This window comes from Ornithorhynchus anatinus, chromosome 2 (genome assembly GCF_004115215.2).
Source record: "Ornithorhynchus anatinus isolate Pmale09 chromosome 2, mOrnAna1.pri.v4, whole genome shotgun sequence".
In the NCBI taxonomy this organism is placed as follows: Eukaryota; Metazoa; Chordata; class Mammalia; order Monotremata; family Ornithorhynchidae; genus Ornithorhynchus; species Ornithorhynchus anatinus.
In genome coordinates, this window is record NC_041729.1 from 102,161,888 (window position 1) to 102,233,976 (window position 72,089).

Below are 72,089 nucleotides of genomic sequence, written 5' to 3' on the forward strand. Positions count from 1 at the left end.
CTCTTGCCTGCTGTGTGTCCTTGGGCAAGTAACTTCACTTTTCTGTGCCTCAGTTTCCTTATCCGTTAAATAGGGGTTCGATACCTGTCGAACCCTCCCCCAGAGTGTGAGGCCCATGTGGGGCAGCGTTCAACCTGATTATTTTCTATCTCCAGTGCTCACTACTGGGTTCGGCATGTAGCAAGCGCTTAACAAATACCGCTATTATTATTATTATTACTACGAAGACGAAGGCCAGGATAAACGATCGAGTCAGGCCACATCCTCGTCTCCCGCCCCGCTGGATCCCACTGGTTTGTGTGAACAAGGCTGAAGAAGTGAGAAATTAATCACCTCCCTGGCTCAGACATCGCCGGCCCCTCCCCACCGCCGCGGGGAGACGGAACGACCCTTTCCAGAGTGAACGTGGGAAGGCCGGGGGCCGGCGGGGTGAAACATAATCCACTCGAATGGCCCCTCGGCCTATGGGGAACCGTGTACATTTTCCCGGCTTCCCTTCGGGAACGGTTGGAGCTGTGTTGGCTGCGGTCTGGGGCCGGGCCCAGCTCTCGGATGATCGGAGTTACCGAACTCATTGCGATCCGGTGGAGAACCTCTCTTCTTCAAGAGGTGTGGCCTTGCTTGTCACCGGCCTGGAGAGCTGTCACCGCAACACAGAAGATCAAGAGATATCCGGAGTCGATAGGAGGAAGGGTCGGAGGGGAAAAGGAAAATAATCAAGTGATGAAGGGAAGACTTTCACCACTATCGCGCAGAGGAGTCGACAGCCTATCCAACAAGGCGTCGGCCGTTCGAAGGGAATTTGGAGACGGGGCTGGAAATGGAGTCCAGGAGCTTGTGAGCGGAGGAGAGGCCCAGGGCCTCTGCCTGTTCTGATGGCCCCTGGGGAAGCAGGGGGTGTTGAAGGAAATCGGGGGGGGGGTGGGGATTAGAGAAGTGAGAGAGGCAGAGGATTGGGGGATCTAAGGAATCGAGAAGCTGGACTCATTTCTATTCCCGCTCTGTAAGCAAGTTTCTGACAGTTGAGTGTGGATAGGGAAGGTGCCAAACAAATTTGAGGTATTGTACTCTCCCCCGTAAGTGCTCAGTCAGTATCACTGATTGCCTGATGATGGGCCCCATCGACTCCATTAACTCTGACATTTATTCAGGCTCTCGAGAAATGAACTTAACATGGCCAAATATTTAGAACTGGCTCTGACTGGAGTATGCGTGCGTGTGTGCGCGTGTGTGTGTGTGTGTGTGTGTGTAGGGAGTGGAGGACATATGCGTGTGTGTTTTACACGTGTTTGTGAGAGAAAGAAAAAGAGCGCACAGTGCACCATGCTTGACACATAGTAGATGCTAAATAAATGCCCTAGTTATTGTAAAGGGGAAAAAATCTTCTGCATCATTTGAAGTTTATGGTTAAAATTAATTGAGGTCTCGCTCAGAGACATCCTCATCGTCATCACCATCATCCCATATTCATCGAGTGCCTACTCTTTGCGGTATACTCTACTGGACACCTACTGGATTCTGAATTAGGCACTTGGAAACCAGCGTGGCTCAGTGGAATGAGCCTGGGCTTCGGAGTCAGAGGTCATGGGTTCGACTCCCGGCTCTGCCACTTGTCAGCTGTGTGACTTTGGGCGCGTCACTTCACTTCTCTGTGCCTCAGTTCCCTCATCTGTAAAATGGGGATTAACTGCGAGCCTCACGTGGGACAACCTGATTACCCTGTATCACCCCCAGCGCTTAGAACAGTGCTCTGCACATAGTAAGCGCTTAACAAATACCAACAGAAGATTCGAACTCTCCCCTCCGAGATCTTACGGTCTAATGGGTAAGATAAACAAACACAAACTGCTTGCGTATATACATACATATTTACATATAGACATATGGGACAGAAAACAGAACACTGTAAAAAGGGGCAGCCAATTAAATACTGTCGGCGAAGAGGATCCTACTAATGATAGGAGTTAGGGTAATAATAATAATAATAATAATGTTGGTATTTGTTAAGCGCTTACTATGTGCAGAGCACTGTTCTAAGCGCTGGGGTAGACACAGGGGAATCCGGTTGTCCCACGTGGGGCTCACAGTCTTCATCCCCATTTTACAGATGAGGGAACTGAGGCACGGAGAAGTGAAGTGACTCGCCCACAGTCACACAGCTGACAAGTGGCAGAGCCGGGATTCGTACCCATGACCTCTGACTCCAAAGCCCGTGCTCTTTCCACTGAGCCACGATGGTAATGGCTCCCCCTCAGGGTGTCACCTGGAGAGTTTCTAGTACTCTACCAGTCTCGACTACAGGAGGAGAGTCAAGCAGAGGCCCGTCCGTTTCATTCCTAGCTTGGCCAGTGGCTAGCGAGCGGAAGGCAATCTGCTACAGGTCAAAATTCACCCGTGCCGGGCAGTAGCAGCAGCACGGGAGAGAGTCGAAGTCGGAGACTCGAGATTACCGCACGGAAGGGGTCAGTGGTAAACCGCTTCCATATTTTTACCAAGAAAACTCTCTGGATCCACTACCAGAACGATTGCAGATGGAGAGCGGGCCATTCTGGGAGAGATGTGTCTGTGGTGTCGCTGTGGGTGGGAAATGACTGGACGACATAAGATGAGATGATAATGGTGATGGTGATGATGATGATGGCATTGACAAGTGATTTAAAGGGGGAGAAGAAATGAGAAGGCTAAAGACAAGAGAGACTCCCAGAGGACAAAATTCTGTTGAGAATAATCAAGGAAATGGATTTATCCACCAGCTGGCTTTCATCTATCCAGTTTGATGTCTTTCTCTAAAAAACTTTTATATAGTTGGGGATCTGCTGACAAACTGTCAACATCAAGGCAATTAAAATCAAGTTGGGTAAAAACTGGAATATTTTACAGATAATAATAATAATATTTGTTAAACACCCTGTGCCAAGTACTGTACTAAGGGCTAGGGTAGATACCAGATAATCAGATTAAGAACTGACTCTTTCCCTCATAAGACACACAGTCTAAGTAGGAAGAAGAAGAAGAATTTAATCTCCATTTTAAAGATGAGACAGTGAGCTTGCTGTGGGCAGGGAATGTGTCTGATGTTACATTGTACTCTTCCAAGTGCTTAGTACAGTGCTTTGCACATGATAAGCGCTGAATGAATGAATGAATGAATGAATGAATGAATGAGGAAACTAAAACATATAAAAGGTAAGTGTCTTGCCCATGGTGCTAGGATTAGAGTCTAGGTCTTTGTGAGTCCCTGACTTGTGCCGTTTCTACTAGGCCTTACTGAAAACTCCAGTCATTGTAAGATTTTGAGTATACTTTTGTGTATACTAACTCTGACACAGTAGTCAAGGTGGGATTGTAAATGGTTGGATCGGCATAGTAGCACTTTGGATGAAGATGAAAGGGTGGAATTTAGCAATGTTGTGAAGGTAATACTGAAAAGTATTGATAATACGGCATTTTGGATAGAGCACGGGCCTGGGAGTCAGAGGACCATGGGTTCTGATCCCGGCTCTACCCCTTGCCTGCTGTGTGACCTTGGGCAAGTCTTTTCACTTCTCCGGGCTTCAGTTACCTCATCTGTAAAATGGAGACTTAGAGCCCCACATGGGACAGTGACCGTGTCCAACCCCATTTGCTTGAATCCACCTCGGTGCTTAGTAGCACTTAATCTCACGTAGTAAGCACTTAACATGTCCCATAATTATTATTTTATCATTATTACTGTTGTAATAGATTAAATATGTGGGTTGAATGAGAGAGCTGAGTGAAGGATAATACCAAGGATACAGACTTGTGAGATAGGAAGGAAAGTGATGTTTACTGGGATGGGGAAGGCAGGGGGAGAATAAGGTTCGTGTGGAAAGAGGAAAAGTTCAGTTTGGGACATGCTTAGTTTGAGATGTTGGAAAGGTATCCATGTAGAAATGTTCTGAAGGCCGGAAGAAATGCGAGACTGCAGAGAAGGAGGGAGGTCGGGGCTGGAGTGGTAGATTCGGGAGTCTTCCACGTACAGATGGTAGTTGCAGGTAGTTTGATAAAAAGAGACATGAAGAAACTCATGATTTTATCAGATTAGTTCAGGGGAAGCCCAGTGGTCAGGGCCTTCCCTCTCTGACCTTCCCCTCAGTGCTGTTTCACCTCTAGGACTGCGTGATCGCCTCATAACAAGAAAACCAAGTACCGCAGAGCCTTGCTGATCCAGGCAAGCACATCACATATCCTCTTCCCTTTGTCCATTTTGCCTGTCCTATCAGGGAGATTAACCTATCAGCTCATTCATTCAATCGTATTTATTGAGCGGCTCGCCGTGTGCCGAGAACTATACCGATCGCCTGGGAGCGTACAATCCAGCGGTAAACTGACTCGTTCCTGGACCGCAAGGAGCTTACCGTCTAGAGGAGGGGTAGACATATATAAATAGAAATAAAATAGAAATAAATATTAAACATATTTATTTCAATATATGTATGAAATATATATAAACAAATATAAACAAAACACTTTGGTACACATCTGGAATTCGTTTATTTATATAAGCAAATATTTATATATTTGTTTATATATAATTATTTGTTTATATAAATAAACGAATTCCAGATGTGTACCAACGTGTTGTGGGGCTGGGACAGGGGAAGAACAAGGAGAGCAGGTCAGAAGGAAGTGGGAGAAGAGGAAAGGAGGGGCTTAGATTGGGAAAGGCTGTTGGAGGAGATGCACCCTCAGTAAGGCTTTGAAGACGGGGAGAGTAATCGTCTGTTGCGTTTGAGGAGGGAGTGCGTTCCAGGCCAGACGGGATGATACTGTTTCCTCCTTAGCGAGGTCAGGATCCCCGGCCTTGCTGATTAGTGGCACTGTACTTTCTCGAGCGCTTAGGACAGTTGCTTCGCACACGGTAAGTGCTCAAAAATACCACTGAGTGAAATAGTATCGAATGAATTTGATCATCTGGAAAACAAAGCAGGGCCGGGACTGGATGGGAAATTGCTGCCTGTCGTAAAGTACGTATCCTATTTTGTGCTCTTCGGATCGCGTGTGGATGTTGTACCAGCTGTTCCTATGGAAGTCACTTCACTTTCCCCTGCCTCTGTTTCTTTACATTGGGGTTTAAGACTGTGATCCCCCTGTGGGACACAGACTGTGTTCAACCTAATTGTTCTGTAGCTACCCCAGCACTTGGAACAGTGCTTGACACATAAAGGGGCTCAGCAAATACCATTAAAAAAGGAAAAGAAAAAAGCTTTATGTTGTATAGAGTTGAGCTGGCCTCGACTGGCAGAGGAAACTCTGCCCGTCTCCCTGCTAGCGCTAGAAGCAGCGTGGCTCAGCGGAAAGAGCCCGGGCTTTGGAGTCAGAGGTCATGAGTTCGAATCCCGGCTCTGCCACTTAGCTGTGTGACTGTGGGCGAGTCACTTCACTTCTCTGTGCCTCAGTCACCTCATCTGTAAAATGGGGATAAAGACTGTGAGCCCCACGTGGGACAACCTGATTCCCCTGTGTCTCCCCCCAGCGCTTAGAACAGTGCTCTGCGCATAGTAAGCGCTTAACAAATACCAACATTATGGAGAAGCAGTGGCTCAATGGAAAGAGCGCTGACTTGGAAGTCAGAGGTCACGGGTTCTAATCCCGGCTCCACCGCTAGTCAGCTGTGTGACCTTGGGCAAGTCGCTTCACTTCTCTGTGCCTCAGTTTAATCCCCATCTGTCAAATGGGGATTAAAAAACTGTGAGCCCCCCGTGGGACAACCTGATCCCCTTGTATCCCCCAGCGCTTAGAACAATGCTTTGCACATAGTAAGCGCTTAACAGATACCACAAGTTATTTTTATTCATTTATAAACTTGTCTCTGACATTCGCTTTGGAACACAACGTAGAGTTCGTGAAGTTTGCTTCTAAGGCCCACGAGCCTCGTATCCAACAGAGAAGGGTCAGGTGTCCATTAGGGTCTCCCTTCCTCCTCCTCCCCGCGCTGAGCAGGGGTCATGGGTCCCCAGAACGATGTTGTCACGGCTTCTCAAGGGGCAAAGACAGATAATGTCCTCCGGGACCGGCCAGAGAGTCAGGGGATCCACTGCCAGCTGTAAGAAAGCTATATAAAAAGAGGTCGTTAAAGTCATAAAGTCCCCCGAAACGAGAGCACGGACCATTCGCTTGGGGATTCCCTCAATCTCCCAAACCTCTGAAGCCCTAAGAAGGGGAACCCGAGGAGAGAGGCCCAAAAAGGCATTTTCACCGGAGAAGGCTGCACAGAGGCCTTTTGTCCGCAGAAGGGGGAAGAAAGATCGGGAAAGGATGGAGACGGATCCAGGCCAATGGCATCGCTTGGAAGAAGCTCTCCGCATTCCTCGAGGATGGTGGGGACATCCGGGAGCCAGCTGTTCCACCAGAAATTGTCAATAAAATAAGCAACTAAACTCAACTTGGCTGAAAATTCTCATGAGTTGACCAGCCAAGATTCCAAGCACTAAACAGAGGGAAATGAAGATTTTTGTCATGTCTTCCAGAGCATTTTAAGAATTTCGGACTTTTCCTAAGGCTGAAATCAGTCAATCAGGGCTCACTGTGTGCAGAGCACTGTACTAAGCGCTTGAGAGAATTCAACACGACAGAATTGGTAGTCAAGTTCCCCGCTCTCAAGGAACTTATCGTGCCTGGAGCCTTCGGTAGAAAGAGCCCGGCCCTGGCAATCAGAAGATGTGGATTCTAATCCTGACTCTGCCACTCACCTGCTGAGTGACCTTGGGGAAGTCACTTACCTTCTCTGTGACTCAGTTTCCTCATCTGTAAACTGGGGATTACATGCTAGTTTCTCCTTCCTACTTAGACTTTGAGCACAGTGAGGGATACGGACTGTTCTGACCTAATTATCTGGTATCTATTCTTGCCCTTAGTGCATTGCTTACTCCCTTTCCCATCTGCATCACCCGTTTTCTTGGATCGGTACCCTTTAAGCACAGCGATCAGTCAGCGATATTTATTGAGTGCTGACTGTGCGCAGAGCACCGCACTGAGCACTTGGGAGAGTACGATATGTGACACAGCTGGTAGAAGTGTTCCCTGGCCACATCTAGCTTAGAGTCCGAAGGAGATCATCGAGGCGGACAAAATTCGTACTCCACACAGGACTCATTCATTCATGCATTCAAGAGTATTTACTGAGCGCTTACTATGCGCAGAGCACTGTACTAAGCGCTCGGAACGTACAGATCGGCAACAGACAGAGACGGTCCCTGCCCACTGACGGGCTTACGGTCTAATCGGGGGAGACGGACAAAAACAATAGCAATAAATAGACTCGAGGGGATGTACATCTCATTAACAAAATAATTAGGGTAATCCCCATTTTAGAGATGAGGAAATGGAGGCACAAAGAAGTTAAGTGACTTGCTCAAGTTCATAGAGCAGAAAAGTAGTGGAGCAGGATTAGAACCCAGGTCCACTGACTCCCGGGCCCTTGCTCTTTCCAAGCAACTCACCTCATCCTCAGCCCCAAAACATTCATGTGCATACTCATAATTTATGTATATAAATGTCTGTCTCCCCCTCTAGACTTTGAGCTCCTGGTGGGCAGGGAATGCGTTGGCCAACTCCGGTGAATCGTACTCTCCTGAGTGCTTAGTACAGTGCTCTGCACACAGTAGCACTCAATAAATATCATTGATTGATTGATAAAAGCTCCCATATTAAAGCTCCACTCCAGTTCATTCATTCATTAGTATTTATTGAGCGCTTACTCTGTGCAGAGCACTGTACTGAGCGCTTGGAATGGACAAATCGGTAACAGATAGAGACAGTCCCTGCCCTCTGACGGGTTTACGGTCTAATCGGGGGAGACGGGCAGACGAGAACGATGGCGATAAGTAGAATCGAGGGGATGAACGTCTCATTAAAACAATAGCAAATAAATAGAATCAAGGGGATGTACATCTCATTAGCAAAATAAATAGGGGAAAGAAAATATATACAGTTGAGCGGACGAGTACAGTTAAATCTCCGTTGAGGAATATTTGCGGCTACCCTCTCCGTCCTGTGTGTGCGTGGTTTTAAAGTAGACCCCGGGCTTGGTTCATTTCAGTCAAGTGAATGAAAGTGGCTTCTAATCAGCACTTCCGAGAAGTGAAGAGGAATGACAGGCTTCTGCCTGGTCATCTGAATTGAAGGAGCCAAGCGCTCAGCGAAGCAGCGTGGCTCGGCGGAAAGAGCCCGGGCCTGGGAGTCAGAGGTCAGGGGTTCGACTCCCGGCTCTGCCACTCGTCAGCTGTGTGACTGCGGGCGAGTCACTTCACTTCTCTGGGCCTCAGTTCCCTCATCTGGAAAATGGGGATTAACTGTGAGCCTCACGTGGGACAGCCTGATGACCCTGGATCTCCCCCAGCGCTTAGAACAGGGCTCGGCACATAGGACGCGTTTAACAAATACCAACGTTATTATTATTCTCATATTATTATCATTTTTATCATTTCTATCCTGCTCTAAGTCTTACTGTGGGCTTGCAATTTGTGTCTGCTTGTCTGCCCCATTAGAAGTCGATCAGCCCCCCGAGAGCAGGGGCTCTATCTTTTGCTGCTATTGTACGTTTCCAAGTCTACCACAGAACCCAACTGTTGCCGAATCGTACACTCCAAGCGCTTAGTACAGTGCTCTGCACATAGTAAGCGCTCAATAAATACGACCGATTGAGCGAATGAATGAACTCTGCAAGCAGTCCACGCTGCAGACAGGGTAGGTGCTCAGTACAGTTCTTGGTCCATGGAAATTGTTCAGTACAGTGCTCCGCACACGATAAGGTCTCAGGAGAGGATAGCTCTTTGGGACAGAGAACTTGTGTTGTTCTGCCTCACCCATGTACTTAGTCCTTCCCCCCGAGCACCTACGTACTCCCCCCCCAACCCTGACCCCAACCGCCCCAACTGCGCTAATGTGCGTATCCTTTGATTCCCTCAAAAGAGGGGAAGCAGCGCGGCTCAGCGGAAAGAGCCCGGGCTTCGGAGTCAGAGGTCATGGGTTCGACTCCCGGCTCTGCCACTCGTCAGCAGCGCGACTGCGGGCGAGTCACTTCACTTCCCTGGGCCTCAGTGACCTCATCTGTAAAATGGAGATTAACTGTAAGCCTCACGTGGGACAACCTGATTACCCCAGCGCTTAGAACAGTGCTCTGCACAGAGTGAGCGCTTAACAGATACCAACATTATTTCCTCGTGTGTAATTAACTTTAATACCTCTCTCCCCTGTTGGTCTGTAACCTCTTTCAGAAGCAGTGTTGCCTTGTGGGCAGAGCATGGGCCTGAGAGTCAGAAAGGCCTGGGTTCTAGTCCCAGCTCTGCCACGGGTCTGCTGCGTGATCTTGAGCAAGTCATTTCACTTCTCGGTGCCTCGGTTCCCTCATCTGTAAAATGGGGATTAAGACTGGGAGCTTTGTGTGGGACAGGATCTGTGTACAACCCGTTTATCTTGTATCTACCCCAGCACTTAGAGTAGTGCCTGGCACAGAGAAGCAGCGTGGCTCAGTGGGAAGAGCCCGGGCTTGGGAGTCAGAGGTCATGAGTTCGAATGCCGCCTCTGCCACTTGTCAGCTGTGTGACTGTGGGCGAGTCACTTCACTGCTCTGTGCCTCAGTTCCCTCATCTGTAAAATGGGGATGAAGACTGTGAGCCTCACGTGAGACAACCTGATGCCCCTGTATCAACCCCAGCGCTTAGAACAGTGCTCTGCACATAGTAAGCGCTTAACAAATACCAACATTATTATAGTAAGTGCTTAACAAGTAACATTATTACTAAGCACTGTGGCTTAATGGGAAGAGCATGGGCTTGGGAGTCAGAGGACGTGGATTCTAATCCCAGCTCCTCCTCTTGTCCGCTGTGTGACCTTGGGCAAGCTACTTAACCTCTCTATGCCTCAGTTACCTCATCTGTAAAATGGGGATTAAGACTGTGAGCCTCGCATTGGGCAACCTGATTACCTTCTATCTACCCCAGTGCTTGGAACATAGGACATGCTAAACAAATATATTATTATTTTATCATTATTATTTGTTATTATTATTTTACATTATTATCATTATATTCTGTCTATTTACTGTACTCTCTCAAGTGTTTAGTACGGCACCTGCACAAAGTAGGCAATCAATAGGTACCACTCATTGATTACTTACTTTCCTGAACAATTAATATAAAAGGGACACACGCCTACATCTCTGTGTAAGCATGAGAGCACGGGAGCAGATACGAACAATAAATACAGGGGGATGTGGCAGTGTGTAATAAATATCTGAGTGCCGAAGTGGCCTACAACAATGTCACTGAGTTCAATTTTGTGTATTGAAGTAACAGTGAACTAAAACGGCACTGAATAAACACAGATGCCGTTAAAGGCATTGGTGTTGACAGTGATAACGGACGGTGTGATGACAATGATGATTAAGATGATGGCAAAAATCTGCCTAACTATGTCCCACGATGACAGGGACCCACTGAATCCTCAATGACCTTACTGGCAGTGAAAAATAAAGTCTTGGTCATCACCGCTTAGAGAAGCACCACACGATCAGATCAGGCAGTCCTTGTTCCACGTGAGGCTCACGGTCTTAATCCCTGTTGAACAGATGAAGGAACTGAGGAACAGAGAAGTAACTTGCCCAAAGCCATGTAGCGGACAAGTGGAGGAGCCAGGATTAGAACCCAGATCCTTCCGACTCCCAGGCCCGAGCTCTATCCAATAGGCCATGCTGCTTCTCAATTTCACGTTCTTCCTTCTACTTAGACTGTGGTCCTTCCACTAGGCTACGCCGTTTCCTTGCACCATTTTCCCCTGTCGGGTCTCGGGGGTTGACCCGGGAAATTCCCGGGTTTACGGGCCCAACTTCTGGGTGTCTTGTTCAGCTCTTCGCACTCCCTTTCCCCCACGGCCCACTCTAGGCTGCCTGCATTTTTCAGGACGGGGTTCACTGTTGATTCCCGAGGGAATCTCCCGCCCTCTTTCCCACCCTGGGGCATTGGCCCCTCAGAACCGAGGCTCCGAACGAAACCCACACCCTGAGGAGGTCGGTCCTGGACACCTATTCCTCCCCTTCCAATGGCAGAGAAACTGCAGTCAGTCGATCGTATTAACTGAGCGCTTACCGTGTGCCGAGCACTGTACTAAGCACTTAGGAGAGTACAGTATAACAGAGACATTCCCTCAGGCCCTAAATTCCCAAGCCAGAGGGTCCTTCAGTGCCGCCTCCGGTGCTCGGTGCCCGGAAAAAGGGTTAATAATCTCGTTTTTGCTGAAAGATTTCTTTTAGACACCGCAGTGTTGTTGCTCTCTGTTTGTGGTTCACACTGCTATGCAAGAACTTTAAAGTCCCCTCACAATTAGTTTTGTATTCAAGAATTAAATGCGCTGGCAGGAGTTTTGGATGCTGGAGCAGGAAGAGCGGGTATTGAATATCCCTGATGTTTACTTTGGACCTTCTCGGAGTGACTCCTCTCCGCTGGTTGTTGCTGATCTGTTGTTGATATGACCCTAAGCACACATGCACATGTTTCTTTTCCTTCTTTCAAGACCTCTCACATTCCCCTCTCTCCCACTTGGTGCTCCTTTTCTCTCTCTCTTTTTTTTTTTAAATGGCATTTGTAAAGTACTTAACTATGTGCCAGGCACTGTGCTCTACTCTCCCAAGTGCTCAATACTGTGCTGTGCACACGGTAAGCACTTCATAAATCCTACTGATTGATTGATTACTAAGTTCCGGGGTAGATATCAGCGTGGTTTAGTGGAAAGAGCCCGGGTTTGGGATTCGGAGGTCATGGGTTCTAATCCCGGCTCTGCCACTTGTCAGCTGGGTGACTTTGGGTGAGTCACTTCACTTCTCTGTGCCTCAGTTCCCTCATCTGTAAAATGGGGATGAAGACTGTGAGCCCCACGGGGGACAACCTGATTCCCCTGTGTCTAGCCCAGCGCTTAGAACAGTGCTCGGCACATAGTAAGCGCTTAACAAATACCATCATTTTAATTATTATTAACCAGGTTGGACACAGTCCTGGACCCACGTGGGGCCGACAGTCTTAATCCCCATTTTACATGAGGCACAGAGCAGTGAAGTCATTTGCCCAAGGTCATCCAGCAGACAAGTGGCAGGGCTAGGATTAGAACCCAGGTCCTTCTGACTCCCACTTTCAATGCCAGGCTCAGATGCGCAATCCAGATCCTTCTGATTCCCAGGCCTGTGCTCAATTCACTAGGCCATGCTGCTTTTCTCCTCGGTTCACTCAGCTACAGATGCAAAACCTCTAGGAGAAGCAGCCTGGCCTGGTGGAAAGGATACAGGCCTGGGACTCAGAGAACCTGGGTGCTAATCCCAGCTCTCTTAATGGTGTGCTGTGTGACCTTGGACAAGTCACTTAACTTCTCTACGTCTAAGTTGCTCTATCTGTAAGAATAGTGATAAGATGCCTGTTCTACCTCTTAGACTTTAGGGGCAGACGCTGTGTCCGCTGTGCTTATATTGTATGAATGCCAATGCTCACTATGTTGCTTAGCACATAGTAAGCACTGAAGAAAGCACTTCTTCTTCTTCTTCTTATTACGATCAATATTATTATCATTATTATTTGTGAAGTCCCAACAAAGCAAGAGGTCAGTGAGACCCCAGCTCTTCCAGTACACACACGGACAGCGAGATAGGTTGATTCTGGACATGGCACAGTGGAGAGAACACTGGCCTGGGACTCAGGAGGTCATGGTTTATAATCCCGGCTCCGCCACTTGTCCGCTGTGTGACCTTGGGCAAGTCACTTAACTTCTCTGCCCCTCAGTGACCTCATCTGTAAAATGAGGATTGAGACTGAGTCCCCTGTGGGACAGGGACTGTGCCCAACCCGATATGCTTGTAACCACCCCAGAGTTTAGTACAGTCCCTGGCACATAGCACTTAACAAATACCAAAATTATTATTATCCAATACAACTGGACCAAACTGGTCAAGAAGAAGATTCCCCAGAGCATCATTCCTTGAATCTCCATTTCAAAACCTAGGAGGATCAAGGACCCCCAGAGGATCCTTGGAAGGAGCCTGAGCTCTTCGGAAATCCCACGCCGGCCCCGGTCGCCGGCCTCTTCGGTGTCCGATGGCCACGAGGTCCCGGGGTGGAAGCCAGGAACGAGTCGCCGCCTTCCGATGCTGCCCCAGAGCGGGGGTACAAGGGACCGTCCGTGTGAAATCCAACTGGGATTCTGCTGTTTCTCTCCAGAGCCACTGTCGGTGCCATATGGATACCCCCCCGGGCACAAAGCCTCTGATGAAAGCATGTTTTTACAGTGGTTTTTGTTGCCGTATTGCCGTAGGAACGCAGCTTCTGGTAGAAGCCACTTTCATTTGGAGTTAGGTTGTGTCTGCTCAAAGAGGACCTTAAAGAACCCACCCTCCCCTTACAGACTCCCCCAACGTGCCCTCATGTTACCCCAAAATGAGGCTCCGAGTCTGATGCCTGGATTGCTGTGTTTCTGCCTTTTCGGAAGGGAGAGAAGATGCGGCATTTCGATGTTCTAACAAGCCTTGGTCACCATCCGCACTCACTTTTTGAGAGTCGGTACCTGCCTCGGGTGTCCTGAGGCTCCACAGACACTTGTTTTAGCCCCGTTTCTGTGCTAAATGAAGAAAACCAAGCCCGCTATCTCACCTCAAGAGAGGCTGGTGAGGCTTGATGGTGCTAAGGGTATGTGGGGGCATGCTGAGATGGATAGCATAGCTATCCATTCATTCAATAGTATTTATTGAGCGCTTACTATGTGCAGAGCACTGTACTAAGCGCTTGGAATGTACAAATCAGCAACAGATAGAGACAGTCCCTGCCCAATGACGGGCTCAAAGTCTAATCAGGAGCTTTGAGATGGATTCCCGATCTCTGACGAGACCTGAACATTTTCAGTCAGGCCTGAGAAGTCCCCAGATGGTGGCTTTCTGCTGGGTTTCTCTTTAAATCCTGTCCCACTTCCCCCAATATTTTTCTAGTGGTACTTTCTCTGTGTCTAAGCACCTGGGGTAGATGCGAGTCAATCGAGTGGGTCGCAGTTCCTCTCCCACATAGGGTTCACAGTCCAAGCGGCAGGGAGAACAGGTGTTCATCTCCATTTTACAGATGAGACAACTGAGGCACTGAGAAGCTAAGTGACTTGCCTAAGGTCACATGCAGCAGGCAGTTGGCCGAGCCGGGATTAGAACCCAGGTCCTCTGACTCCCAGGCCAGTGCTCTTTCCATTAGGTCATGCTGCTTCCTGCTTCACTTCTTCCTGCTCTGGTTTCCCCCATATCCAGAAGCAAAGACTGGCACTCGCTGATCTACAGAATTATTGAAAATATGCTTGGAGATCTTTGGATGGAAAAGAGAACTTGCTATGTGCAAAGCATTGTTCTAAGCGCCTGGGGGATACGAGGTGATCAGGTTGTCGCACATGGGGCTCACAGTTTTAATCCCCATTTTACAGATGAGGTAACCGAGGCACAGAGGAGTGAAATGACTTGCCCAAAGTCGCACAGCAGATAAATACGGTTGAATGAATGAACGAATAATGATATTTCTTGAGCACACACAGTACCTCAGAAGCAAAACACACATTTTCTGCCCTCTAGGAGCTTATCATCTCTGTTCCTGGAGGCCAAAATCATTAAAAGCACAGTTAGCGGTCACAGGGAACTGAGGACTCAGGTAAAGAAGTCATTTTTTTTATTTTTTAGAATACTCATAAGCACTAACTATGTGCAAGGCATTGTACTAAGCACTAGGGTAGGTACAAGAGAGTAAGATTTGACATAGTCCCCGTCCTACATGGGGTTCACAGTCTAGTTTGGAGGGAGGAGGATCTAGTCTCCATTTTATAGATGAGGTAACTGAGGTACAGAGAAGTTAAGTGACTTGGTCAAGGTCACAAGTAGCGAAGCAAGAATTCAGAACCCAGCCCCGCTGACTCCCAGGCCCATAGTTTTGCCACTGGGCCACACTGCTTCCCTACATTCTGGGTCTGAATGGGGATCTGTTGTAGGCGGGATGCGAATGCAGGCCCTTCTGACTCCCAGACCTGTGCTCTATCCGCTAGGCACCCTGCTTCTCGTAATTCCCAGCGCTTGGTACCAACCTTAACCCAAATTCAGCTCATCTCACTGTCAGGGTAATGCCGGAGAGATCGCTGGGTATTACGGGCCTTTCTGCCTCATGATTTCCTGGCATTCAGTCCCCTTCGCTGCGGAATCCCTGGTTTACTGCCGTCAGACGTTCAGTGTGGCTCTTTCCCCAGACTCGGTTTCAGCATTTTCTTAACTCGCTTTAATAGGTAAACCTTGTCTTTCCCCATTGATCCATCCAGTCCGGCTTTCTGTCCGGAAGCTTTGCATCTATCTCCCTACCGTTCCCAGGCGCCAGGAGCCTTAAAGACCATTTCGAAAGCTTTTTTTTAAATTTATTCGTTCTTAATCCAACTCGTCCTGTCCGCGAGAGTGAGCCAATAGCAGGATTTAGTCCACAGATGGCACTGTGCATTGACTTTTCCGTCCCAGGAAGCCACGTTCTCCAATGAAGCCAGTCGCTGCAGACCCCCACGTCGCTGTTGGAGCTGCTTCCCTCTGGAAAGAGAGGTCATCTGATCCATCCCCCTGCCTCTGGCCGGGACTCCACTTAGAACACGGAAATAACGAGGACCTTCTCTCTACTTCCAAGACCACCAGAGGAAGGGAATCCCCCCACTCCTTTAGGAACTCTTTCAAACGTTGACCCGTCCCCGAATAACGAACAGAAATCCCTCCTGCTGCAGTTTAGGATCGTCTTCTCCGGTTCTGGATGGAGGGGAGCGAATTAAGTTCAACCAACGCCAGGTAGGAGAGGCTGGGAGGCTGTAGGATATCGGCGGCCAAATGTTTCTAGAGGGAGTGTGATGAAATGTTGGCACCGGGCATTTCTCCAGGGTCCGATGCCAGGATGGGTGCCTGATAGTCTGGGATTCGCCTAGCTTCTGGGTGACCTCCCTCTCTCTCAACCGCTCCCAGCGCTGACACGTCCTATGATGATCTTCGGGTGCTTAGGTGGTCCCGGGTAAGCCAGGATGGCTCCGAGTCAAGTGCTGGCTCTGAGAGATTGATGTGTTTTTTGTTGTTGTTCTTGCTTTTCTATGGCATCTGTTAGGCGCTTACTATGTGCCAGGCACGGTTCTAAGTGCTGGGGTAGATACAAGGTCGGACACAGTTCGCGCCCTACAGAGGGCTCATCGTACTCATCCCCATTTTACAGATGAGGTAAGTGGGGCGCAGAGAAGTGAAGTGACTTGCCCAAGGTCGCACCGCAGAGAAGTGGTCGAACCAGGACCAGAGCCAGTTCGATGGTTCTGGGGTCCCTCCAAGGCATGCGTGGGGTGAGGAGAGAGAGGAGTCACCCCCTTCTTCATGGAAGGTCCCCGGTTTGAGGATTGGAACTTCTTCAGAGTCGGGCATCTGAGTTCGGCTAAATCCTCTTAGAGTTGGGGATCCGTTTAGGGCCTACGGGAGTCTGGGCTCCAGCAGAAGGATTGCCAGCCTTGGACCCACCTGACCTGGCTGTTTCTCTCCACAGTGTTCATCTCCCAGGGTAGCGAGAATACGAGACGGAACACGTTGAATCCTCTCGAGTGCCTACCAGAGATCGGGCAAAACGGTCACATTCCTTCACCCTCCATCCGCCGGGCAGTGGGGAGTCCGGACCCAAGAAGTGGAGGACGATAAGGGGGTGGGCTGTTGAGAGATTGGAGGGGCGGGGAGGGGCAAGCACAACGGGGCTCGGGTGGAACGGGCAGGGCTCAGAGAGCCACCTGGTCAGAAACACGGAGATTTGAATCTTTCCGCCTCTCTCGGGTCTGGTTGGAGCCCCGGGGTGAAGGAGTTCGGCCCAAACCGGCTATTGGGAAATAGTAGCTCTGTCTCCTGGGGAGCCAGGAAGCATGAATCCCTACTAGCCTTATAGCTGGAAACCTGGAAAAACACCAACCCCCATCATGAGAAGCAGCGTGGCGTAGTGGAGCCCGGAGGTGGGAGTCATAAGATCGTGAGTTCTAATCCCGGCTCCGCCGCTTTCTGCCGAAAGACCTTGGGTAAGTCACCTCTCTTCTCTGGGCCTCAGTTTCCTCATCAGTAAAATGGGGATTAAGACTGTGAGCCCCATGTCGGAAAGGGAGCGTGGTGAACCCGATTTGCTTGTAGACACCCCAGCGCTCAGTACAGTGCCTGGCACACAATAAGCACTTGACAAATACCAGAATTACTACTATTATCATTATCACCCCCAGAGTAGTGTAGACAGGAGGTATGAATCCCTTCTGGCCCCACAGCTGGCCTCTGTGCCCCCTCTGGCACTGGCCCCCTCTTCCTCCCTTGGCCCTTAAAGGAATCCATTTTAAATACGATAAAAATCCAAATGCAAACTGCCCAGGGTAGTTCAGGAATATAGTAGAGACAGTGCTCATTTCCGAATAAGCATGCAGAACGTCTTGGTTGGAACGTATCAGTAATCGATATCAAATCAGTGGGAATTAATATGATGAGCCCTGTGTGGGACATGGATTGTGTCCAACCTTGTATCATATCAATGTACAATCAGGTTCACTCCCCAGTCTCTCAATACGGGGCTTCCAGGTTGGATTCAGTCTATGTTTCTGCCTCCACCTTCTCTTTTTTATTCTCTGCCTGGATGTGTCTTTCCCTCTCAGAATTTCATGGCCTAGTGGATAGATCACGATCCTAGGAGTCACAAAGTCATGGGTTCTAGTCCCAGCTCTGCCACTCGTCTGCTATGTGACCTTGGACAAGACGCTTCACTTCTCTGGGCCTCAGTTCCCTCATCTGTAAATAGGGCCCCAAGTGGGACAGGGACAGTGTCCAACCCGATTAACTCGTACCTACCCCAGCATTTAGAGCAGTGTTCGGCCCAGAGTAAGCTCTTAACAAGTACCATAATTATCACTATTATCACCACAATACTTTCCCGGTGGTTCGATGGCCACTCCCTCCCTCCTTCCTTCTCCTTTATCGGGGACCAGAGCAGAGGGTTTGCCTGGCAGGAGGGTGAGGCAGAGAGGGAAAGTAACATTAGACAGTCATGGACAGAAAGATTTATGGCTGAGAAGTCAGAGGAGAACAGTCAGTCAGTCAAAAGTATTTATTGAATGCTTACTGTGCGCAGAGCAATGTACTAAGTGTTTAGGAGAGTACAATATATCAATAAAGAGACGCATTCCCTGCCCACAGCGAGCTTTCCGGAGACGAGAGATAGTAGCCAAATTTCCCTCTCTTGGTGAGGGAGGGAGGGGGGCGAGGGGAGTCCAAGGCTGAAGCTCACAGGATCAAGTGTCCGAGCGACATGCTGGCAAAGCTTTTGCAGCGGTACAGCTGTTTCCCTTCCCCCTGCCCGTCGGGACCCCCACAGTCAGCCCAGACTCCACAAACCAGCCTTGTTTATTATGTCAGCCTTCCAGAAGCCTGGTATGAAATATGTACGGGCCGAGGAAGCGTGGAAAATTATAATGTAAGATTCCTGCAGCCGGTGCTGAAATGAATCACAGAATCACAGGGTTAGAAGTAGCCACGAAAGACGGCACGTAACCTAGCTGGGCTGAGACGTGTCTCAGCTTTGCTCCTAGATTTCTGGGGAATATTTCACACCATAAAACTCAACAGTCACTTGGAGGATGGCGTGGTCCTGTGAAAAAAAAGCTTGAACCTGGGGCAGTTCTAATCCCAGCTCTGCCCCAGGCCTTCTGGGTGACCTTGGGCAAGTCACTTAACCTCTCTGGCCCTCGGTCTCCTTACATGGACAAGATGTCAGGTTGTAAGCTTCATGGGGGACGGGGACCGTGTCTAACCGAGACCACGTCTGATCTGCTCATCCTCTATCAAGCCTAGCTCTTAGCACCGTGTGGGGGGGGGAAGCAGCATGGTGTAGTGGCTAGAGCCCAGGCCCGGGAATCAGAAGGTCATGGATTCTGATCCCTGCTCCACCACTTGTCTGCTGTGGGTTCTCGGGCAAATCACTTAACTTCTCTGTGCCTCAATTACCTCATCTGTAAAATGGAGATCAGGACGGTGAGCCCCAAGTTCATTCATTCAATAGTATTTATTGAGCGCTTACTATGTGCAGAGCACTGAACTAAGTGCTTGGAATGTACAAATCGGCAACAGATAGAGACGGTCCCTGCCCTTTGACGGGCTCACGGTCTAATCGGGGGAGACGGGCGGACGAGAACAGTGGCAATAAATAGAGTCGAGGGGAAGAACATCTCATAAAACAATGGCAAATAAATAGAATCAAGGGGATGTACATCTCATTAAACAAAATAAATTGGGTGATGAAGATATACACAGTCGAGCGGACGAGTACGGTGCCGAGGGGGTGGGACGGGAGAGGGGGAGGAGGAGAGGGAAAGGAGGCAGAAGAGGGTTTAGCTGCGAAGAGGTGGCGGGGGGCGGGTAGAGGGAGCAGAGGGAAAAAAGGGGGGAGCTCAGTGTGGGAAGGCCTCTTGGAGGAGGTGAGCTTTAAGTGGGATTTGAAGAGGGGAAGAGAATTAGATTGACGGAGGTGAGGAGGGAGGGCATTCCGGGACCACGGGAGGACGTGGCCCAGTCCCCAAGTGGGACAGGGACTGTGTCCAACGTGATTTGCTTGTATCCACCCCAGCGCTTAGTAGAGAGCCTGGCACATGGTAAGCGCTTAACAAATACCACAATTATTATTATTATTATAGTCAAAGCATGGTCAAAACTGCCATGATCATTATTATGCACATGGGGTCCTGGAGAGCAGTCAGTCGGTCAGTCTTATTTATTGAGCACTTACTGTGTGCAGAGCACTATGTTAAGCACTTGTGAGAGTATGACGCCTCAATAAGCAGTCACATTCCCTACCCACAACAAGCTTACAGTCTAGAGCATTCTCAGTAGAGTTAGCAAGCCTATTTCCAAGCGTATCGTGCCGCTGATCCACTTCCCTCGAGGGGGCTATGGTCTCTGTTCCAGCTAAGTCCACAGCTGACTGTGGTTTTCGCGGTCGTCAATCAAGAGGAAGGCTATATGGGGTATGTGTAGGGGACAGTGTGAGCCCGTCGTTGGGCAGGGATTGTCTCTATCTGTTGCCGAATTGTGTATTCCAAGCGCCTAGTACAGTGCTCTGCACATAGTAAGTGCTCAATAAATACGATTGAATAAATGAGAGTGGAGGGAAGGGGTGCTCTGGATCCAGTCCATCCTATTTTGGGGTGCTCTGAGAAGAACTCGTTTATCTGGCCTTCCTCTTCTTCCATTCCTGATCCTAATTCCATTCCTTCCATAATGCCTATTGTTCATTCATTCGCTAAATTATATTTATTGAGTACTCGATGTGTGCAAAGCACTGTACTAAGCATTTGGGAGAGTACAATGTAGCCGTAAACATTATCGAGTACTTATTATGTGCATAGCACTGACCTGGACAGCTAATGCGAGCGGAGCTTTGTACTGGCTACTTACTGTGTGCAGGGGACCGTAATGAGGTATGGTCTAGTGAGAAGAGCAAAGGCCCTGGAGTCAAAAGATCTGGGTTTTAATCCCGGCTCAGCCAGTTGCCTGTTGTGTGATCTCGGGCAAGTCACTTAAGTTCTCTGTGCCTCAGTTTCCTCCTCTGTAAAGTGGGGATTAAATATCTGTTCTCCCTCTTAGGCTGTGAGCCCCATGGGCACCAGGGACCGTATCTCATTGTGGGCAGAGACTGTGTCTGTTTAGTGTTGTAGTGTCTTCTCATTAGTGCTTAGTACAGTGCTCTGTGCAGAGTAAGCGCTCAGTGAATAGGATCGAATGAATGAATGAATGAATATTCTGATTGTATTGCATCTACCCGAGGATTTAGCACAGCACTTGACAGTAATATCTGTTTAACAAATATTATTATTATTATTATGATCTTTACTGAGTGCCTACTAGGTGTCTATTATATGTAGTCTCTGGCATTTTTTTGTAAATCTATAGTAGACAACGCCCTACCTCACTCTTTCTATTTCTCTCCCTGCCACGTACCATTTTGTTTAAAAGTCTGTTACTTCATTTCTTGACGAATAATCCCCCTTCCCAATTCGGCCCACTCTTTCTCAAAGTTGAAAAATTCAGGGATATCCTTTTTTGGAGAACAGAAAAAGAGACAAGTGGATAGAAGAAAAGTTTAGTAGAAGTGACTCCGTTTTAAAATAATAATAGAGCGTGCCCATTACAAGAGGAACAAAGCCTGGAGATATTCAAACACATACATCTACTTATACACATATAAAAGTGCACTTCTATCTACATGTAGGGCTAGATAAATACAGGTCTGGACTTACAGAGAAAGAGAGAGACAGAGAGAAGAAAAGTGAGAGAGACAGAGGTAGAGAGAGGGGTCAGAGTGAGAGACAGAATGAGAGTGGCAGAGATAGAATGACAGAGGGGTGAGAGATAAGGAGAGAGAAGGGGGGAGAGAGAGAGAGTTTATCTTTAAAAGAAAGTATTTTCAAGTATGTTTTTTCTTCAAGTCATAGCACGATGACAGGTTTGGAAGACATGAAATATTAAACTTTGTCATTCCTTTTTAGATTCTAGCAAATTAGAAGCTTTTTTTTTTTTTTTTTTGCTTGCCCTGGATTGCGCATCTTGCGGGAGCACGTGAATATAGGCCGAGAACGGGCTGATGTGGAATAAATTTTCCATGAAAATATCTCCATTCCAATGACGTACGGCATCCTGTAACGCCTTCGACTGTCATTTGGTGCCCAGATGTGGCTGGAACAAACCTTTCTTGTGACTCAAGATAGTTAGTCATAAATTAATTTTCTCTCTTTCAGAGATTCAGAGGATATGGAATTTAACTACTGGCCCTGAAACACGAAAGAACCTTTGGAGAGAGAGGCGGTCTAGAGACGAGAAACAGCATGGCCTAGTGGAAAGAGCATGGGATGAGAGTCAGAGGACCTCAATCGATCATATTAATTGAGCACTGTACTAAGCACTTGGGAGGGTACAATATAACAGACACATTTGGGTTCTAACCCCAGCTCTCCCACTTGCTTTCTATGTGACCTTGGGCAAGTCACTTAGCTTCTAAGTCCCTCGGTTTCCTCAACTGCAAGAGGGACATTAAATACCTGTTCTAATAATAATAATGTTGGTATTTGTTAAGTGCTTACTATGTGCAGAGCACTGTTCTAAGCGCTGGGGGAGACACGGGGGAATCAGGTTGTCCCATGTGGGGCTCACAGTCTTCTTCCCCAAGTAGGTGTTCTCTCCCCTACTTAGACTGTGAACCTCTCTCGCCTACTTAGACTCCTCTGTCTCCTACCAAGGTCCATGCGGGACAGGGACTGTGTCTATCCTAATTAACCTGCACCTATCCCAGCGTTTTATACAGTGTTTGACACACAGTAAGCGCTTAACAAGTAGCATAAAACAAAATGTTGGGGAAGGTCTGACGTTGAAAAGATGTGATGTTGATCTGTTGCCCAGACGTGCAGCTTGATCTGCGTCTGTATGTTTGAGAAATGCTATCCCTACAGACCCTCCAATTTGTAAGAATTTCTGAATCATGCTTACGGTCATCTTCTTGTCTGGATTAGCCCCTACAACTAACATTAAAGACCGAAAATAGCGTTCTCATCTCTAGCCTCAGATTTCTATCGGAAACGTTTAAACTTTTTCTCAAAATTTCTCTTTGAAAGAAAAATTTCCTTCTGGGAAAAGAAAAAGAACAAAACACAAGAAGAATTTGATGTGATCAAGATTAAAAAAAAAATGTGCTGCTGGGTTTGCCTGACTTTAAAAATTTCACTGGCTGATATACAGGAGACGGGATGAGGTATTGGTAGTTCAGTGGAAAGAACATGGGTCTGGAAGTCAAAAGATTTCTAATTTGGTTCCAGCTCCTCCATTGGCTTGCTGTGCGAACTCGGGCAGGTTATTTCACCTCTTTGCGTCTCCGTTTCCTCCTTCAAAAAATAGGAGTAATTAAATCTGGAATTCTGCAAGTTGTAAGCTCCGCTTGGGCAGGGAACGTGCCTTCTGACTCTTTTACATTATACTCCTCCAAGCGCTTAGTACAGTGCTCTGCACACAGTAAGCACGCAAAATATACCATGGATGATTGATATAATGAGATAATTGATGTGAATGTCCTTTGGAATGATAAAAGTGCTCTACAAATTCCAGGGGCTCATTACAGTGCTCAGCACCCCGTGGACATTCAGTACACTGCTCTGCACCTAGACGGTGTCTGGTACAGTGCTCTGCACAGGGAAAGCACTCAATCTATATTGGTAATGATGGTGATGTGATGCTGCTGCTGCTGCTGCTGATGATAACTGAATGGAGGATGGAGGCAGTTGTCATGCTTAAGAGAGGTTGGTGGAGGTGCTGACAAATTTCGTGGGGTCAAAATTTTGATTCTTTAATCTGTTCCCCCATCAGTCCCATTGTGGAGATCAGCAGGCCCTTTCCTAAATGAAAGAGCCTGTCACCGCCTGACGTATTTGATTTCCAAGAAGCAGGTTTGAATCCACTGCCTACTGTTCCCCTTGTTGACAGTTGTAGCTATTGTTACCATAGAGATAATGACACCATCAGCATCGGATTGTTGAGGCAAGGCAGAGAGGCATAAATATTCTCAGCTAATGAGATTCTGCTTTTCTGCAAATCCCTAGGGAGTGAACAAGAGGGACAGAGATTATGACATCAAGGGAGAAGCTTTGGTAAATGGTTTCCCCAGAGCCTATGCAAGCCAACATTACATTACCTCTGCAGGTTGATTTACTGCTCCTCAGCATAGACGCCATGGGAGACGTCTCTCTTCAGACCACTGGGATCATGGTATAGCTTTCTTTAGAACCTTAGTCAATCCATTTCTTGGATCGCTGCTCGGTCCTCATCTGCTATGACAAGGGAACGTATAAAGGGATATTTGCTCCATTTATATTAATGTCCGTCTCCCCCTCCGCACCGTAAGCTCCCTGGGGACAGGGAATATGTCTACCAACTGTGTGCACTCTCCCAAGTGCTTAGTAATAATAATAATAATGTTGGTATTTGTTAAGCGCTTACTATGCGCAGAGCACTGTTCTAAGTGCTGGGGGAGACACAGGGGAATCAGGTGGTCCCACGTGGGGCTCACGGTCTTAATCCCCATTTTACAGATGAGGGAACTGAGGCCCAGAGAAGTGAAGTGACTCGCCCACAGTCACACAGCTGACAAGTGGTGGAGCCGGGATTCGAACCCATCACCTCTGACTCCCAAGCCCGCGCTCTTTTCACTGAGCCACACTGCTTAGTACAGAGCTCTGCACAAGTTATAGCTCAATAAATTCCACTGATAATGGTGATGAGGAGTAGGAGGAGGAGGATTCTACTTGCTGGCTACCACGAGAGTCTTTAAGAAGTTTCTAAGTATTCGCCGATAATGCCTAATGCCAGATAATCCCTAATGAGAAATGACCCCTTTGGAGTAGAAAAACTTTTCAATAAATTATATTTACTGAACACTTACTGTGTGCAGAGCACCATACAAAGCACGAGGTAGAGTAACAATAATAACAATAATGTTGGTATTTGTTAAGCACTTACTATGTGCAAAGCACTGTTCTAAGCACTGGGGAGAATACAAGGTGATCAGGTTGTCCCACGTGAGGCTCGCAATCTTAATGCCCATTTTACAGATGAGGGAACTGAGGCACAGAGAAGTTAAGCGACTTGCCCAAAGTCGCACAGCTGACAATCGGCGGAACGGGGATTTGAACCCTGACCTCTGACTCCCCAGCCCGTGCTGTTTCCACTGAGCCACACTGCTTCTTGTTCCCTGCCCACAAGAACACATAACGTACTTATATATGGCATAGTGGCTAGGGTACGGGCCTGGGAGTGAAAAGGTCATGGGTTCTAATCCTGGATCCACCACTTGTCTACTATGTGGCCCTGGGCAAGCCAGGTCTCTGTGTCTCAGATAGATCATCCATAAAAAGGAGATTAAGACTGTGAGCCCTTTGCAGGACAGGGACTGTGTCCAACCTGATCTGCTTGCATCCACCCCAGAGCTTAGTATAGTGCCTGGCATATAGTAAGTGCTTAACAAATATCATCATTATTATTCTTACTCCTTTCCATTCTCTCTTGCTTTTCTTCTCTTTCTGTCTCTTTTCCTCTCATTTCTTTCTCTGTCTTTCTCATTTTCTCATTTCATTTGCACTTTCTCTCACACATGGTGATTTTGTCTTTAGCCTAACCCCTCTAATGCCACTTTGTTTCCTCTCAAAATAAAGCCGAAGCATCCATTCCCTTTTCCAAGTGCAGTAAGGGCCTTCGATCCTTCACCCAACCCAATAAATTCAACAAGTTAAAAAAAAACACCTAATACAACTCCATACATTTGTGCTTCAAATAAGAAAGCCATCAATGTATTCATTCAATCAGATTTATTGAGCACTTACTGTCCGCAAAACACTGTACTAAACACTTGGGAGATTACAATATAGCAATAAACAGATACATGTGCATTTTATGTCCCCGGAGGGTCGGTAATTGCTGTTTTTGTTCAATCCTTACTATGTGCCAGGCACTACACTAAGCACTGGGGTAGATACAAGCAAATTGAGTTGGACAAAGTTCCTGTCCCACCTGGGGCCCGTGGTCTTAATCCCTATTTTACAGGTGAGGTAACTGAGGCCTAGAGAAGTGAAATGTCTTGCCCAAGGTCACACAGCAGACAAGTGGCAGAGCTGGGATCAGACCCCAGGTCCTTCTGACTCCCACGCCTGTGCTCTGTCCACTAGGCCACGATTCCTTAACTTTTCCCCGAATGTTTTGAACAGACTTTAGATATTAGGTGTTTCCTTAGCGGGCACAGAGCAGTAGCATAAGCCGATCCATCACTGGTATTTATTGAGCTCTTAACTGTACTGAGCACGTAGAACAGGGCTCGGCACATAACAATTGCTTAATTCATTCATTCATTCATTCATTCATTCAATAGTATTTATTGAGCGCTTACTATGTGCAGAGCACTGTACTAAGAGCTTGAAATGTACAAATCGGTAACAAATAGAGACAGCCCCTGCCCTTTGACGGGCTTACGGTCTAATCGGGGGAGACGGACAGACAAGAACAATAGCAATAAATAGAAGCAAGATGATGGCTTAACAAATGCCATCATCATCATCATCATCAGTCAGAAAAGTTCAGTAAACTAGAGTTAATAATGTTGGTATTTGTTAAGCGCTTGGGAGACATGTTAAGCGTTAAGAGTTGGGAGACATGATCCCTGCCCACAAGTAGCTTACAATTTAGTGGAGTAGACAGTAAAATAAATTACAGATTGGGGAAGCAACGGGGTATGTACGTAAGTGCTGTGGGGCTTGCGGTGGAGGGAATATCATGATACTTAAGCTGAAGCAATTTGTGATGAGACTTACCTACCAGAGAACTAATCGATCAGAGAGAAACTCACTTTCCCTCACTTGATGCTCACCTCTATCTGTCATTCTGATTAAGCATCAATTTTCAAGGTTCTGAAAGAGATTGCTCTGCCTTTCAGTTTCGGTTTTTTTTTTCCAATGGAAGATGCTTTGAGAAGCAGAAGGGCCAATTTCAAAGAGCAAAGGACTGGAAAGCAGGATACCTGGTTGAATGTAGAGTGTCTCTACACCAGGTGGAGGAGTGGAGGGTAGATGAAAACCACTTTGGAATTAAAATTTCACTTCCTTTTGCTTCGAGTGGGCTCACGAGAAGGCCCAGTCTCTGGGCAGTGCAGCACAGATTTTAAACTATTCCTCAAATTTCCTTTTCCTCAAAACTCATACCAAGTCAGAAGATTAGCTGTTTCACTAGATGAATGTGAGACGTGGCGTGGGATTCCTTCTTGCATAATGGACCCTGGGGCTGAAGCATGGCTGGCTTCTCCCTCAAACAGGTTTTTCCTAGGCTTCATTTCATTCTGCAGAAGGCATCTATTTCAGTGTGCCAGGTATTTTAAAAGTCACCCTCTCTGTGGGGGAGATGTGAACGTCTCAGCACAACCATCACCATTACCGCTAATACTGTTGGTATTTGTTAAGCGCTTACTATGTGCAGAGCACTGTTCTAAGCGCTGGGGTAGACACAAGGGAATCAGGTTGTCCCACGTGGGGCTCACAGTCTTCATCCCCATTTTACAGATGAGGGAACTGAGGCCCAGAGAAGTTAATTGACTTGCCCAAAGTCACACAGCTGACAAGTGGCAGAGCTGGGATTTGAACCCATGATCTCTGACTCCAAAGCCCATGCTTTTTCCACTGAGCCACGCTGCTGCTAATGCAAGTTGCCAGTGGGACTATCCATCAGTCGATCAGTGGTAAGTATTGAGTGTTTACTGTGCGCAGAGCGCTGTGCTAAGCACTTGGAAGAGTACACTAAAAAAAGAGCTGGTAGACACATTTCCCGTCCGTGAGGAGCTTACAGTCTACGGCCTACGCCGGCAACTTCGCTTGGCTGCCTTGCATCAGTGATCTGTGCGTATCTCTAATTCTCTTCATTTATATTGATGCTATTGGTCCCTGTTTACTTGTTTTGAAATCTGTCTCCCCTCTTCTAGAATGAGCAGGTCCATTCGGCAGCTGCCTGGCAGTTCACCCCAAATGGCATGAGGCCACAACGTCTATTCGATGCTACTGCCATGTGCTCAAGCCCCTCGCCTCGCTGGCTGTCGTTCAAGTGGGAGAGAAGGCCAGTTGCAGAGCGGAAGAGATGGCTTCCCAAGGGGTCGTGCTTTTCCGCTCCCTGCAAAATGTTTGCCGGTTATGTGTCTGTCTTTCTGCCCTTTTTACTCCCACCCTGGCTTTTGGTGGGCAGCAGGTCTCTACAGCTCTCTTTATTGCGTTCCGTAAGCTCACTCTAGACGGGGAAGGTTTCTACCATCTCTGTTGTAGTGTGCTCTCCCAAGCACTTATTCCAGTGCTCAGTAAATTCCGCTGATTGATTGAAACTGAAGCTGGCTCCGGGAGTTCAGGAAGTTGGTAACTGGATAAGGATGATCGGGACTGGTTTCCCTTCCTCCCAATAGCCAAGTCACGATGAAGGGATGATAGATTCAAGTGAACTCTCCAGTTACTCCCGGTACCGTGACTTTTGCTTAAGCGATCTGTGAAAAAGATTATTGTTATTATATGGGTTAACTCATTCCTGGGTGCTTTATTTAAGCAATTATAGATTTTGACCAGAATCTTTTGATGGGAAATGGAGTTATTTCACCCCAATGACATGCAACTTTCAGGTACCTCCTGGAAACCCATCAGCCCAGTAATATTTGCCCGGCCGACCAGTAGAACATGCAGATTTCCATCCTGACGATACGCCCTGAATATTGCAATAGTAAACCTTGCAGAGGTACTGGTGGAGGGAAGACAACACGGGGGCTTCCTGGTCTTTTTTTGTTTATTTTAGGGACTTAAACCCCATCCAGGCAGCAAGAGATAAGTATCTTTTAGGCAGGTGTGACTCCAAGAAGGTTCACAGAGGAGATGAGAAGCAGCATGGCCTCATGAATAGAGCACAGACCTGGAGGTCAGAGGACCTGGGTTTTAATCCTGGCTCTGCCACTTGCCTGCTGTGTGACCCTGGGCAAGTCACTTTACTTCTCTTTATGTCATCTGACAAATGGGGATTAAGACTGTGAGACCCATGTGGAGCAGGGACTGTGTCCAACCTGATTAACGTATATTTACTCCAGCACTCAGTACAGTCCCCGGCCCATAGTTAGTGCTTAACGAATACCACAATTATTATTATTATTATTATTATTATGAGTTACAGCCAAACTTCCTTCCAGGCAAGTGGCACAGCTCAGGGGAAAATAGAGCTAAAAAATGCAGTGAAGGCAAGCCGGGGACCCCAAATCATCCCAGCCTACAGAATCTCTGCCAAATTTCCTTCCCTGCTACTGAGTCCAAAATTCTTCCTCCCTCTTCAAATACTTTCCAAAAATATCCTAACTCTGGTTTATCCTTTGGTCAAATAATGACCTGTTTATTTATAGCCAGTTCATAGTAGCCTCTTCCTCAAATAGATGATACTTGTCCTTGGGAATTAAGTAGAGTTTTCTTGTTGTTGCCGACATATTTGATTTGTAGATTTTATTCTGGGATACTCGTGGTTCTCTGTGGCTTGTTTATCTTCACGTCATCATTTTTAACAGATAGTTGGTTTTCCTTTGGGTTGCCTTATATGTTTAGCAGAAAAAACTTCCCTTCCAAAATTAATTAAATGTTCAAGCTTATGATCTGATTATCTTGGTTCTGCCCCAGTGCTTAGTGGAGTGCTTGGCATATAGTGTCATTAATAATTATAACATCTATTAAGATCTTACTATGTGCTAGCACTGGGGCGAATGCGTAACTGTGAAATTGGACACAGTCCACTGTCCCACATAGTCAATTGTATTTATTGAGCGCTTACTGTATGCAGAGCACTGTACTAAGCACTAGGGAGATAGACAGATTCTCTGCATTACATTCGCACCTAGTTCATCTCCATCTTGCCGATGAAGATTCTGAGGCCCAGAGAGGCTAATTTGCAGGTCCAAAGTCACGCAGTGGACCAGTGGCAGAGCTGGGACTTAAACTGGGTCTTCTGCCTCCCAGTCCCACGCATCCGCTAGGGCAAGATGCCTCAGATTATCCCATTTCCTGAGATGATGTGTGGAACCGGAAACGCTACTCCAGTTCCAGTCTCTACAGAGTCCACAGGGGAGGGGGACTCTCCCACTCCGAACCTGGATGCCATTTGTCTGGGCTGTGAACCCCAGTGAACTTTACCCTTATTGATACCAGGTTGCCTCGCAAGACTTCAATCGCATTGGTTTTCCCCCATGACCCAAACACATCTTCCCAACATAATCAGGTTTATTCCTCCTTGGTAGGGAATTTTTCTCCGCCGAGCCCTGTCGCACCCGGGCAAAGTTCCTTTAGGGTACGAAGCAGGGGGTGGATCCCGACGGGCACTGGCATTAGTGTATCTTTGAGGGGGAGCCCGTCACTGGGCAGGGATTGTCTCTATCTGTTGCTGAATTGTACATTCCAAGCGCTTAGTACAGTGTTCTGCACATAGTAAGCGCTCAATAAATGCTACTGAGAGTGGGCGGCTCCGGGAAGCATCTTCCAGGAAGCAATAGAAGAAGAACTGGGGTATTTGTTAAATGCTTACTTTGTGCCAGGCATGACACTAAAAGCCAGGGTAGATGAAGCTCACTGTGGGCAGGGAATGTGTCTCTTCATTGTTATGTTGTATTCTCCCAAGCGTTTAGCACAGTACTTTGTATACCGTAAGTGCTCAGTAAATAAGACTGAATGAATAAATGAATGAATGAATACAAACTAATCAGGTTGGACCCATCCCTATCCCACATGGGCCTCACAGTCTTCATCCCCGTTTTATAGGTGAGGGAACTGAGATGCAGAGAAGTGAAGTGACTTGTCCAAGGTCACACAGCAGACAAGCGGTGGAGCTGGGATTAGAACCCACAACCTCTGACTCCCAGGCCTGTGCTCCATCCACTAGACCACATGCTTCTCTAGGACTCTGAGTCCAGGTGGATCATCAACTGTGCCTAACCTGAATGTCGTGTATCCACCCCAGTGCTTAGAACAGTGTTGGCTCATAGCACTAAGCAAATGTAATAATGATAATAATAATAATAATAGAGCTTGGTGGAAGGAGAGCAGGGTCTGAGGACGCCACACATGGGGTTGTGGCGATGGAGTTAGAATCCCGCAGTTGGGTTTTATGGCATCTGTGAAGTGCTTTTCTGTGTGCCAAGCCCTGTTTTAAATGCTGAGGTAGGTATAAGTTAATTAGGTCAGACACAGTCCGGGTCCTGCATGGGGCTCACAGTCTAAGACGCGTGGCCCAGTGTCGTGTTAACTGGGAATATTAACAACGATAATAATAATTACGGCACTTGTAAAGTGCTTACTACAGACAGGCACCGTACTAAACGCCGGGGTGGATACAAGCGAATCGGGTTGGACACAGTTTCGATCCGGCACGGGGCTCAGTCTTAATCCCCATTTTACAGATGCGGGAACTGAGGCCCAGAGAAGTGAAGTGACTTGCCCAAGGCCACACAGCAGACCAGCGGCAGAGCCGGGATTAGAACGCATGTCCAGCTGACTCCCAGGACTGTGCTCTATCCACTGCGCCGGGCTGCTTCCGATGGAAAGAAATGCTCCTGGGTTTCCTGGACCATCGCCACAGGGGACACTGGAGAATGGGACCACCCCCCCTCCACCCCCAACCCCCAGGGGCGTCAAGCTGGGATCTAAGCTATCATTCTTTCCCCCTCAGCTGTTTAGCACAATCCCAGCCCCTCTGACAAGCTCCTCTTTCAATAATAATAATGTTGGTATTTGTTCAGCGCTTACTACGTGCAGAGCACTGTTCTAAGCGCTGGGGTAGATACAGGGGAATGAGGTTGTAAAATCCCCATTTTCCAGATGAGGGAACTGAGGCACAGAGACGTGAAGTGTCTTGCCCACGGTCACACAGCTGACAAGGGGCAGAATTGGGATTCGAACCCGTGACCTCTGACTCCCAAGCCCGGGCTCTTTCCACTTTCGTTTCCTATGTGGATAGAGCACGGACCAGAGAGTCAGAAGGGCCTGGGTTCTACCGAAAGCTCGCTTCCTCCAGGAGGCCTTCCCAGACTAAGCCCCCCTTCTCCTCTGCTCTTCCTCCCCTCCCCATCGCCCCGACTCCCTCCCTCTGCACTACCCCCTTCCCCGCTCCACAGCACTTGTGCATATCTGTACGTATTTATTATTCTGTTTATTTTATTAGTGATGTGTACATATCTATAATTCTATTTATTTATATTGATGCTATTGATGCCTGTTTACTTGTTTTGATATCTGTCTCCCCTCTTCTAGACAGTGAGCCCATTGTTGGGTAGGGATTGTCTCTTTTTGTTGCTGAATTGTACTTTCCAAGTGTTTAGCAAGAGAAGCAGCGTGGCTCAGTGGAAAGAGCACGGGCTTGGGAGTCAGAGGTCGTGGGTTCTAATCCCGGCTCCGCCACCCGTCTGCTGCGTGACCTCGGGCAACTCACTCGACTTCTCTGGGCCTCAGTTACCTCATCTGTAAAAATGGGGATTTAAAAATGTGAGTCCCGCGCGGGACAATCCGATTACCCCGTATCTTCCACGGGGAAGCAGCACAGCTCAGTGGAAAGAGCCTGGGCTTCGGAGTCAGAGGTCACGGGTTCGCCTCCCGGCTCTGCCACTTAGCTGTGTGACTGTGGGCGGGTCACTTAACTTCTCTGTGCCTCAGTTACCTCATCTGGAAAATGGGGGTTAACTGTGAGCCTCACGTGGAACAACCCGATTACCCTGTATCTACCCCAGCGCTTAGAACAGTGCTCTGCACATAATAAGCGCTTAACGAATACCAACATTATTACTATTAGCACAGTGCTCTGCACACAGAAAGTGCTCAGTAAATACGATTGAATGAATGAATAATCCCGGTTCTGCCACTTGTGCACTGTGTGACCGTGGGCAAGTCACTTCCCTTCTCTGTGCCTCAGTTCCCTCATCTGTAAAATAGGAGATTAAGATTGTGAGCCCCATGTGGGACGGGGACTATGTCCAACCTGATTAACTTGTATCAACCCCAGCACTTAGAACAGTGTTTGGCATATAGTAAGTGCTTAACAAATACCGTAATGATTATTATTATCATTATTATCTTCCAGAATATCTGTCTTTTCCTCTTGATCCCCCGTACGGCCTTCTGGAGTTTCATCTCCTCCTTTGATTCGATTCCATCACCAGGCTTTTGTTAAAAAGAAGAGAACGGTTTGGCTGACTAAGAATAATGTTGTAATAAGGGTGGGGTGAGTTTATTGTGTTTCAGATGATCCTTCCAAGATTTTCACTTCATTGTTTGCCCAATTTTTGGCCACAGAAACTAAACAAACAAAATGTCCCCAGGGATCACAGTATTGTAAAACACCAAAAGATTGGTCCATCTCCCTTTAGGGTTCCAAACTGGAACGTCGGGGAAAAGGTGTCGATGTTACTTTTCTGTTTCTCTTTTCGGTGAGCAGGTGAGAAGATTTCTGGGTGACCGACTAACTTTTTGACCATCTAATGATGAATTCCTCCCCCCCCCCAAAATGATTTTTAATATTTCACTTGGAGAACTTAGCTACGATCTCTGCAGGATGACCTAGTGGAAAGAACATGGGCCTGCGAGTCAGGAGGTTCTGTCTCTGATCCCGGCTCCGTCACTTGCCCGCTGGGTGGTGACCTTTGGCAAATCACGTAACTTCTCTGTGCTTTGGTTTCTTCATCTGTAAACTGGGGATTCATACCCGCTCTCCCTTCCTGATAGACAGAACACTCCTTGTGGGGCAGGAACTGTGGCAGACTTGCTTATCATATATCTAAACCGGTCCTCAACGATTGGTAAATGTTTAATAATGCAGATTTCCCCTTCTAAAGTCCGCATTCTGCTCTCTCCCCGTTATTTATCCTCGCTCCTTTCCGACTACAACCCAGCCTGTACACTTCACTCGTCTGCTGCCAATTTACTCACTACTGGCTCTCCATTCTCTTGCGTTCAACTCCCTGCTTGGAACTCCCTTCCATTTCCCATCTGACAGACGGCCATTCTCCCCATCTTCAAAACCCTACTGACGTTACAAGGAAGGCTTCCCTGATTAACTGCTCAGAGAAGCAGGAGGGCTTCGCGGAAAGAGCACGCGAGGGTCGGGAGTTCTAATCCCACTCCGCCACTTGTCAGCGGTGTGACTTTTGGCAAGTCGCTCAACTTCTCTTGTGCCTCTGTTACCTCATCTGTAAAATGGGGATTAAGATTGTGAGCCCCACATTGGACAACCTGATTACCTTGTCTCTACCCTAGTGGTTAGAACGGTGGTTGGCACATAGTAAGCACTTAACAAATACCACTATTATTATTATTATTGTTATTATCTCCCCAACCCTATCTTTCCTCCTTACTTCACGAAGTGAGGATATTTTTACTTGGGTTCTCACCCCCTAAGCACTTGGATGTCCCTCCACCCCCATAACACTTATGCACAGGTCTTTCCATTTCTTCTCTCTATCTGTAATTTATTCTAGTATCTTTTTCTCTCACTAGATTGTAAGCTCTTTGAATGGAGGGGTCGTGTCTACGTACGTGATTGTACCCTCCCAAGCACTCGTTACGGGGCTCTGTAGACGGTAAGGGCTCAAAAGATACAATGAATTGATTAATAAATACTACTATCAGTAATAATGACTAGCGGCATCAGTAGTAGTAGCAGAATAGTTGTAGTTGTTGAGAAAAACTAACTCCAGCAAATACATGGTGGCTGATTATCAGTATGTCCAATTCCCTTTGCCAAACTGCTTGGAAAAATCTTGGCTTTTGACTTGGGTTCTTATTCTGCCCCTTCCCTCTACGAAACTAACACTCTAACTCTCTTCAAAGCCCTACTGAGGGCTCACCTCCTCCAGGAGGCCTTCCCAGATTGAGGCCTCCCTCTCCCTCTGCTTCTCCCCCCCTCCCCATTCCCCCTCCTCCCTCCCTCTGCTCTACCCCCTTCCCCTCCCCACAGCACTTGTGTATATTTGTACCTATTTATCACTCTATTTTATTAATGATGTGTATATATTTATGATTCTATTTATCTGTTTTGATGGTACTGATGCCTGTCTACTTGTTTGGTTTTGTTGTCTGTCTTCCCCTTCTAGACTGTGAGCCAGTTGTTGGGTAGGGATTGTCTCTATCTGTTGCCGAATTGTACTTTGCAAGGGCTTAGTACAGCGCTCTGCACACAGGGAGCGCTCAATAAATAGGGTTGAATGAATGAATGAAACACCCACATATCTTTAAACTCCACTTCTTCCCCCTCTCTGTAATTTATTAAAGTGTCTTTCTCCCCCCACTAAACGGTAAGCTCCATGAGGGCGGGGATCCTCTCTGCTAATGCTATTGTCCTCTCCTAGCTATTGTCCTAGCAATTAGCACAGTGCTTCGCACAGAGGAGGCACACAATAGATAACATTGGTTAATTGATCCCATTTGTTGTGGCATCTCTGAATAATGCTCAGGTGGGGTAGCAGAATTCAGATTGCAGCCTTTCTCACTAATATTTCAATATAGTAATGTTGGTATTAGTTAAGCGCTTACTATGTGCAGAGCACTGTTCTAAACGCTGGGGTAGATACAGGGTCATCAGGTTGTCCCGCGTGAGGCTCACGGTTAATCCCCATTTTACAGATGAGGTAACTGAGGCACAGAGAAGTGAAGGGACTCACCCACAGTCACACAGCTGACAAGTGGCAGAGCCGGGAGTCGAACCCATGACCTCTGACTCCGAAGCCCAGGCTCTTTCCACTGAGCCATGATGCTTCCCCAATATCTCGGGGCCTGGTGAGAGCATTGAGGCCTAGTGGATAGAGCATGGGCCTGGAAGTTAAGAAGACCTGGATTCTAATCCTGGCTCCGCCATCTGTCTGCTGTATGACCTCAGACAAGTTGCTTATCTTCTCTGAGCCTCAGGTATCTCATCTGAAAAATGGAGATTAAGACTGTGAGCCCCATGTGGGACACGGACTGTGTCCAACCTAATTAGTCCCTAAATTAGTCTCCTAACTAGCCGCCTCTGGACTGTGAGCTCACTGTGCTAGGGATTGTCACTCTTTATTGCTGTACTGTACTTTCCCAAGCACCTAGTACAGTGCTCTGCACACAGTAAGTGCTTCATAAATACGATTGAATGAACGAACGAACGAATGAATGAGTTAGCCTCTATCTACAGTACAGGACAGTACAGCACTTAACAAATACCATTTAAAAAAGCCGAATTGATGAAGTGGTGAATTTCATCACATTCCTCAACAAACTTTTCAGTAGCTGAAAACCTCAAGAGAAACATCACGGCCTAGGGGAAAGAGCATGGGCCTGAGAATCAGTGGACGTGGGTTCTAATCCTGGTTCTGCCAGTTCCTCGCTTTGGGACCTTAGACCAGTCACTTCGATTCTCTGTGCCTCAGTTTCCTCTACTGTAAAATGGGGAATAAAGACCTGTTCTCCTTTCTACTTATACTGTGAGTCCCAGGTGGGACAGGGACTGGATCTGACCTGATTAACTTGTATCTACCCCACCACTTTAAACAGTAGTTAACACTTAGTAGGCCCTTAGCAAATACCATTTAAAAAGCCAAATTGATGAAGTGGTGAATTTAATTATGCTCCTCAACAAACTTTCCATTAACTGAAAGGGTTGGGAATTAACCTCAGTAGAAACAGCATGACCTAGTGGAAAAAGCTTGGGCTTGGGAGTCAGATAATAATGCTGGGATTTGTTAAGTACTTATTGTGTATCAAGCACCGTTCTAATCCCCATTTTATAGATGAGGCACTGAGAAGTTAAGTGACTTGCCCGAGGTCATGCAGCAGACAAGAGGTGGAGCCTGGATGACCTGGGTTCCAATTCTGTCTCTGCTAATTTGTGTGACCTTAGGCAAGTCACTTACTTCTCTGTGCCTCAGCTTCCTCGACTGCAAAATGGGGATTAAAAACCTGTTCTCCCTTCTACTTAGACAGTGAGCTCCATGCGGGATGCCAAACTAATTCTCTTCCCCTCTTCAAAACCCTACTTAAAGCATACCTCCTCCGAGAGGCCTTCCCAGACTGAACTTCCCTTTTCCCTCTGCTCCCTCTACCCCCCCTTCACCTCTCCCAGCTAAACCCTCTTCTCCCCGCTTTCCCTCTGCTCCTCCCCCTCTCCCATCCCATCCCCTCAGCACCGTACTCGTCCGCTCGACTGTTTATATCTTCATTACCCTATTTATTTTGTTAATGAGATGTACATCACCTTGATTCTATTTATTTGCTATTATTTTAATGAGATGTTCTTCCCCTCGATTCTATTTATTGCCATCGTTCTTGTCTGTCTCCCCCGATTAGACCGTAAGCCCGTCGAAGGGCAGGGACTGTCTCTATCTGTTGCCGATTTGTACATTCCAAGTGCTTAGTACAGTGCTCTGCACATAGTAAGCGCTCAATAAATACTGTTGAATGAATGAATGAATGAATGACTGTGTCTGACCTGATTAATTTGTATCTACCCCACAACTTAGAACAGTGCGTAACTCATAGTAAGTGCCTAACAAATACCAGAAAAAAAAAGGAAAAGAAACTGTGAGTTCATATATTACCTCAGTGGCTTTCTCTATGGCTTACAGACACAAGTCCATTCAACCGAAACCCAGACTGACCTACTTCAGACCTCTGGAGTTGTCAATTGTGTCTACAGTTTAGGGCTCTGAGGTATTCTGCCTTTAAAAGGTTGAGGAAATTGCATGGCAGCTGTGGATTCCACGGGGGAGAAGGTATGATGAAAGAAGTTCTTGACACAATACTCTTTGTTCTCATTAGGCAAGTTCCCAGTCAGGACCAGATAATGCTCACGCATCCTCCCAGAAGAGAATGGGTCCCTGAACGTCTACACATTTTTCTAAAAGCTCCTCTAAACCCAGTGCCAAATTTAAAATGTCAACTAGAAGGATCCCTCCAAAATGAAAACCTAATTGATCAATAAGTATGCCTATCGTGTACATTCTGCTACGATCACTCAATCAACCAATGTTATATATCAAGTATGTATTTATTGAGCACTTGCTGTGTGCAGACCACTGTACTAAGTGCTTAGGAGGGTACATTGCAATCGAGTTGGTGTACATGAGATCTCTGTGCTTCATGGGTTCGAATCCCGGCTCTGCCACTTGTCAGCTGTGCGACTGTGGGCAAGTCACTTAACTTCTCCGTGCCTCAGTTCCCTCATCTGTCAAATGGGGATGAAGACTGTGAACCTCACGTGGGTCAACCTGATTACCCTGTATCTACCCCAGGGCTTAGAACAGTGCTCTGCACATAGTAAGCGCTTAACAAACACCAACATTATTATTAAGGAGCTTACAGTCTAGGTGGGGAGACAGACATTAAAATAAATTACAGTTAGGAGATGCAGCAGAGTGAAATGAAGTGTATATAAATGCTGTGGTGGAAGGGGAGTATTTAATTTTTAGGGTTTGAAGCTAAGAGCATGGGTGAGGCAGTAGGGTAGGAAAATAGGGTTGGGGAGGAGAACACTAGACTTCTTCTGCTCACCACCTCTTTCACCTCCTCACTGCATCTCACTCTCCACTCTGCCGAGAGCGACGTCTTGCTCAAGCTGTTTCCCTGGCATGCTGCTCCCTTCCCTTCAAAATCTGCCAGACCGTAGCTCTCTCTCAATCTTCAAAGCCCTCCTAAAAGCCCCACATCTTTTTTTGTACGGTATCTGTTGAGTGCTTACGACGCGGTAGGCACTGTACTAAACACTGGGATAGATACGAGCCAATCAGGTCAGACGGTAGTCCGTGTCCCACTTGGTGCTCGTGGACTTAATCCTCATTTTACGGATGAGATAACTGAGGCGGAGACAAGTTAAATGGCTTGACTAAAGTCACACGGCAGATACGTGCTGGAGTCAGGATTAGTAACCAGGTCCTCTGACTCCCAAGCCCGTGCTCTTTCCACTAGGCCAGGCTGCTTCTCACCTCCTTCAGAAAGCCTTCCCTGATTGATCCTCATCACTTTGAATCCTTTCAGCACAACTAGCACTCATGTATTTATACCCATCCTCAACCTTTTTACACCTACATGTATGTTTCATTGTATTTTCAGTTATGTATTTGGCTCTTTCATTCTGACATTTGTCCTACTACCTGTGATGTTCTTGCTCTTCCTTCTGCTCTCACTATTTGGAAATAATCTTAGTTTATCAGTCGGTCTCTCCCATTAGGTTGGAAACTCCTCTTGGGCGGGGGTGTGTCTGTGTTTTGCTTCTATTGCACTCTCCCAAATTAGTGCCACGCTCTACCCTCAGAAAGTGCCCGATAAATTCCATCGCTTGATTATTCACTGAGGCCTGCAAAGTTCAAAGACTACAGGTGAGAGGTGGGAGCTGGTCTTGGTCTTCTTGACCTGCCACATCTCCATTTCAACTCAAAAATTCCTCAAAACCGAGGGAAAGATGTGCAGTGGATCGGGCCAGGGGAAATGAGCACGGAACTAGAACTAAGGAGACGGAAGTTCCAATCCCAACTATACCAACGGTCTGCTATGTGACCTTGGGCATGACATTTAATAGCTCTGTGTCTCAGTTTCCTTTTCCGAAAACATGGTGATAAGATACTTGGTCTCTGTACCTCTTTGATAGTGTGACCCAAGGGGAACAGGGACTGTGTATTATCTAAATATTATTATTGCTATTATTATTAACTGCCCTTGAGTCGTTTCCGATTCATAGAGACTCCATGGATATATTTTCTCCACAATGTCCTGTCCCCTGCCATAATCCGCAACCTTTCTAACGGCTCTTCCGTTATCGTTGTTATGGTCTTTATCCATCTAGCTGCCGATCTGCCTCTTCCTCCTTATCCCTGGACTTTCCTAGCATTAGTGTCTTCTCCAGAGAATTGGTCCTTCTGATTATGTGTCCAAAATAGGCTAATCTAAGTCTAGTCATTTGGTCTTCCAAAGACCACTTTGGTTTATTTTGATCCAAAATCCATTTGTTTGTTTTTCAGGCAGTCCATGGTATTCACAAAAGCCTTCTCCAACTCCACATTTCAAAAGAATCGATGTTCTTCCTATCCTGTTTTATCACTGTCTGGCTTTTGAATCCATACGCTGTCACTGGAAACACCATAGAGTTGGCAGTTTGTATTTTTGTTGGCAACTGTTACGTCAGCACGTTTCATGGCTTTTTCCAGGCTCTTCATAGCAAGACTTCCTAACATTGATCTTCAGTATATTTCTTGGCTATGAATTCCTTTATTATTGTTTATTGATCCCAGGAGAGAAAAATTGTCAACTATTTCAATCTTCTCTCTGTCCACTGTAAATGTGTTAAAACGTCCAGTTGTCATGATCTTTGTTTTCTTGACATTCAAATATAGGCCCATTTTTTTGCTCTGCTCTTTAACTATTAATAATAAGCCCTTCAAATGTTCTTCACTTTCTGCTAGTAGAGTTGTATCATCAGCATAATGAAGGTTGTTTATAGTTCTTCCTTCAATATTTACTTCCCACTGGTCTTCATCCAATCCCTCTTCTCTCATTAGGTATTTGGTGTAAGGGAAGAACAGATAAGGCGATAGACACATTCTTGTCTTACAACCTTACTAATGGGAAACTGATCTGCATACAGGTTCCGTATTAATGCAATTAAATGGTCCGGCATGCCCATTTTCCTCAATGTGTTTCAGTGTTTCTCGTGATCCACACAGTCAAAGGCCTTACTATAATAAATAAAGCATATGCTGATTTCCTTTTGCTATTCCCTTGTCCTTTCAATTGTCCAACAGACATCAGCAATAATATCTCACGTCTGTCATTCTTTCCGGAATCCTGCTTCAACATCGGGCAGTTGGCATTCGATGTAGGCCTCCATTCGATGCTGTATAACTTTTAGCAGTATTTTGCTGGCATGCGAGATTGAGGAAACTGTGCGATAATTGTCGCAGATGGCCACTGAGTGGTTAGCCATACCTGTTGACATAATTTGGTAAGGACTTTTACCGATTCCTCTTCAGCTACCTGAAACACCTCAGTGGGAAGTCTATCAAAGCCAGGTGCCTTATTTTTGGTGGGCAGTGTAAACTGATCTAATTTCACTTTCCATGATGTGTCTCTAATTCAAGAGGAGCTTCTTCAAATACATGTAGTGTTTAGCCATCTTTCTGGTATAGTTCCTATCTGTTTCTAAATAATAATGATAATATTCATTCATTCAATCATATTTATTGAGCGCTTACTGTGTGCAAAGCACTGTACTAAGCACTTGAAAAGTATAATTTGGCAACAGATAGGGATATAATAATTATAATGGTATTTGTTAAGCTCTTAGTATGCGTCAAGCACTATACTAAGTTCTGTGACAGACACAAAATAATCAGGTCAGATACAATTCCGGTCCCACGTTGTGCTCAGGTCCAAAGGATGAAGAGAACAGGCATGGAATCCCCATTTTACAGATAACTGAGGCACAGATAATTTTTGACCATCCCAAGGTCACAGAGCAGGCAAGTGGCAGCCCCGGGATTACAACGTAGGACCTCTGATTCCCAGATCCATTCTTCTCCTTCCGCGAGATCAGACTGCTTCTAAATAATCATCAAATTATCTTATAGTGAATATCTAATATCTAGTTATAATGTACTAACCCAATATTTAGCACACTGTGTTCTCCCCAGACACCGGCTGATGATGAATCAATCAAACACTCAATACTATATTCACTGAGTGCCTGCTGAATGCAGAGTATTGTTTTAAGTGCTTGAACGTAAGTAGATGTGATTCCTGACCTAAAGTTTATCACTTAGGAGGGGAGACAGATGCCAAAATGCTTTACCTTCATCAAGAAGAAGAAAAAAGAGAAGTGTATGGGGGGGGGGGTGTTTAAGTAATAGAGGTTGTAAGAGATGTAAATAAATGTTAAGGAAGATTGTGAATAGGCAGTGTTTAGGTGGGGATATGATCTTGGGAGAAGAGCAATGAATTTGGGAAGGCTGCTTTGAGGAGTCGAGATTTCAGAAGGGCTTTAAAGATAGAGTTGTGAGAAGCAGCACAGTCTAGTGGAAAGAACACAGCGCTAGTAGTCAGAGGACCTGGATTTTAATCGCTGCTTGACCCCTTGCCTGTTGTGTGACCTTGGGCAAGTCACTTAACCTCTCTCCCCTCTACCCCGTAAGTTCCTGGTAGGCAGGAAGTGTGACTACCGACTGTCATACTAAACTCTCCCAAGTGTTTAGTACTCTGTCCCAGAAGGGAATAGGAGAAGTGGAAATGAGGACTTGGTAGGGAAACATTTCTTGGAGAATATGTGTTTTTAATAGGGCTTTGAAGGTGGGGAGTGTGATCGTCTGTTGAATATGAAGAGGCAGGGTGTTCCGGGCCAGAGGCAGGACATGGGTGAGGGGTCAGCAGCAATATAGATGAGATCGAGGTACGGTGAGAAGGTCGGCATTAGAGGAGCAAAGTGTGCGGGCTATGTAGTAGTAGGAGAATAGCTAGGTGAGGTAGTAGGGAGAAAGGTATTTGACTGCTTTAAAGCCAACGGTGGGGAGTTTCTGTTTGATGCTGAGGTGGATAGGCAACTACTGGAAGTTCATTAGGAGTGGAGAAATGTGGACTGAATAATTTTGTAGACAAATGATCCAAGCAGCAGAGTGAAGTATGGATTGACGTGGAGAGAGACAGAAGTAGAGAGGTCAGTAAAGAGGTTGTTAGGGTGGAGGGGAAAGGGTGGATCGTAGTGATACTGTGAATGTTGAACGAACTGAATTTGGTGACAGATTGAATATGTGGATTGAATGAGAGAGATGAGTTGAGGTTAATGCCAAGGTAATGGGTTTGTGAGACAGGGAGGACGGTGGGCTATCTACAGTGATGGGAAAGTCTTGGGGGGAAGTCAGGGTTTGGGTGGGAATATGAGGAATTATGTTTTGAACAGGTTAAATTTGAGGTGTCGGTAAGGCATCCAAGTTGAGATATCCTGAAGGCAGGAGAGAATATGAGATTGCAGAGAAGGAGGAAGATCAGGGAGTCATCCTCATAGAGATGATAGATGAAGTCAATGGGAGCAAATGAATTCTTCAAGGGAATAGGTGTGGATGGAGTAAGTCGGTAAGTCAATCATATTTATTGAGTACTTACTATGTGCAGAGCACTATACTAAGTGCTTGGGAGAGCACGATATGACAATAAACAGATACATTCCCTGCCTGGGTCCCAGAGCTGAATCTCGAGGGACTCCCAAAGTTAGCGACTGAGAGGCAGAGGAGAAGCCCACGAAAGAGACTGAGAATGAGCGGCTAGAGAGATAGGAGGAGAACCAGGAGACGATAACATCAGGGAAGTCGAGGGTGGGTAGTGTTTTCAGGAGAAGCGGGTGGTCGACAGTGGCAAAGGCGGCTGAGCGGTCGAGGGGGATTAGGGTAGAGTAGAGGCTGTTGGATTTGATAAGAAAGAGATCATGTGTGACCTTTGAGAGGGCAGTTTCTCAGGAATGAAGGGAGAGGAAGCCAGATTGGAGGGTTTCAAAGAGAGAACTTGAAAGGGAAGAAGTAGAGGTAGTTGGTGTAGGAAACTTGCTCAAGGACTTCGGAGAGGAGAGATAGGAGAGAGATGGGATGTTGAATGGAGGCAGCTGAGGAGTCCAAGGATATTTATTTTTTAGGCTAGGGGAGACATGAGCAAGTTTGAAAGCAGTGGGGAAGAAGCCATTGGAGACTGAACAGTTGAAGATGGCTGTCAGGGAGGGAAGACATGTTCAAAGGAGTCAGAAGGACCTGGGTTCTAATCCCAACTCCACCACTTGTCTACTGGATGACCTTGGGCAAGTCACTTCACTTCTCTGAGCCTCAGGTCCCTCATCGGTAAAATGAGGATTTAGAGTGTGAGCCCCAGGTGGGACAGGGACCGTTTCTTACCTGATTAACATGCACCTACCCCAGTGCTTCGAACAATGCTTGTCATGTGATAGCGCTTAACAGGTACCATAATTATTATATTCCTAATGTATTTATTTATATTAATGTCTGTCTTCCCCCCGTAGACTGTAAGCTTGTTTTGGACAAGGAAAGTGACTACCAGCTCTGTTATAGTGTACTCTTCCAAGCATTTAGTGTAGTGCTCTTCAAATAGTAAGTCCTCAATAAATATGATTGATTGAATTAATTGATTAATTGATTGAAATGGACTCTCTCCATCCTTAAAGTCTTCCTGGAAAGCCACCGCTCCAGGAAGCTTTCCCTCATTGCTTTCCGTTATTCCTGATAGTGTCATCCCATCTGCTACCTCAGCCCTTACAGGTTTATCCATCTACAGTTCTCCTATACCCATACTCCTTCTAAAATTACTAGTACTAATAGTATCTTTGAAGCACTTACTATGTGGTGAGCGCTGTTCTAAGCCCTGGGATAGATACAGGTTAAGTCAGACACAGTCCCTGTCCCACATGGAGCGCACTGTCTAAGTAAGAGGGAGAGTAGACACGGAGAAGACAAGGGACTTGCTAAAGGTCACATAGCAGACAACTGGCAGGTCCAGGATTAGAACCCGGGTCCTCTGACTGTGTGTGTAAGATAACACAAAACCCTCAGAGCTGGTGGGGTTAGGCATTGAGCACCTCCCCTGAGATAGTAGTCACAGAATATTTGGGGAGATAGTAGTGCTTAGTACAGTGCTAAGTACAGTGCCTGGCACCTAGTAAATGCTTAACAAATACCATAATTATTATTATTATATCGACTGTAGACTATAGACCGTAAGCTTGTTGTGGGCAGGGAACATATCTGCCAATTCTGTTATATTGTAAAGTCCCAGGGACTCAGAACAGTGCTCTGAACGCCTAAGCGCTCAATAAATATGATTGGCCATATCGCTGTACATATCTGTCATCCCCTGGAGGGCACAGAGCAGGTGTGACCCTTATGATGTACTCTCCCAGTGTTCTGCACACTGTGTTTTAATTGAAACAATCTCATTAAGTACCAAAAGAGGAGATTCACCTTCGTGATCATCAAGGGCAAAAAAAGACCTAATTCTCCGCCCCAATGAAAATGGAGAAGAGGAAAGCTAATAAAAAGTAGAAATGAAACCAGGCCTCCTTTTCTCCCCAGGGGCAAATAGCAGAGGGAAAAGCCAGTTTTCAGGCTAGCTTTAGGAGATCATGAGGAAAATAGGAAAAAGAGAGAGAGAATGAGCTAATTTTAAACCACAAGCGAATTCCAATTTGTTAGTGTTTGTAGAAGACTTTGAAGATGCACAGTGATGTATGTGGGGGTTTTATGAACTTGGCACAAGAGAAAAAGGATGCAATATGCATAAAACCAGATGGGGAGTGAAAAACCCTAGGCGAGATCCAGCCAAAAGTCGGGAAAAGCCTCATCGCTCTGAAACAGAGGCTGTAGATGCTATGCGAAAGACTACTGCTTAGGATTTTCTGAGGACTGGACAGTATTGAAGAGGTCTGATTCTTAAAACCACAGAGTTTGCTCCAACCACTGAAAGAGTGAAAGAGGAAAACATACAACAGTGAGTTGCTAGAGGGATAGCTGAGAAGCAGCGTGGCCTAGTGAAAGAGCACGGGCCTGGAAGTCAGAAGGACCTGGGTTCTAATCCTCTCTCCACCACTTCTCGGCTTCCTTCACTCATTCATTCATTCAGTCGTATTTATTAAATACTTACTGTGTGCAAAGCTCTGTTCTAAGTGCTGGGGGGAGTACAATATAACAATAAACAGACACATTCCCTGCCCACAACGGGCTCCCAGTGACTTTGGGCAAGTGCCTTAGTTACCTCATCCGTGAAATGGGGATTAAGACTGTGAGCCCATGTGGGACATGGACGGTGTCTAACCTGATTAGCTTTTATCTACCCCAGCACTTAGTATAGTGGCTGGCACATAGTAAGTGCTTGACAAATACCATTAAAAAACAAAAAAGTAGGGATGTTGGATGGTCCATCCCTAACCGTGAACGTGAGAGTCCTTGAGGTCAACCAGCACACAGTTTCTCCAAGCATCCTGGGGCTGCTGGCAGTGGCGGAGTCGCGGGCTTGGTTGTCCAGGGAAGCAGCAAGGCCGAGTGGATAGAGCACGGGCCTGTGAGTCAGAAAGACGTGATTTTTAATCCCGGCTCCGCCACTTGTCTGCTGGGTGACTTTGGGTAAGTCATTTCGCTTCTCTGAGCCTCAGTTACCTCATCTCTCCCACTCTAGAATGTAAGCTCGTTGTGGGCAGGGAATGTGTCTGGTATATTGTTGTGATGCACTCTCCCAAGTGCTTATTAAAGTGCTCTGCACACATTAAGCGCTCAGTAAATACGATGGAATGAATGGAGTCCAGGGGCTGACACGGTAATTACCTTCCTCCAGATTTTCTAATAATAGATAATTAGCTCCTAGGCAGTTAGGAAAATATCTCTGACAACCAGGGCCCAACATGTCTGTGCATCAACCACACTGCCTCTCCGAGAGCCCTCCACACCACCGAGGAGACCCCCCATCCCATCTGACTTTCCATCCACCCCCCCCCGACCGCCCCGCACGCCCAGAGGTTATGAGAACGGCACCTGGAGCAGGATGCCTTTGTAATACCTCAGGAAAGTGGTGACTGCAGTAACTGTGGCTACCGGTTTGCCTTGGACTCTGAGCCATGAGGAGCCTGAAATTCTGCTCGTCTAGCTCCAGCACCCTCCTGACGTGTTTTTATTTTGGGTAATGTGTATTCGTCCTTATTTAACGTTGCTTTAGTGTTTTATCGTTTCATTGGTTCCGACTGGTCTGTCTCAAGTCCTCTTCCCCACCTATATTCATAGACTGTGGGTCCCTTGATGGACAGAGTCCGTGTCTAATTACCAGTTGTGGATTTCTTCTCAGTGCTTAGTACCATTCTACTATTATTAAAACAGTACTACCATTTTTATTAATAATTAACTGGGAGCACTTACCCCGGGCCGACCTTCTGCTGGGCCTTACCAGAATTCCACCACCATATCACCCACCTTGGGACTTTAGTTTGTTATAACACTTTTCTGCCTGAGTTTTGCCGTTTTTCTTCTTCCGCTCTCCATCTTTCCTCTAGACCATATGCTCCTTGTGGGCAAGGACCGTGTCTACCAACTCTCTGAGCCCGTTTTTGGGTAGGGATTGTCTCTGTTTTCGAACTGTACTTTCCAAGTGCTTAGACAGTGTTCTGAAAACAGTAAGCACTTAATAAATACGACTGAATGAATGAATGAACTCTTATTATACTCTAGCAAGCTCTTAGTATAGGGTTCTGCACAAAGTAAGTATGCAATAAATATGACTGATTGATGCCAACCACTCAAATTTAAAATGTCCAAAAGAAGACTCCTCACCTGGGAGTCAGAGGCCCTGTATTCTAATCTTGGCTCCACCATTTGTTTATTGTGTCACCTTGGGCAAGTCACTTAACTTCTCTATGCCGCATCTGTAAAATGGGGATTAAATCCTACTGCCTCCTACTTAGCCTGTGAGCTCCACGTGGGAGAGACACTGAGCGCGACCTGAATGAATTGTGTCTACTTCAGAGCTCAGTGCAGTTATTCACACATACTGCACACTTAACAAGCTCCATAAGTCTTCTTCTCCTCCTCCTTTTTCTCCTTCTCCTTCTTCTGCTTTTTCTCCTTCTCTTCTCCTTCAGCTTTTCTTTCTCCTTCTTCTTCTTCTCCTCCTTCTCCTCCACCTCCTCCTTCTCCTCCACCTCCTCCTCCTTTTTTCTCCTTCTCTTTCTCCTTCTCCTCCTCCTTCTCCTCCACCTCCTTTTCCTCCTTCTCTTTCTCCTTCTCCTCCTCCTTTTCCTCCTTCTCTTTCTCCTTCTCCTTCTTCTCCTCTTTCTCTTGGTCTTGTCTTCTTGGTCACTACACTGTATACTCCTTGAGGACAAGGATCAAGTCTACCAACTCTGTTGTTTTGTACTCTTCCAAGTGCTTCATACAGTACTTTTGCACAGTAAAGTGAAATAAATGTCACTGATTGATTCGTTTATCAGTTCCCTCCCTGAGCCCTTCAAAGTCAAATTGCCTGACAGAAATAATCAATAATATGTTGTCTATGACTATACTGAATAAGGCTACCTTGTCCAATGATACAGTGTTCAGAGATACAATTCATTTTGCTGTCCAGGAATGTTCTACCCAAAGATGTCAACTGGACTGTAAACTCCTCTCTAGACTGTATTCCTCAGTTACCTCATCTTTAAAATGGGAATTGAGAGTGTGAGCCCCATGCGGGAAAGGAATTGTATGTAACATGATAAACTTGTATCTACAACAGTGTTTGGCACATAGTGAGCACCTAAGGAGTGCCGCTGCTATTATTATTACTATTATTAATGATAATAGTAATAATAATAATAAAAACCTCATTTTCTCCCTGTTCAGCTAAAAACAAACAAAGCCTGCTCAGAGGGCAAGTTCCACCCATTCTCCTCAGTCCTCCGTTCTCTCGAGCCTCTTACGGTTTTTCATTTCAGTCATTCTGCTTTCCTGGCCCCTCTCTGAAAGCCACCCCACATCTCCCTGTGCCCCTCCCCCAAGCCACCCCCGCCCCCATCTCAGTTGGGACTTGGAAAAAATACCCTTCTCCAGCAGGTGGTCTTTCTGCAAACCCTTTCCAATTGGAAACATGTGTTTGCAGGCGTGTGGGGGCTTCTGTTAAGGCGGCGGAAATCGCATGCCACTGAATGGCTGAATTATAGAGGTAAAGCTTATTGAGCTTATTTTTTTCCCCCAGATGCACTCAGGCTGGTCCTGAATCAAAAAAATTGTGTGTGTGTCTGTGTGGGTGTCTGTGTGTGCGTCTGTGTGTGCGCGTGTGTATGTGTGTGTCAAAGGCTGACAATCTGTATTAAATAGTATATTATAGAATCGCTTGAGTCCATTCAGATCAGAAGAAAGCAGGCTCTGTGGCTTCTCTCCTTCCTCTTGGCTTTTTTTCCCTTATCCTTTGCATCCAGTCCCTCCTCCGTTTCCCCACCACTTCACCCACCATGTTGTCTAGTCCAGTGCAAGAGGGGGATTTTATACTCCTAATAGAGAGGGTGACTCTTCTTTAACCCCACACACTCACCCTGTTCCCCCCCAGATCTCCCTTACCAGTTCATTCACGGAGACTGCAGCCTGGCCTAGTGGATACACCACGGGCCTGGGAGGCAGAAGAACCTGCGTTCTAATCCACTTCTCTGCTGGGTGACCTTGGGCAAGTCACTTCACTTCTCTGTGCTTCAGTTACCTTATCTGTAAAATGGTGATTAAGACTGTGAGCCCTTTGTGGGACAAGGACTGCGTCCAACGTGATAAACTTGTTTCTCCCCCAGTGCTTAGTAAGGTGTCTGGCACATAGTAAACACTTAAGTGCCATAAAAAATTACTAACCAGAAGACCTATTAAAGCGACATACTTTTCCTTAACAATCACATTTAATGAGCACTGTATAGAGCACTGTATAGAATCAATGTACTGAGTGATTGGGAAAGTATAAGTAAAGTTGGTAGATGTATGTTCCTTGCCCACAAGGAGCTTACACACTAGAGGGGAAAGCAGACATTAAATAAATAATGTATACGTTCATAAGTGCTGCGGGCCTGAGAGCAGGGTAGGTAAAGCAACGTGGCTCAGTGGAAAGAGTCCAGACTTGGGAGTCTGAGGTCATGGGTTCGAATCCCGGCTCTGCCATTTGTCGGCTGTGTGACTGTGGGCAAGTCACTTCACTTCTCTGTGCCTCAGTTACCTCATCTGCAAAATGGGGATGAAGACTGTGAGCCTCACATGGGACAACCTGATGACCCTGTATCTGCCCCAGCGCTTAGAACAGTGCTCTGCACATAGTAAGCGTTTAACAAACACCAACGTTATTATTATTATTAAAGGGTACAAATCTAAGTGCCAAAGTGATGCAAATGAGGTGTAGGAGAAATGAGGACTTAGTTGGGGAAGGCCTCTTGAAGGAGATTTGATTTTTTAAAAAACCTTGAAGATGGGAGAATGGTGCCTGTCTGATATGAAGGGGGAGGGAATTCCAAGTCAGAGGAAGGATGCGGGCGAGGGGCTGATGTGAGATAGACTAGATCGAGGTACGGTGAGTAGGCTGGTGATAGAGGAGTGAAGTGTGCGGGCTTGGTTGTAATAGGAAATCAGTGAGGTAAGATAAGAAGGGGCAAAGTGATTGAGAGCTTTATAGTCAAAGTTTCTGTTTGATGCTGAGGTGGATGGGCAACCCCTGGAGGTTGCCCACTGAGGAATGGAGAACCATGGAGTGAGCATTTTTGTAGGAAAATTATCTGGACAGCAGAGTGAAGTGAGGACTGTAGTTGGGAGACACAGGAGGCAGGGAGGTGAGTGAGGAGGCTAATGAAGTACTCAAGGCAGGATAGGAGAAGTGTTTGGATCCGCATAGAAGTAGTTTGGAAGGAAAGTGTTTTTTCTTATTTTCCACAGTGAGAGCAATAAACCAAGCAAAGGTTTTATTGCCTGAGTGTCTTTGTTCCAGGAGGGCAGAGCACCAAGGCCCCCAGAATCTCAGATTTCAAAGTTATAGTGATCGGTTAATGACCCCTGTGCGCCGGGTGTTCAGTAAGGAGGATGTCCGGGGTGTGACCATGTGGAAAATGGCTCTGTGCCAACAAGACATTGGTAGACCCAGAGGCAAGAAAAAGGTCGATTGCTCTGTGGGGAGGTTGGAAAAAAATGTCAGTTCCTAAGGGGATGCATTTTCCAAATCGCGCCTTCAAGATGGCTCAGTGACAGATGGGCTAACCCAATTTTTTATTATTATTATCATTATTATTATTATTATCATCATGGTATTTGTTCAGTGCTTACTATGTGTTAAGCCTCGTTCTAAGAGCTGGGGTAGATGCAACCTAATTAGGTTGGACACAGTCCTTTTCCCACATGGGGCTCACGGTCTTAATCCCCATTTTACCGATGAGGTAGCTGAGGCACAGAGAAGTGAAGTGACTTACCCAAGGTCACACAGCAGACAAATGGCAGAGCCAGAATTAGAACCCAGGTCCTTCTGACTCCCAGGCTCGTGTTATATTCACTAGGCCAGCTCCATCACCTTGTCCCTCCCTACCTCTCCTCCCTTCTCTCTTTCTACCGCCCCCACCTCCGGCACGCTCCGCTCCTCCGCCGCCCACCTCCTCACCGTCCCTCGGTCTCGCCTATCCCGCCGTCGACCCCCGGGCCGCGTCCTCCCGCGGTCCTGGAACGGCCTCCCTCCTCACCTCCGACAATCTAATTCTCTTCCCCTCTTCAAATCCCTACTTAAAGCTCACCTCCTCCAAGAGGCCTTCCCACACTGAGCTCCCCCCTTTTTCTCTCTGCTCCCTCTACCCCCCCCTTCACCTCTCCGCAGCTAAACCCTCTTCTCCCCCCTTTCCCTCTCCACCTCTCCCTCTCCCATCCCACCCCCTCAGCACTGTACTCGTCCGCTAGACTGTATATATCTTCATCACCCTATTTATTTTGTTTATTTTGTTTAATGAGATGTACATCACCCTGATTCTATTTAGTTGCCATCGGTTTTTATGAGATGTTCTTCCCCTTGACTCTATTTATTGCCATTGTTCTCGTCTGCCCGTCTCCCCCGATTAGACTGTAAGCCCGTCAAAGGGCAGGGACTGTATCTGTTGCCGACTTGTACATTCCAAGTGCTTAGTCCAGTGCTCTGCACATAGTAAGCGCTCAATAAATACTATTGAATGAATGAATGAATGCTTTAGAGCGCAGGCATGATTTTTTTTTCCAATGAAAATATACTTCACAGAACAGCATAGTGTGTATAGCTGGTGTAGTGAAAAACAGAGGGCTGCATGGTCCAGGAAAGGAAGGAAATGATTAATTAAGTTTTGCTGGGTTAGCGCGTACCTCCTTTGTAAGCTAGTTCCTCTCCCAGGCCACTGGAAAACCCAGCAGCTGCCCAGTTAGCCTAATTCATTCACCCATTCGTTCATTCAATTGTATTCATTGAGCCCTAACTGTGTTCAAAGCACTGTACTAAGCGCTAGGGAGAGTACAATACACCAACAGACATTTTCCCTGCCCACAATGAGCTCACAAAGGCAGTTCCCCCTCCCCATTTCCTGAGCAGGGATCGGGTTTCCCAAATCTGCTCTACTGTACTCTCCCCAGTGCTCAGTACAGTGCTCTGCACAGAGTGAGCACTCAATAAATCCCACCGATAGATTGATTGAATGGGGTATGGAGTTCGATCAGGGTGGTATGAATCCCTATATGAAAGCGGGGGGTTCCGGAGGATTACCTCACTTAACTGGAGACAGTGTGGGAAATTTGGTGTTTTTTTTCTTACGGTCCAGGTTAAGCACTAACTATGTGTCAGGCACCGTAACAGCTGCTGAGGAAGATCCAAGCTAATCAGGCTGGATCCAGTCCCTGTCCCACATGAGGCACACGGTCTTAATCCCCATTTTACAGATGAGAAAAATGAGGCACAGAGAAGTTGAGGGACTTGTCCAAGGTCAAGCAGCAAATAAGTGGCGGAGCCAGGATTAGAACCGGGTCCTTCTGACTCTCGGGTCCATGCTCTATCCACTAGGCCACGCTGCTTCTGTTTTCTCTTCCAGGAGAACATTCGGCTGACGGGAAGACCACTGGAAATAAAGCGAGAGCCGGTCCACGTTCTTTCAAAGCCGTGTGGGTACGGAGGAATGGAGTGTCAAGAAAACATTAACCCACCCGCGATGCCCTCCAGTCATTGCCAAACGCAATCCTGAGTGCTGAGAACAAGTGAACGCTGACAGGAATAATGATACTCTGTATTTATACGCTGCTTTGCAGACATGACTTCACTGATCATCAGAACATTCCTGGGAGAGTAAGCTTAGTGCACATTTTATAGAGGGAGAGGCTTGGGCACAGAGAGGTTAATTGCTTTACCCCTGAGGCTCAGAGAAAGCCAGTTCTGAAGCAGGGAAGAGGACTCTTGTCTTCTGACACCCAGTTCTGTCCATCAACCTCAGTGGACAAAAACTGTAGGCTCTAAACTCCTTGTGGACAGGGCTCTACTGGACTTGTACTTTCCCAAGCTCTTAGTACAGTAAGCGCTCAAAATATACCACCGATTGATTGAGCGTGGACATCCAAACTCTTTAATCTGACTTCTGCGATGCTTGCGACAGTCTTAGGCGTAGAGAAGTTTGGATCCTTCCACCTCAAGGTATCCATCAATTAATCAGGGGTTTGCGTGAGTGCTTAAACTGTGCAGAGCACTGGGCTAAGCACTTGGGAGAGTCCATCAGACACAAAACACATAGTCATTGACCTCAAGGAATTCACAGTCTAATAGGGGAGCCGGGCAGACAGAAATTATTTGCATGAGAAAGAACAAAGGTGCAAGGGAGTAGCATGAGTTTGGAAGGAGGAAATGGATAAATAAATAAGTGAATACGCATCCATGAGTCGGGGGGATGGGTCTAGGTTCAGACGTGCTTCGGGGTAGTGGGTGGGCTCCTCTTCAGTTCTCTCCTTGACCTCCTCCAATCAGGCATCCACCCTCTTCTGACTATGATCACTGCTCTCTCTAAGGTCACTAGTGACCTCCTTAAGAAATTCAGTGGCCCCCTACTCCACCCTAATCCTCCTTGACATCTGAAAGATGACCTCCCTGACCTCCCTGCCTCCGTCACTCTAGGCCACCCCTTTCTCCGGCTAACATTATCTAACTTGGGTTTCACGGACACTGTCTTCCGGTTCTCCTCCAATCTCTCTGGAAACTCATTCTCAGTTTTTTTTTTTCCACGTAGTCCACCTCTACTTCCCACCCCCTATTGTGGAAGTCCCTGATGGCTCAGTTCTGTGTCCCTTTCTAATCTCCATCTACACCCACTCCCTTGGAGAACTCACTCGCTTCCGTGGCTTCACCTACCAACTCCATGTGGCTGATTCCCAAATCTACATCTCTAGTGATAATAGTCATAATAATATTTGTTAAGCAAGTATTTTGCTAAGCACTGGGGTAGATACAAGATAATCAGTCCCACATGAGGCTTACAGTTTAAGTAGGAGGGAGAGCAGGTTTTGAATCTCCATTTTGCAGATGAGGGAACTGAGGCCCAGAGTTAAGTGACTTGCCCGAGGTCACAGCAGGCAAGTTGCAGAGTCAGGATTAGAACCTAGCTCCTCTGACTCCCAAGCCCGCCGTGCTCCTTCCACTAGGCCACACCGGCTTCTCGCCTCCTCTGCAAGACATCTCTTCTTGAATGTCCCCGCAACACCTCAAATTTAACATGTCCAACACAGAACTCCTCATCTTCCCACCCAAATCTTGACCTCCCCAATCTTTCCCATTACTGTAGACGACACTACCTTCTTCCCTATCTCACAAGCCGGTAAACTTGGCGTTATCCCTGAGTCATCTCTCTTATTCAGCCAGCGCAGTCGGTCCGTCGCCAAATCCTATCAGTGAAACTTTCACAACATTTGGGATTATGCCCCTTCTTCTCCCTCCAAACTGCCACTAAGGTGTTACAGACATGTATAAAATGCTTTGACTACCGCATCAGCCTCCTTGCTGACCTCCCCGCCTCCCTTCTCCCCTTACTGTAGTCCATACTTCATTCTGTTGCCCAGATGATTTTTTTTCCAAAATGTTCAGTCCACATCTCTCCTCTCCTCAGAAACCTTCAGTGGTTGCACATTCACTCCACATCAAACAGAAACCCCTTACCGCTGGCTTTAAAGCATTCAAACAGCTCTCCCCGTCCACCTTATTTCTCTGGGAAACTTAAGTCTGTTTTTTAGGTTAGCCCCTCCCTCCCCCTGCCCACTTCCCAAGCCCCTCCGGTCTGGTTTCTGTTCCTTCACTCCGCAGAAACTGCTCTCTCTTAGGTCACCCATGACTCTTTCTTGCCAAGTCCAATGGCCTCTACTCCATCCTAATCGTCCTCAACCACTCAGCTGCCTTTGACGTTATAGACCACCCCCTGCTCCTAGAAACACTGTCTGACCTTGGCGTCGCTGACCCTGCCCTCTCCTGGTTTTCCTTTTACCTCTATGTCCGCTCCTTCTCGCTCTCTTTCGCAGGCTCCTCTTCTGCCTCCCATCCTCTAACTGTGGGAGTCCCTCAAGATTCAGTGCTGGGTCCTCTTCTGTCCTCCATCTATACCCATTCCCTTGAAGCACACATTCGCTACGGCCATCTCTCCACATACGATTCCCAAATTTACATCTCCAGCCCTGATCGCTTTCCTTCTCAGCAGTCTCACGTTTCCTCCCATGTTCGGGTCACCTCTGCTTGTCTGTCTTGCCGACACCTCAAACTTAGCGTTTCCCAAACAGAACTCCCATCTTCCCTCCCAAGCCCTCCCCTCAGTTTTTCTAATCACTGTAGACAATACCATATCCTCCCTGTCTCGCAAGCCTGTAACCTTGACGTTTTCCCTGACTCTACTCTCTCATTGAGAAGCAGCGTGGCTCAGTGGAAAAAGCCCGGGTTTGGGAGTCAGAGGTCATGGGTTCGAATTCCAGCTCTGCCACCTGTCAGCTGTGTGACTGTGGACAGGTCACTTCACTTCTCTGGGCCTCAGTTACCTCATCTGTAAAATGGGGATTAAAACGGTGAGCCCCACGTGGGACAACCTGATCGCCCTTTATCTACCCCAGCGCTTAGAACAGTGCTCTGCACATAGTAAGCGCTTAACAAATACCAACATTATTCTAATCCAAGTCGGCACGCTTCACTCCTCTAATGCCAAGCTTCTCACTGTGTACCCTGATCCTGTCTGTCTTGCCACGGAACTCTTGCCCGTGTCCACTCTCTGGCTTGTCTGCTGTGTGTACTTGGGCAAGTCACTTCACTTCTTTGGGCCTCAGTTACCTTATCTGTAAAATGGGGATTAAGACTGGGAGCCCCATGTGGGACAGGGACTGTCCAATCTGACTGTGTCTACCCCAGGGGTTAGAACAGTGCCTGGCACGTAGTAAGCGCTTAACAAGTACCATCGTTATTATTATTTTTATATTCAAAGTCCTACTAAAATCATATCTCCTTCAAGAGGCCTTCCCCGCTAACACTTCCTTCCCTCCCTATTCACCTTCCCTTCGGCATCACTTATTCCCTTTAGCATCTCCTCCTTACCCAACTCCCAACCCTAAAGCTCCTATGTACGTATCCTTATACTCCACCATTTCCTCTGTCTGCAATTCATTTTAATGTCTGCCCTACCCTCTAGACTCTAAGCTCCTTTAGGGCAAGGATTGTTTCTGCTGTACAATTTTAAGCACTTCGTTCAAGGTTCAGCACTCAGTAAAGTGCTCAATAAATGCCACTGATTGTTGTCACTTGGAATGTGGGATCATCAGAGGGGGATGGTGGATTGAGGTAGGGTGGGATCACAGTCTTCAGTGCTCATATCCTCCTCCACCAAACTGTAAGCTCCTCAAGGGCAGGAGTCATGTCTACTTAATCCACTGTGCTCTCCCAAGCCCTGCACACAGTAAGGGCTCAATAAATGCCCCTGTTTGATTGTTCGATCGTGTAAATGTCCGAGAATGCACTAGAATTATTCCTTTGCAGGGAGTTTTCAAGAGGAAAAATCTCAGGGAAACCACTTGGCATTTATAAAAATAACATGGAAAACCATCCTTCCTTTCTTTTTTTCCTTCCGGTCTTCCTCCTTCTCTGCCACCAAATTCACTACCACCAGAGGAATTTAGCAGGTAACATGGCAATCTGGGAAACAAGGCACTATAGATTCTTGGGGTTCCCTGTTGGTCTTAAGAGGAGGAGCTGCATTTCTCGTTTTGATATTTTTACTTCTGCTGTCAGAGCCTACCCTTTAAGACATGCTTTTTATTCAGGAGAGCCGTTTTCCCGTGTTCATAAGGGAAAATGTGTGAACTTACAGACTGATCTTGTGTTTAAATACTCCAATTGATTATTCTCTTGATAATTCACATTGGTTTTGGAATTATAAAGGTCTCTGTACAATACTTAGTTGGATTAGTCAATAAGGCCGTGTCTTTTTATCAGGATAGGCTATGACTCCGTCAGTCTTTTCAACACTAAATTAATGTGTTGACCATAAAAATCTTCAGCTGTTGGGAGGGCTTTCCTGGTTTAGACTGATATATGACTTCCATCTCCTGCAGGCTAATTGATAGTAGAAGCAGCGTGGCTCAGTGGAAAGAGCCCGGGCTTTGGAGTCAGAGGTCATGAGTTCGAATCCCAGCTCTGCCACTTGTCAGCTGTGTGACTGTGGGCGAGTCACTTCACTTCTCTGTGCCTCAGTTCCCTCATCTGTAAAATGGGGATTAAGACTGTGAGCCCCACGTGGGACGACCTGATTCCCCTGTGTCTACCCCAGCGCTTAGAACAGTGCTCTGCACATAGTAAGCACTTAACAAATACCAACATTATTATTATTATTATTAGTCCAGGGACCCTAGTTTAGCAGACAAAATAATCTGAGGAATCCACAGCCACAAGAAAAGGTTTGCTTTAAGTCCTTTTTTTTTTTCTTGTCTTCTATTTCTTTTCTTCTTTTCTTTTCTCTTCTTTTCCTTTCTTTTCTTTTCTTTTTTTATGGTATTTCTTAAACACTTTCCACATGCCAAATGCAGCACCAAGTACTGAGTTAGATGGACGTTAATCAGGACAGACGCAGTCCCTGTCCCATGTGGAGATCACAGGCTAGAGAAAAGGGAGAACAGGCATTGAATCCCCATTTTACAGATGAGGAAACTGAAGCACAGGTAATTTGTGACTTGCCCAAGGTTACACAAGAGGCAAGTGACTGACTCAGGATTAGAACCCAGGTCCCCTGACTGTCAGGCCTGTGCTCTTTCCACTAGGCCACTCTACTTCATTGGAGTGTACTGACTCCCCAGGTTAAGTGTAGCTAGATGCGATTCAAGTGCACCAATTCTAGGGGCAAACTGTATGATGAGGAATATACTCTCTTCACCAATGTAGAAATCGACCATCATGAGCATTTTCTGATTTCTTTCGGTAACAGTCCTCGTTCCGTATTAACCGTGAATAAAAAAAAACAAATTGAACAAGATATCATTGACAGTATGGAAACAGTTTGAATCATGATCCTTATGTCAGTAATCTACTGACATAGCTAAATGAAAGACTTATGCGGGCTAGTCTTAGTCTTGCTTTATAAATACGAACACGATGGTTCGTGTGAATGGAAAAGTTCACAATAGACTTTAATGTGTAGTTTCCCACAGCAGAGCAAAAGCACTCATTGCTATCACATGTTTTTTTGGCCTCTTCTATTTACAGTAATTACGATTACTGGGACTACCGAGTCAATTACAGCACAAGAAAATAATACTGGAATTGTCCTGGATTCTGCAATTATGTGGCAACATATAATTAATTACTCAAGAATATGCATTAAATCCCAAAGGGATAATCTTGCCTGAACTGGGGGAAGGAGAGGGGCATTTTCCTTAATTATGCTGCAGTTAACTTTTCTTCCAAACAGTCAATTGCCTTTACATCAGAGTCCCACAGATGAGCATGCCCGGGCCCCATGGAATTCGAGATTTGCTCAGGATTAAGAATGAAGATGTGGGTTTTTCACTGGATCAGGTGTTTAATTTCTAAACACCAGTCAAATGCTCCCTCTGCTTTTAAGTCCAGACCTCTAATACTGGGGTGGGGGGGTGGAGGAGGAGGACCTCCATTTTGCAGATGTTAATATGCATCCTGTAATTTGGGATCGCGCTGGGAGAGGGAAAATGTGAATACTCTTTAAAGAATAATCTTGCCATATGTGGCATGAAAAGATTAGTGGGTAGGCTCCTTCCGAAACTAAGAGAAATGGTTTTCATCATCGTCATCATCGGCAGCGACAGCATAGTTGTAATCATCATCATCTCTGTGGCCACCATCTCCATCATTATCATCACCACCATCAGCATGACCATAAAACACAGCAATGCTGATTGAACACCCGCCCTGTGAAGAGTTTTGTCACTGGCATGGCCCTGACATAGCCGAGAAAGTAAGGATCCAGGTCTTTTTTCCCCCAAGACCACCACTGGTCCAGCACCATGGAAGACTAGTGTGTGCGATTTTACTCTTTCTGGAGACTAAGCATTTTTTAATGGTATTCGTTAAGCGCTTACTTTGTGTCCAGCAATATATTAAGTGCTGAGGTAGATTCAAGCTAATCAGATTGGATACAGATCATGCCCTACGTGGGGCTCGCGGCCTTAATCCCGATTTTACACATGAGGAAAGGAAGGCGTGGAAAAGTTAATAATAATAATAAGGTGGTATTTGTTAACCGCTGACTATGTGCCAAGCACTGTTCTAAGCACTGGGGTAGATACAAGGTAAACAGGTGGTCCCACGTGGGGCTCACAGTCTTAAACCCCATTTTACAGATGAGGTGACTGAGGCACAGAGAAGTTAAGTGACTTGCCCAAAGTCACACAGCTGATGAGTGGCGGAACCAGGATTAGAACCCACAGCCTTTGACTCCCAAGCCTGTGCTCTTTCCACTAAGCCTCGTGGCTTCTCCAAATTAAGGGACTTGGCCAAGATCACACAGCAAATAAGTGGTGGAGTCGGGATTAGAATCCCAGCCACGAGCTCTACCCATTAAGCCATGCTGCAAAGTGGATGGAGAAGCAGCATGGTGTAGTGGATAGAGCACAGCCATGGGAGTCAGAAGGTCATAGATTCTAATCCCAGCTCTGCCACTCGTCTGCTCTGTGACCTTGGCCAAGTCATTTCACTTCTCTGTGCCTCAGTTCCCCCCATCTGTAAAGTGGAGATTGAGACTGTAAGCCCAATATGAGACGGGGACTGTGTCCACCCGGATTTGCTTTTATCGACCCCAGCGCTTAGAACAGTATCTGGTACATCGAAAGCGCATGAGAGATACTATAATTATTATCCTCTTCCAAGACCATTCTTTCAGACATGATAGAACGTGATAGAACACGATAGATATACAGATAAATAGACATAATAGAATAACAACTTAAATGAATTGCAAATTGCTGCATTGTTTTCTAACCAATCCTTCCTGAAACCCGGGACCCTGTTCAATCTTGACCAACTCTTTTTCATCTTTGGCACACTCCAGCAAAATAATTATCCCCTCTGAGTCGAGACCCACTATCAGTCATGAAATTATTCTGGCACTTTGTGCATCAGAGAAAACACACCGGCATATCCTCTTTCTGCAGAGATTCTCTAAAGAGGAACCAGCTGTTACCAATGGGCTTTGTCCGTGTATTCTATATTGCCCACATTCATTCATTTATTCATTAATTCAATCATATTTATTGAGCGCTGACTGTGTACAAAACATTGTACTTAATGCTTGGGAGAGTACAGTGCAACAATAAACAGACACATTCCCTGCCCACAACGAGCTTACGGTCTAGCGGCAGGAAGACAGACATTAATATAAAATAAATTAATTACAGATATGTACATAAGTGCTATGGGACTGGCAGAGGGGGGAAAACAAAGGGAGCAAGTCAGGGAGAAGCAGAAGGGAGTGGGAGAAAAGGAAAGAGGGGCTTGTCGGGGAAGGCCTCTTGGAGGAGAGGTGCCTTCAATAAAGCTTCGAAGGATGGGAGAGTAATTGTCTGTTAGATTTGAGGAGGGAGGGTGTTCTAGGTAAGATGTGGATGCGCGGTCAGTGGTGAGGTAGACAAGATGGAGGCACAGTGAGAAGGTTAGCATTAGAGTAGGACTGGGTTGTAGCAGGAGAGTACTAAGGTGAGGTAGGAGCGGGGCAAGAGGCTTGATTGCTTTAAAGCCAATGATGAGGAGCTTATGTTCGATGCAGAGGAAGATGGGCAACCACTGGAGGTTTTTCGGGATTGGGGAAACGCGTCCTAAACGCATTCGTAGAAAAATGATCTGGGCAGCAGAGTGAAGTATGGATTGGAGAAGACAGGAGGCTGAGTGGTCAGCAAGGAGGCTGATGAAAGTAATCCTTATAGAAACAGCATGGTGTAGTGGATAGAGCATGGACCCGGAAGTCAGAAGGTCATGGGTTCTAATCCCGGGTCTGCCACTTGTCTGCTGCGTAACCTCGGGTAAGTCACTTCACTTCTCTGGGCCTCGATTTCCTCATCTTTAAAACGGTGATTTGAGATTGTGAGCCCCACGTAGGACAGGGATTCAGTCCAACCTGATTTGCTTGTATCCATCCCAGCGCTTAGTAAGGTGCACTGCACATAGTAAGCACTTAGCAAATACCATAATTATTATTATTATCATTACTAACGTCGTAGCAGTTGGGATGGACAAGAAGGGCAGATTTTAGCCATGTCGTGAAGATGGGATTGACAGTATTTGGCAATGGATTGAATATGTGGGTTGAATGAGAAAGAGGAGTCGAGAATAAGGCCAAGGTAATGGACTTGTGAGATAGGAAGGGTGGTGGTCCCGTCTACAGTGATAGGAAAGGCAGGGGAGGACAGGGTTCGGGTGGGAAGATAAGGAGCTCTGTTTTGGACATGTTAAGCTTGTGATGGGAGGACATCCAAGTAGGAGAAAATATGAGACTGTAGAGAGCGAGAGAAATCAGGGCTGGAGATGTAGATTTGGGTATCGTGGTAGCTGAAGCCATGGGAGTGAATGAGTACTCCAAGGGAGTGGGTGTAGATGGAGAATAAAAGGGGACCTAGAATTGAACGCTGAGGGACACTCACAGTTAGGGGATGAGAGGCATAGGAGGAGCCCATGAAAAAGACTGTGCAGAAAAGATGAAAACCTTGGCAATTGCACTGGGGGAGAGGCGATAGAAGATAAGGGCAGCGAAATGAAGCAATACAAAATCACAGATGTTTTCTGTTTGGGACTCATAGAGTGTAAACTACTCTAGGGCAAGGATCAGTAAATCAGTAGTATCAATTGAGCACTTGGAGCAGACCAGAGCAGAGCACTGTACTAAGCCCTTGGAAGGGTACACTATAATAGAGTTAGTGGGAACGTTCCCACCCCGAAGTGAGAAGCAGCATGGCCTAGCGGGTAGAGTCAAAAGAACCTGGCTCTGCTGCTTGTCCGCTATGCGACCCTGGGCGAGTCACTTAACTTCTCTTGCCTCACTTACCTCATCTGTAAAATGGGGATTAAGACTGTGACCCCCATGTGGGAGATGGGCTGTGTCCAACCTCATTACCTTGCATCTATCCCAGCACTTAGTACAATGCCTGGTACATAGTAAGTGCTTAATAAATACCCTGATAAAAACCAATAATGAGCTTACGGTCTAGATCGCATCCTTTATGCCTTTCCCATGTCCCCAAGGGCCTGAACCCATAGTCTTCATCCATCTGAGGCTCAAATGTTGATCAAAGCTGCGTGGCTTAGTGGAAAGAGCCTGGGCTTGGGAGTCAGAGGATGTGGGTTCTAATCCCCCCTCCGCTTTACGTCCGCTGTGTCAGCTGAGTGAACTTGGGCAAGTCACTTAGTTTCTGTGGGCCTCAGTTACCTCATCTATAAAATGGAGATTAAAAGTGTGAGCCCCTCGTGGGACAATCTGATTACCCTGTATCTACCCCAGTGCTTAGAAAAGTGCTTAGCACATAGTAAGCGCTTAACAAATGCCATCATTATTACTATTCCTAATGTCTACGTGGAGTGAACTGTAAGCTCTCTGTGGGCAGGGATCGTGTCTACCAACTCTGCTTTATAGTACTCTCCCAAGAACTCAGTACAGTGCTCTGCAAACAGTAAGTGCTCAGTAAAATATCTTTGATTGTTTGATTGTTTGACTGAACTTTGCCACAGGTGAAGAAAGGCCGGTTTTGGACCTGTTCAGCTTTAGGAGATGGGAGGACATCCAAGTAGAGATATCTTGAAGGCAGGAGTAAATGCAAGTTTGCAGAGAAGCAGAGGGATCAGGCCTAGTGAAGTAGATTTAGGATCAGTCGCATACAGGTGGCAGTTGAAGCAGTGGAAGTGAATGAGTTCTCCAAGGGAGTGGGTTTAGATGAAGACTAGAAGGGGATCCGGCGTGGCTCAGTGTAAAGAGCACGGGCTCGGGAGTCAGAGGTCGTGGGTTCTAATCCCAGCTCCGCCACTTGTCAGCTGTGTGACCGTGGGCAAGTCGTTTAACTTCTCTGTGCCTCAGTTCCCTCATCTGTAAAATGGGGATTAAGACTGCGAGCCTCACGTGGGACGACCTGATGACCCTGTATCTCCCCCAGCGCTTAGAACAGTGCTCCGCACATAGGAAGCGCTTAACAAATACCAACATTATTATTAACATTATTAGAAATGAACCTTGATTGACTGAAATTTACCACAGGTGGAAAAAAGCCTCATCACCCACTGATAGCACTAATTTCAGTAGCGACCCTGACAGTATTCATAACAAGGCGGTTCAACCAAGCAGATCTCAAAATTATTAGACCGAAGCTTGGCCGACCGGTTAATTTTTCCGAGAGACGGCATTCCCGTGGGTCTTTTCCGATTGGCTCGGATCATCCTGATTGACATCTGCTGACTGGGGATCTGAAGTTCGTGACCTCAGTCTCCTGCTTAGACTGTGGAGTCTGCTGGGAACATACTAGGAGCAGCAGCAGTGGAGCAGAGGAAAGGATCCGAGAGGTAGGAAATCCTGATATGCAGTTTGTCGGTCAGGCAGATGTGCTGACATCAGAATAATCAGGCTGACTTAGTGGAAAGAGCATGGACGTGAGAATCAGAGGTCGTGGGTTCTAATTCCGACTCCGCCACTCATCAGCTGTGTGACTTTGGACAAGTCGCTTCAATTCTCTGGGCCTCAGTTACCTCATATGTAAAAAGGGGATTAAGACTGTGAGCCCCAAGGGGGACGACCTGATTCCGTTATATCTCCCCCAGCTCTTAGAACAGTGCTCGGCACATAGTAAGCGCTTAACAAATACCAACATTATTATAATTATTATTATTATTGTTACAATCTGGGTGGACTTAGAGGCTAGACTAGGGGAACTAATTTGCAAAATCTAGAAATATCATATAAACAAAGGACAGTTACATAATCTTAGTTTATGTCAAACTGGCCCTATGGCGTCACGTCGGACAAATCGCTAAACCTCTTTGGCCTCAGCTCCCACATCTATAAAAAGGGGATGTGATAACTGCTCTCACCTCTGTCTTCACCTCTCGTGAGAGGCCGCGGATCTAACCATGGGTGGTGGACGTGTGCAGAGCTACCATGAGTGGCCCTTTAGCCTAGTGCATAGACCACGGGCCTGGAAGTCCGAAGGATTAGAGAAGCAGCGTGGCTCAGTGGCAAGAACACGGCCTTGGGAGTCAGAGGTCACGGGTTCGAATCCCAACTCTGTCACTTGTCAGCTGTGTGACTGTGGGCGAGTCACTTCGCTTCTCTGTGCCTCAGTTACCTCATCTGTAAAATGGGGATTAACCGAGAGCCTCACGTGGGACCACCTGATGACCCTGTATCTCCCCCAGCGCTTAGAACAGTGCTCTGCACATAGTAAGCGCTTCACAAATATCAACATTATTATTATTATTATGATCTAGGTTCTAATCCCGGCTCTGCCACTAGTCTGCTGTGTGACCTTGGGCAAGGCATTTCACTTCTGCCTCAGTCACCTCATCTGTAAGATCGGGATTAAGACTACGAGCACCATGTGGGACAGGGACGGTGTCCGACCTGATTAACCTATATCTACAAGTACAGTGTCTGGGGCATAGCAGGCACTTAACAACCCCCTGCCCCCCACCCCATACACACACCATGAGCGGATGCGTTCAGAGTCACCGCGAGCAGCCCTCACAGAAACATTCTGAATTGCCTGGTGTAGAGCAACCGTGAGTGGCCTTGTGCAGTCATTATGAGCGGCCGAATACAGAACCACCATGACCGGTAGTTTACAGAACGACGAGGAGCCGCTATCTGCGGAGCTCCCAGGCGTGTCTGCAGCAGTGAACTGAACCGCCTAAGACTGCGAGCCCCATGAGGGACTGTGTGACCTTGGGCAAGTCACTTCACTTCTTTGTACCTCAGTTTCCTCATCTATAAAATGGGGATTGAGACTGCGAGTCCCATGTGGGACAGGGACTCTGTCCAACCTGATCACCTTGTATATTCCCCAGAGCTCAGAACAGTGCTTGGCACCTAGTAGGCGTTTAACAAGCACCCCTGCCTTATCCTGTGCTGTAGAGTCAGCACTTAGTACAGTGCTCAGAGCTTAGAAGAGTGCTTGGCACGTAATAAGCGTCTAACAAATGCCATTAGTATTATTATTTCCGACCCACAGAGACACCATGGACACATCTCCCCTAGAACGCCCCACCTCCCATCTGCAATTGTTCTGGTAGTGGATCCATAGAGTTTCCTTGGTAAAAATATGGAAGTGGTTTACCGTCGCCACCTTTCGCGCAGTCAACTTGAGTCTCCGCCCTCGACTCTCTCCCGCGCCGCTGCTGCCCAGCACAGATGAGTTTTGACTTGTAGCCGGTTGCCTTCCACTCGCCAGCCACTGCCCGAGCTAGGAACGGAATGGACAGGCCTCTGCTTGACTCTCCCTCCCATACCCGAGACTGGTGGAGGACTGGAAACTCTCCAGGTGCGACCCTGAGATGGGGAACAAGTAGCATAATTATTATTATTAACTGATTAGCTTGTATTCATTCAATTGCGTTTATTGAAAGCTCACTGTGTGCGGAGTACTGTATTGAGTTCTTGGGCGAGTACAGCATAACGATAGGCAGATACATTCTCTGCCCACAAGGACCTTAAAGTCTAGAGTGGAAGACAGACATTAATGTAAATAAATAAATTATAGATACCTACGTATACGTACATCTCCCCCAGCACTTTAGGAGAAGCAGCACGGCCTCATGGCTGCAGCATTGGCCTGGGAGTCAGAAGGTCATGGGTTCTAATCTTGGCTCTGCCACCTGTCTACTGGGTGACCTTAGGCAAGTCACTTCACTTCTCTGTTCATATCTCTTTTACTAGATTCTATTTATTTGCTATTGTTTTAATGAGATGTTCTTCCCCCTGACTCTATTTACTGCCATTGTTCTCGTCCGTCCGTCTCCCCCGATTAGACCGTGAGCCCGTCAAAGGGCAGGGACTGTCTCTATCTGTTACCGATTTGTACATTCCAAGCGCTTAGTACAGTGCTCTGCACATAGGAAGTGCTCAATAAATACTATTGAATGAATGAATGAATTCTCTATGCCTCAGTTCCCTCGTCTGGAAAATGAGGGTTAAGACCGTGAGCCCAATGTGGGACAGGGACCGTGGCCCACCTGATTTGCTTGTATTCCCCTCCAGCGCTTAGTACAGTGCCTGGCCCATGATAAGCGCTTAACAAATACCACAAGCATTATTACTGCTAGAACGTTGAAAGAGCTGAACAGATACCGTAAGAATCATTATTATTACCTACAGACTCAAACCCTCAGAAGAGGGTGGTGGCCATTTTCTGTCTTTTACAGATTCTGAGTCAGAAACTCATGACACCAGCACAAAAGGAGCTATTTCTGGGGCTCCGGGTGTGGAAAGATGTTTCGAGGCATTGCACAAAGAGGGAGGTTGTTCGTTTGGAGATGTGTTCCCTCCCACTTATCTCCCAGGGGGAGGCGTTGTCCCTCCCGGTGATGGGGCAGGGGGAGCAGGCAAAGGGGTGAGACCTGGGTTTTGTTCTTGAGGAGGCAGCGGAGAGATGAAAAAGTCAGAACCAGGCGGAAAGGGAAACTTTGGGACTGTCAGGGTGGAAAAGGGTGGTCACTGGGGCCGGGTAAGCCTTTGTGGGGTTGAGCGGCAGGACGGGGTCGTGGATCTTCAGAGGAGAATTTAGGAAAAAGCTTCTAGGAGATTTGTTTGTATGGTATTTAAGTGCTTACTATGTGCCAGACGCTGTACTAAAAGCTGGGGCAGGTACAAATTAATCAGGTTGGACACGGTCCCTGTCCCACATAGGGCTCACAGTCTTAATCCCCATTTTACAGATGAGGTAACTGAGCACCAGAGAAGTGAAGTTCTTTTCCAAGGTCACACAGCAGATAAATGGCAGGGCCAGGATTAGAGCCCACGTCCTTTAGACTCCCAGGCCCGCGCTCTTTCCACTTGTCCATACTGAAACCTCCTCGCCCACAGTCACACAGCCGACAAGTGGCCGAGCCGGGATTCGAACCCATGACCTCTGACTCCCGAGCCCGGGCTCTTTCCACTGAACCACGCTGCTTCTCTAGTTACTCAGGGTTTTGGGAATGCTATGAATTCAGTCAATCAATCAATCAATCAATCAGTGGTATCTGTTGAAGAACTTACCGTGTGGAGAGCTCTGTACTAAGTGCTTGGGAAGCAGTACAATAAAACAAGGAGCTTGCAGTCTAGAGGGGAGACGGTCATTAAATAAATTACGGATATACACGTGAGAGCTTTGGGGCCGAGGGTGAGGTAATAAAGGGTACAAAGTGTGAAGGTGACACGGAAGGGAGAGGGAAGAGGGTAATTCCTCTTGCCTTATGAGCAAGTCTCTGAACTTCTCTGTGCCTCGGTTACCTCGTCTGTAAAACGAGGATGAAGACTGTGAGCCTCACGTAGGACAACCTGATGGCCCTGTACCTCCCCCAGCGCTTAGAACGGTGCTCTGCACATAGGAAGCGCTCAACAGAGACCAACATTATCAATCAAGACTTCGTCGAAGTCCTCTCGGGTGAGATGGGATTTTAATTAGGCTTGAAAGCTGGCAAGGTGATTGTAGGATGTGAAAGGGGATGCAGTTCCAGACCAGAGGCGGGACATGGGCAAGAGACTGGCGGTGAGATGGACGAGACTGAGGTACAGTGAGTAGGTTGGTGTTACAGGAGCGAAGTGAGTGGACTTGTCCGTGCCTCAGTTTCCTCAATGGCAAAGTAGTGGAAAGAGCCTGAGCTTGGGAGTCAGATAATAATAATAATAATAATGTTGGTATTTGTTAAGCGCTTCCTATGTGCCGAGCACTGTTCTAAGCGCTGGGGTAGACACGGGGGAATCAGGCCGTCCCACGTGGGGCTCACAGTCTTCATCCCCGTTTGACAGATGAGGGAACTGAGGCCCAGAGAAGTGAAGTGACTCGGCCACAGTCACACAGCCGACAAGTGGCGGAGCTGGGATTCGAACTCATGAGCCCTGACTCCAAAGCCCGTGCTCTTTCCACTGAGCCACGCTGCTTCTCCGTGAACCCAGATGTCATGGGTTCTAATTCCGGCTCCACCGCTTTTCAGCTGTGTGACTTTGGTCAAGTCACTTAAGTTCTCTGTGCCTCAGTTACCTCATCTGTAAAATGGGACAGAGAAGCAGCGTGCCTCAGTGGAAAGAGCCTGGGCTTGGGAGTCGGAGGTCATGAGTTCGAATCCCACCGCTGTCCCTTGTCAGCTGTGTGACTGTGGGCGAGTCACTTTACTTCTCTGTGCCTCAGTGACCTCATCTGTAAAATGGGGATCAATCGTGAGCCTCAGGTGGGACAGCCTGATGACCCTGTATCTACCCCAACGCTTAGAACAGTGCTCGGCACATAGTAAGTGCTTAACAGATACCAACATTATTATGGGACAACCTAATTACCTGCGTGCACCCCAGTGCGTAGAACAGTACTTGGCACATAGTAAGCGCTTAACAAATAGCACCATTGTTATTGGTATCATTCCCTTTCTCCTTCTCACGTAGACCATGAGGCTGATGTGGGACACGGACCGCTCCCTGCCAGATGATCCTACGTTTACCCCGGTGCTCGGCCCATCATAAGCAATGCCACGATTCAGTCGTGGTAGGAAAAAGAGTAGTCGTGGTAGGAAGAGCAGTAGATATTATCCTTGCCCTCAAAGCACTCAGAGTGCAGTGGGGGAGACGGATATTAGGATAAACTACAGTTAGGAGGACGCAGAAGTGAAAGAGATATTGCTCATAAGTGGCATGAGATGGAGAGGTGGGTTGGTGAGTCCTCCAAGTATTTAAGTAACCCAGAAGTGTTGGCATGTTAACGGACGGATAGCATAGCCCAGAGGACAAAGCAAGGGTGGCTACTGAACGGCACATCGTCGAAGAGGTAGCGTGTGGAGTGGACTGACAGTCTTTTGAGCCTCATCTGGGTAGGCTGAATGTCAACACGCCCTCAGTTTTACACCTATAGGCCTTTAAAAGTCACAGAAATTCTTACTTCCTGAAACTTTTTTTATGGTATTTGTTAAGCACTTACTATGTCCCAGGCGCTGGGGTAGCTACAAGCTGATCAGGTTGACGTAGTCCCTGTCCCACATGGGGCTCACAATCTTAACCCCCATTTGATAAATGAGGAAACTCAGGCACAGAGAGGGTAAGTGATTTGCCCCAGGTCACAGAGCGGATAGGTGGTGGAGTCAGGATTAGAATCCAAGCCCTTCTGACTCCCAGGACTGTACTCTATCCACGGGCCACGAGTGTGGCTCAGTGGAAAGAGCGCGGGCTTTGGAGTCAGACGTCATGGGTTCGAATCCCGGCTTGGCCACTTGTCAGCTGTGTGACTTTGGGCGAGTCACTTCACTTCTCGGTGCCTCAGTTACCTCATCTGTAAAATGGGGATGAAGACTGTGAGCCCCACGTGGCACGACCTGATTCCCCTGTGTCTACCCCAGCGCTTAGAACAGTGCTCTGCACATAGTAAGCGCTTAACAAATATCAGCATTATTATTTTTATTACCTTCTTGATTTGGAAGCAAGTCTCCCCTTCAGTCTAGGAGTTCCATAAATCTTCATTCTCCTGGTTCATTAGCTTCCAATCCCAAATTTACTCACTCGACTCCATCTCTGTCCACGCCTCCCCTACTTGTCTCCTGCTCCAGACAGGTGCCCGCTCCATACTACTACTACTAATAATAATAGTAATGGTATTTGTTAAGCGCTTTCTATGTGCAAAACACTTCTCCCACACTCTCTGACCTAACAAAACACGAAGGCTGAAGCACCGTGATATAATCGAAAGCCCTCATGCTTGGGAGCCAGGAGACCTGGGCTTTATTTATTTAAAACTATCGTTTTACCACTTGCTTGCTGGATGAACTGGGGCTCGATTTCTTGATTTCTCTGAATCTCAGTTTCCTCATTAGTAAAAAGGGGATGAAATAACCGTTCTCCCTTCCCCTTAGACAGTCTGCTCAGTGAGGGAGCGGGACTTTTTGATTATTTTAACTTCCTGGAAAGAGAACCAAGCATCCAGGGATTTCACGTGTGACTGGAAGAACGAACCGGATTGTCTCAGAAGATGATTTTTAGCAAACGTGGAAAGTCCCAGAGGACTCTGAATTCATGTCCGCTACAGCTATTTTACGTAACCTACATATCACTCTTGGCATTGCCGTTCATTTTACTGGGTTAAAAATCCCAACCACAGCCCCGCGTGAAATACATCTATTAGTTGCAACGGGAAAATTGGCCAGGATAAGTGTTTGTGTTCTCTGGTGAATGAAATAAATTCTTATGGCAAATTAGCCTGTCGGGATTCAGATAAAAATAAATCACAAGGGAGTGAAAGACTTACAACTCTCCTGGCCCCAGAGGTCAATTTATGAAGCAGAGACACAGACCAGACGTCTTATCGTACTCCTGGCTCAACTGGCAATATTAGAATTGTTTGGGGTTGTTAGATACCTCCCGTGTGGTCTCACCTCAGGTTGGGGAGGAAAGCCTTGGCTCAGCATTTCCGTAATTTATTTCAGGCCAATGGATTTGCCCCCGAGAAGGACTGGAGTTAGAGACGCAGCATGGCACAGCGCATAGAGCACTGACCTAGGAATTAGGAGGTACATTCCAAGCGCTTAGTACAGTGCTCTGCTCATAGTGAGCGCTCAATAAATCCTATTGGATGAATGAATGAATGAATGAATGAATGAGTTCTAATCCCTGCTCCACCACTTGTCTGCTATGAAACCTGGGGCAAGTCACTTCACTTCTCTGTGCCTCCGTTACCTAATCTGTAAAATGGAAATTGGCACTGTGAGCCCCATGTGGGGCAGGGACCGTGTCCAACCCAATTTGCTTGTATCCACCCCGGCACTTAGTACAGTGCCTGGCACATAGTAAGCGCTTAACAAATACCGTAATTATTATCACAGTTATTTCTGCGGGTTCCTGTGAGGATGAAGATCCGGTACACGATTCCCGCGGACTGAGGAGAAGCAGCGTGGCTTAGTGGAAAGAGCCCGGGCTTGAGAGTCAGAGGTCATGAGTTCGAATCCCAGCTCTGCCACTTGTCAGCTGTGTGACTGTGGGCGAGCCACTTCACTTATCTGGGCCTCAGTTACCTCATCTGTAAAATGGGGATTAACTGTGAGCCTCACGTAGGACAACCTGATGACCCTGTATCTCCCCCAGTGCTTAGAACAGTGCTCTGCACATAGTAAGCGCTTAACAAATACCAACACTATTATTATTATTTAATTGTCGCTGTGGTATGATCTTGCTAGTTGCTCTTGTCAGGAGGAATGGATCGCTGATGATCAAGTAGTGTCTTTGGCTACCGTAGGATGGTATGGACTGTGGAGAACCGAGTTAAAAATAATAAGAACTGTGGTGTTTGTTAAGCTCTTACCTTTTAGTGCCGAGGTAGATGCAAGGTGATCGGGTTGGACCCAGTCCCTGTCCCACGTGGGGTTCAGAGTTTTAATTCCCATTTTACAGATGAGGTAACCGAGGTACCGAAAAGTGAGGTGACTTGCCCAAAGTCACACAGCAGACATTTAGCTACGGCCAAGTGATGTACTGAGTGTTTAACGTTTTCAGGGCACTTTCTTAAGCATTTGTAGAACACACCGAAGATGCAGTCTCTGCCCTTGAGGAATTTACAGTCTACCGGCGAGATAATAGACAACATTGGACAAATAGAATCCACTGTCTAGTCTAGAATAGACTAGGCCGTAAACTCCTTGAGGGTAGAGATCGTATTTACCGTCTCTATTGTACTGTACTCTCTGAAGTGCTAAAGACAGTCAGCGCCTTGCACAGAGTAAACTCTCAATAAATACCACTGATTGATAGATTAATTAACATAGCGTAATACCTGCCCTTCAAACATCAGAGGAATTGATCCCAGGACACTCTCTTGTCCCGCCCAGTCATGTTTCCGTCAAGGCGCGGAGTGAAATGAGCAGCCTGGGAAGCACTGTGGCCTAGAGGAAAGAGCTTGGGCCTGGGACTCGGAGGACCTGGGTTTTAATCCCAGCTCTACCACTTGCCTGCCGTGTGACCTTGGTCAAATCACTTAACTTCTTTGTCTCCGTTACGTCATCTGTAAAATGGGGATTTAATCCTCCTCCCTCCAGTTGAGACCGTGAGCCCTACGTGGGGCAGGAACGGTGTCCAACCTGAGGATCTGGTATCTACCCCGCCACTTAGTACAACACATAGTAAGCGCTAAAAGAGAACCATAAAAAAACTAAGCAAGAGGCAGGTGGGGACTGAATCTGTAAGTTTCTTGAGGGTAGGGAAGGTATCTCTCATATTGTACATGAGAAGCAGCGTG

General features: G+C 46.8%; 1 long non-coding RNA gene across 1 annotated transcript; it reads left to right on the forward strand.

Annotated features, from left to right (window-relative positions):
• Positions 1 to 23,588: 23,588 nt before the first annotated feature.
• On the forward strand, positions 23,589 to 52,423 carry LOC114806504. The gene is made up of 2 exons (XR_003754539.2): positions 23,589 to 23,839; positions 52,223 to 52,423. It is a non-coding gene; the product is annotated as an uncharacterized LOC114806504 (long non-coding RNA).
• Positions 52,424 to 72,089: the final 19,666 nt, after the last annotated feature.